Raw genomic sequence first — 69,844 nt, 5'->3', positions numbered from 1 at the left:
TCGCAGAGAAGTCTCACTACTCAGCCTAGCCCTTCCATCATATGGATGACCATTTCATTAGTTTCTTATTTATTCTTTCTGTATTTCTCTTGCAGAAACAAACTTATAAATGCATGTTCTTGTTTCTCCTTCTTTTATATAAAAAGTAGCATTCTAATTACAATAATTTGTACTCTGCTTTTTTTTTTTTTTTTTTTTTGGCCACTTCTGGTGGCTCGTGGCATCTGTTTCCTGGTATCTTAGTTTCCTGACCAGGGTTAAACCCATGCCCCCTACAGCAGAAGCGCCAAGTCCTAACCCCTGGGATGCCAGAGAATTCCCTGCTTTTTCTACTTAACAGTATATACTGGAAATCATTCCATAGAAGTTCAGAGATACCATCTTCTTCTTTTTTACAGCTACATGTTACTCTATTGAATGATATACAATGTTTAGTCGAACAGTTGCTTCCAACATTTTGCTACTGTAAAATAGCATCATCCTGAAAACACATATTTGTTGTTTCTTATTTGCGGGTAAATAACTAGAGTAGGATTCTGGGGACAAAGGCAAAAAATACTTTTATTCTCCTCTCCCCTGCTTTATTTTTTTTCAACATGAAAGGTAGCATAAACTATTCTATGCATTGCATTTTTTCAACTGCTTGTAATTGTGGAGCTCTTTCCATATCAGTATTTTTAGAAGTAACTGTGCCTGCATGCTCAGTCACTCAGTCATGTCCACCTCTTTGCGACCCCATGGACTGCAGCATGCTAAGCTCTGCTGTCGATGGAATTTTCCTGGCAAGAATACTGGAATGGGCTTCCATTTCCTCCTCCATGGAGAAACAGCCAGTACCATTTATTTAACCAGTCTGCTGTTGATAGACATGTCAATTGTTTCCAGTCTTTTGGTATTACAGTGTTACAATTAATGCAGCTGTGTAAAAGAACCATTTCATGCTTGTCTTTGTCATGTCTATCTTTTCCATTTGTGGTAGATGTTGTTAGGTTTTTACATCTGTATTTGATTTCATATCACAGTTCAGTTCAGTTCAGTTCAGTTCAGTCGTGTCCGACTCTTTGCGACCCCATGAATCGCAGCACGCCAGGCCTCCCTGTCCATCACCAACTCTCGGAGTTCACTCAGACTCACGTCCGTTGAGTCAGTGATGCCATCCAGCCATCTCATCCTCTGTCGTCCCCTTCTCCTCCTGCCCCCAATCCCTCCCAGCATCAGAGTCTTTTCCAATGAGTCAACTCTTCGCATGAGGTGGCCAAAGTACTGGAGTTTCAGCTTTAGCATCAGTCCTTCCAAAGAAATCCCAGGGTTGATCTCCTTCAGAATGGACTGGTTGGATCTCCTTGCAGTCCAAGGGACTCTCAAGAGTCTTCTCCAACACCACAGTTCAAACACATCATTTCTTCGGTGCTCAGCTGTCTTCACAGTCCAACTCTCACGTCCATACATGACCACAGGAAAAACCATAGCCTTGACTAGATGGACCTTAGTCGGCAAAGTAATGTCTCTGCATATCACAAAGGGACCACAAAAGATTATGATGGCCTAAACTTCAATAGAGCCAGATTTTGTTTTTCTTTTAAAGCAAACTCTTAATTGAAGTATAACAGGTAGAAAAGTGCACAAATTGTAATCGTATGCTTGAGCAATTTTTACAAAATCAACACCTCTGTGTCAGCAACACCCAGGTCCAGGAACCGACCTTGACCAGCATTCCTGATGCTTTTGTGTTCCCTTCACTCTCCTGACTCCTAACACCATAGATTCGTTCTGCCTGATTTAAACGTTATAGAAATCTCTGCCCACTTTTTTTTCTTTTTACTATTTTTATTTATCTATTTATTTGGCTGCGCCGAGTCTTAGTTGCAGCAGGCAGGGTCTTCAGTCTTCCTTGCAGTCTGTGGCATCTTTTAGAGAGAACTCTTAGTTGCGGCATGTGAGATCTAGTTCCTTGACCGGGGATCGAACCCAGGTACCCTGCATTGGGAGTGCGGAGCCTTAGCCACTGGGACCACCAGGCAAGTCCCTCTGCCCAATTTTGATGCTGCATTGCCTTAGTGCTTGGCCATAGACCATTTCCTGCTTTTCAGTATATCTGTGTTTATCTATCAAAGTTACTGTTCTGGTAACATGCTCTCATTTGCTTCCTTCACCTTCACTCACCAACCATTACCTGATGTCTGTCTCAGCACAGGCCTCCTGCTAAGCTCATGACCCAGATATTCCCAAAACCTACAAGGCTTTGTCCTGTCTGGAGGTTCTCACAGCACCTCAGACTCTGTATGTTCACGATGAAGCTTCTCTTCTTCCCTGGAGTCCTGCGGCTCTTCTCATGACGGGGCTCTCAGTAAACAGCCCACTGTTTGCTCAGTGGTGTAAGCTGGCAGAGAGTCTTCATGAGGGCCTCCCTCCCCCCACACTCCAGAGCCATCTTGGAGCCCCTTCTAATTGGCCTCCTAAGTGCCTCAAGAATCCCACCCTGCCCACCTCCATTCCTGCTCTCTCTCCACGCACTCTCTGCCTTGGCCACAGTGGCCTTCTTTCCCTTATTCGGAAGCATGAAGCTCTTTCCACATCAGGATCTGTGCAAGAGGCTGCCCTGCCTCAGGCAACTCCTCTGTATTCCTCAGGTCTCCCCTTACGGCTTTCCTGACTCCCCAGACCAGATCACCTAATATATGCTCTGCATGGTTTCATAGCCATCCTTCTCTTTTATACTGTTCACGGCCGAGGTTATTGACTGTTTCATGCCAACGGCAGGGACCACTTTTTCATGCTGTCTCCCCAGTGCCTGGCAGATTATAAATGCTCAAGAAGTGAATGAATGAATGGAGACAAAGGCAGGGGGAGGGAAGCCCAGCCTGTGACTGAGGCCAGGCAGGGCTCTGCCGTGTTTAAGGTCAAGAATAGAATTTCCTCAAGCTTTCTCTGTCACTTGACTTGCACCTGCTTGAGGTGGCCTCCCAGGTTCCTTTCCCACCCTCTCCTGGGATTTTCTGAAAATAGATTTTACGCCTGGAGGTCAAGGGCAGGAGTCCTTGGAAGGGTAGAGCTGGTGGAATGGTGGTTCTGTGAGATGGGTCCTGCTCCAGGGAGTTTCCAGCCCAGCTGAGGCTGAAAGAAGTACTTGGCTGGGTTAGCCATGATGCTCACTCAACCTTCGCTGACTCTTCTTTCCTTTCAGTTCGAGACAAAGAAGCGTGGACAGGCCGCTGGGCCAGCGGGTGCCATTATGTCAGGTAAAGGAAGGGTGGACCCACTGGGTAGGACATGACAGTGACGTAGGGTGGGTGGCCCTTTTCCTGGTCCGTTTATACCCCTTAGTGTTTGAAGATCAGATTCTTTTGGTCCTCTTGCCCCTGGGTTTCCCCTGGTCCCCCACCGAGACTTGCTATCAAAGACCCTCACTGTCTAGCTGTCTGTCAGACCTCTGAACCTGGGGACCAGAGACAGCCCATCCTGACGCCCTGGCCCTCCTGTCCATCTGACCGATGAGTGACATGGGTAGCTCAGTCCCCATCCTTTCTGTCACCATCACTCTAATACTCTGAGACCTTTTCCTTCTGGTTTCTGGGTTGTCTGGTTTCCAAAGGCTCAGAACTGGAGAGACCTGTAGGGACCATCTAGTTTGATCCCCATCCCACTGGATAAACGGAGGTCTGGAGAGAACGGTGGTGACTGAATCTTGCAGTGGAGGCTGGAACCCACATCTCCAGACTCACCATCCTGCTGCTTCTGCCCAGAACTACCCTTGACCCAGTGTCCACGCCTGATGGATGGTGTTTACTGTTTTTATTCTTCTGACAGTGGCGCTGCCTCAGGGCCACTTTGGAGAGCTGAGGCATCAGGAGAGCTGCTGGGGATGGTGAAGTGGCCTGTGGCAGCAGGGGCTGAGAGGGCAGCCCAGGCCAGGGGGAGAGCGATCAAATCAGGTCACTGGGGAGGGGAGTATTCAGGGTGAAACTGTGTAATGCGCCTCACCCGCAGAGAAAGTGAACAACTTCCCACCACTGCCCAAATTCATCCCGCTAAAGCCATGTTTCTACCAAGACTTCGAGGCCGATATCCCTCCTCAGCATCTCAGCATGACCAAGCGCCTCTACTACCTCTGGATGCGTGAGTGCTGTGGGGTGGGGGTGTTCCAGAACGGGGGAGCGGGGAGGGGGGTGCTGGCGGGTGCTGGGCACTGGGATGGGGTGCCCCCAGGCCCGGGTCCTTCAGCCTCACCTGCAGCGTCTATCCCTGCCTGGCTCCTGCAGGCTCCTCTCCTGGGCCGACTCCCCAGCTAGGCCTCAGTTTCCATCACCTCCCATCTAGCCTTTCCTCATGCCCCCATCACAGAGCAGCTGGGTGCGTGTGAGGGGTCTCTGCCTGCATTGCAATTCCTCATTTATCTTCTCATGGGAGTGTTTTTCCAGGGAACCTCTGGTGATTACCTCAGGAGTCTGGATTTGGAGAGGAATCCTCCCCTCAAAGCCTCGTTTTTCTTGCTTTCCCTGGAAGATTGCTCCAAAAGAATGTTCAGTTGGGATATAGTGGCCAGGCTGGGCTGGTCACTCCACTTCCCAAGCTGCAGCTTCCTCATTTGTAGGAAAAAGGGTACTGGCTCAGTGATCGCTGCGCTTCCATGTGGATGTGCGTTAAGAGCTCAAGTTCTCAGGTTCTAAGATTTTGAGGTTGAGAGTTTTAAAGGCTCTGGTTTCTGATGGTCTGTGATGTTAGAATAATTATAACAAGGGTACTAGATCAAATGAGCTGGAGAGAGATGGGACTGTGAAGAGAGATGTAAACCGATAGAAAAACAGGGTTAAAAAAACCCTAAAACTGAAAACAAAACAAAATAAAAACAGGTTAATGAGTGTTCCATGTAAAGAGCAAATAAAATCAGTGAGAACACCATGAATCCAGGAAATCTGGTGGTAATAAATAGGGATGAGGGAAACACAGCTGAAACTCACAGAAAGAAATGCTTACCCTCATTGTGAGGGGCCCTGAGAGGGGTGTACCTCTCATGTGACAGCATTGTTAGGCCAGACTTGGGGAGCGGTGGCCCTGGGCTCTGGGAACTCTGCCCCTGAGAAGATCTCATCCAGGAGCTGGATTTAAGGGCTATAAATATCTTCCTAAGTCCTTACTAGGTGCTGGCCAGATGCTTTGTTCCCAAGGAAATGTATATAACTCTTGAGATGCTTAAAGAGTTCTATTCAGAAGCCAAGACCATAGACGCCTGGCTGTTTGAGGCCAAGATTAAGCCTTCTTTCCTTTGTTTATTCAGCAAGTCTTTTTTTTTTTAAATGTATTTTATTTTTGGCTGTGCTGGATCTTCGCTGTGGCATGAGGGGTCTGCGGCATGCGGGGCTTTTTTTCCCCCATTGGGGTATAAGGACTTCTCGTTGTGGAGCACGGGCTCAGTAGTTGCCCCGTGGCACGCTGGATCTTAGTTCCCTGGCCAGAAATTGAACCTCTGTCCCTTGTGTTAGAAGGTGGAGTCTTAACCACTGGACCACCAGGGGCGTCCTTGTTCAGCAAGTCTTAGTGGAAAGGGCCTTGGGCTGACAACATTGGAGGAAGGGAGCTGGGTGTGTGTTAGTGCAAGCATCAGATGGGGAGACTTGAGGTCTCTGCTGGCTGTAACTCAGGAATACGGTGATTCACAGGTTTAGTTATAGAGTATGTAGGCCTGGAAGAGAAGGAGCCTGGGTCTCACTCTTGGGGAACCTCTAGTTTGGTTGATGGGCTGGGATTCGTCCTTTGGGAAACATGAGAGCACCCAAGTTGTTAGGAGGTCAGAGGGATGGGAGATGAATAAGACTGCAGTAATGAAAGACTTCTTGGAGGAGGTGGCGTAATAGGATTAAAGAAAGGCTGAGATCCCAGCCACTGCTGCCTGTCCTATATAAGTGTGGGACAGATGGTATGACAATGTAAAGAGACGTTTCCTTTTCCTTTCCCCTTTTCATGCCCTACCTTGCAAGAGAGGATGGAAGATGGGTTTCCTGTGCCATGGGCTTGGTGATTGCTGTGGGTCTGGGAAGGCCAGGGACTGAGGCTATACTTATAAGCATTTCTCCCAGGTTGAGGCTTTGGGGCTCTTCAACAGGACTTGCTAGGCTGAGACTCTGAGTTCCTGATCGGGGGAGACTGTTCTCTGGAGTTCTCAGATCCCCAGGAATGGGTGTGTGTGTTGGGGGTTGGTCTGAGCTCCCAGTTATCTTTCTTACAGTCTATAACCCCTCTGTGTGTGTATGTTATATGTGTATCTTATGTATCTCTGTGTGTGTGTTGGCTGATGTGACTTGCGGGTACGCATCTCTATAAATGTGGTTTGCATGTGTGTTTGTGTATGTCTGTATCTTTCTGTGCTTGTGCTGTTTGCCTGTGTTTGATTGTGGGTCTGTGTTGAGTTATGGGGCTGTATGTCTGTGTATGGGTGCTTGTGTATTTCCGCATGGGCCTTGGTGTTTGTGTGCGTGTCTGCTGTCTGTCTGGTGTCTGTTTACGTGCTCCTGGGTCTGCAGTGAATAGCGTCACGCTGGCTGTGAACCTGGTGGGCTGTCTCGCGTGGCTGATCGGAGGCGGGGGAGCCACCAACTTTGGCCTCGCCTTTCTCTGGCTCATCCTCTTCACACCCTGCTCCTACGTCTGCTGGTTTCGGCCCATTTACAAGGCCTTCAAGTAAGTGATGGGTGCTGAACCCAGCTCCTAACCCTGTATCTTTGCCCATCTCCCCTGTCTCTTATCTACATATTTTTCTCACTATTTTTTTTTTTTTTTTTTTTGCTGTCCCCCAAGCTCACTTTCCCTTTATCCTCAGCTCAGACTGCCAGGTAGGATTTAGGCTTCCTGGGAACTCTCAGCCAGAATGAGAAGGCTGGGAGTCAGAGCCTCCCTCTTAGGTCCTTCCTTCTTCACTCTACCCTTGGGTGGGACAACATAGAGACCAGACTTGTTCTTGTTTTCCATTCCCCAGCTGAATGATAAATTTTGCCAGTGGGGCTACCTGTCACGGTTTAGCTGCCCATCCCAGTACCCATGGGGCTGGCTAACTTGGTGCCAACTAGACCATCTACCCACATGCCAATGGGACAAGCCATCCATGTGCCACTGACACTGTTTACGTGCTAACGAGGGCATCCGACTCTGTGCCAAAGGGACTACCCATCCATGTATCAGTAGGGCTAACTGTCTTAGTGCCACTGGGTGTCTGCCTTGGGTCAAGTGGGATTTTCAATCTTTGTGCCAATGGATTATCCCTCTCAGTGCCAATTGGGCCTCTAATATTAATGTTTGCCAATTGGATCCATCCGTTTATGTGCCAATTAGGTTATAATCTTGGTGCCAGTCATGTGTCCATTATTGTGCCAACAGCACTTTCTATCTTGTGGGGCCTCCACTCATGTACCACTGTAGCTTCATGTCTTGGTGCCAGTAGGGTTGTCCAACCCTTTGACATGGGTTGTTTATTCCTGCAACAACAGACCCATCTATTTCTGTGCCAGCCATCCATGTACCACTGAGTGGTCCATTCATGAGGAGATCTTTCCCTATGCAATGTGGTACACACAAGTCTAACACATGGAAACTTACAAAGATCCATGGGTAAATGCTCTCCCATTTTGACCCCTTAACTAAGATCCACTGTGTACTCACTCACACTTGGAAGGACTTGAAAGTCTTAAAGGCAGGGAAGCCATGTCCCTCTACCCAGGTGACGGGAGCCATCTCCTCTGTTGCAGGACTGACAGCTCCTTTAGCTTCATGGCATTCTTCTTCACCTTCATGGCCCAGCTGGTCATCAGCATCATCCAGGCTGTGGGCATCCCAGGCTGGGGTGTCTGGTAAGAGACCGGGGTGTCTGGGACTGACCCAGGGCTAGCCGGGCGGCAACTGGGGTGTGTCCTTTGCTTAATTCTGTGGGCTAAGCTGCCTGGCCTGTGGGAACACCATGAGTTATTGCAAGTGTGAAGGGATTCAGGATAACTTAGTAGATACAGCATAGCATCAGAGGAGAATAAGACAGTGGTTTTTAGGGGTGATGAGGGATATCAAGCATCATGAAATAACCCAAGAGAAGGAAGCCTTATGTTCTGAGAAGCTTGTTTCCTGAGCCAAGGGTTCTTCCTAAACCACTGACACAGGCCCTGTCTATCCATTGATATGCTCTCTCTCTGTGACAATGAGAAGGTCCCTTACTCTAGTGGGGCGGCTCCTGGGTATCCGTCACTGTGCCAAGCAGCCCCACAGCTGGCCTGTCTCTGCAGCGGCTGGATCGCCACCATCTCCTTCTTCGGGACAAACGTTGGCTCAGCAGTGGTGATGCTCGTCCCCACCGTCCTGTTCACGGTCATGGCCGTCTTTTCCTTCATTGCCCTCAGCATGGTATGTGGCCACCTTGAGAGCTACAGAGTGGTGTTGGGAGGGACGGTGGTCTGTAACAGCCCTTCTCCCAAGTTACAGAAAGCCCCAGTGGTCTTCCCAGGGACTCACTCTGGGATGGCTCAATGGACTTTGCTCCCAGTGCACAGGGCACGGGTCGGAGGGGGGACTGGCTTCTACGGTGACTTACCTCTGGCTCCCACGTCTTTCCTGGACGGGCTGCCTCTTCTCCTTGATTAACCCTTCCTTGTGCTCCTCCTCCTACAGGTCCATAAATTCTACCGGGGCAGCGGGGGGAGTTTCAGCAAAGCTCAGGAGGAGTGGACCACGGGAGCGTGGAAGAACCCGCACGTGCAGCAGGCGGCCCAGAATGCAGCCATGGGGGCAGCGCAGGGTGCCGTGAATCAGCCGCAGACTCAGTATTCTGCCACCCCCAGCTACACGTACTCCAATGAGATGTGAACCAGCCAAGCTGACCGGGAGCTGGCTGGGGGCCGGTGGGATGGGGGCTCTAACCACGGGGTCTGTTGTGGTGACCAAGCAGGGTTCCCCTTCCCTTTTCCTCCTCCCGCACTTTGTACAAAGAATCAGAGTTATATATATATATGTATGTATGTGTATGTACCGCCCCTCCCCCGCACCCTTGACTCTGCTCTCAGCGCCCTGAGAGCTGTGCGCTGCACTCGGGGCTGCCCCGTGCGGTGGTAGTTGTGTCTGTGTCCCCTTGTGAATAGTGTGCAGTGGAGGTCTCTGTTGTGGTGCTAGATGTACGTTTAGAACTAAACCAGCCCTCCACCCTCCCATTGGGCTGCTCCGTCTGACCTTGGCCCTGGCACCCCTCATGGGGCAGGGGAGGCATAGCAGAGAGCCTGGCCCCCTCCCAAGGTTATAAGCTGAAACTGTTTCCAGTTTTGGTCTTCCTGGGAAGCAGCAGTATTTAGCACTCCTGGGGATGTTGGTGGGGAGGGTGGAGACCTGCAGGGAATCTTCCCTTGCTCCTTTGGATCTGGGTCTCTGCCCTCCCCTCCCACCTCCCACAACCTCCTCCTCCATTTCTCTCTTCCTGCTGTCTCTCTTCCTGCTTCCTGTGGTCTCTTCGCCTCTCCAGGGCTCCTCTCTTCCCCATGTGGCATTTCTTCATCTTCCTCCAGGCTGAGGGTCCCACTTGTATCTGCTCCTGAGACTGAAGCCCATTCTCAGATCCGGGAAGCAGACAGAGGACAGGGGAGCTGAGGCTGAGCCCTGATGTGGGAGGACACACAGCCAGAGACGTGGAGCCCTCCTGGGTACCTGACCCGAAGGGGATGGAAATGTAAGGCAGGGTCCTTTCTTCCCTGCCTTGCCTTCTCCTCCTTTACTTCCCAGAGCCCCCTCGAGCCCCTCTGCCTGTGTCCCTCCCCACATTCGCAGCTGCTGTGGCCTGATTCTCCTGCCCTACCCCTACTGTGTGCTAGGTGATGTCTGCCATCTACAGGGGCAGATTGCACTGCTTTCCCTGAAGAGCTGGGTGGTGTCTGGGCAGTTTTCAGGTGTAAAGGTGCAGCTGTATGCTTGCTAAGTCGCTTCAGTTGTGTCCGACTCTTTGCGACCTTCTGGACTGTAGCCCACCACGCTCCTCTGTCCATGGGATTCTCCAGGCAAGAATACTGGAGTGGGTAGCCATTTCCTACTCCAGGGGATCTTCCTGACTCAGGTCTCCTGCATTGGCAGGCGGGTTCTTTACCACTAGCGCCACCTGGGAAGTCCAAAGGTGCAGCTGGAACAAAGGATCTGTAAATAATTACTGGTCTCCGAGTGATGTCTGATTGACCCAAGCCCACTGGGCAGGTGCTGGGTGTCTCTGAATGACCACTGGATTCCTGGGAGCAATAGCTGTTCTGTTTGGGTCTGATAGAAGGGATAGGCTCAGAGGACTGGTCCTGGAGGCATGAGTCTTCTCAGAAGAGAAGGTAGGCAGGACCAACTGAGAGGGGATCATGCATCCCCCCTGCCCCGCCGCACCCGCCCCCCCCCCCCCTGCCCCCCGCAGCTTGCTCTTGGGCATAGGGCAGTTCTGGGCACTTGAGCCAAGGTCTAGGAATAAGCACGGGCCAAACCCTATGAGCAGGCACAATAGCTGGAATGTGGTTTCAGGTTAGAAGGTGGGAGGGGAGGTTCTCTGGCTCCTGGTTTTTGGTTTTTTTTTTTATCATATTGAGATTACTTGTTCCCCTCTGTCTACTGGGCTTGATTCTTGGCCCTTCCTCACCCCCATTAGAAGCCCCCCTTTCCTTTCCAGGACAGTGATAAAGGCCTGTGGGCCTGTTGTGTCCCAGGCATTGTGAGAATGTTGTTGGTAGAGGTCCTGGCTCTCTCGGAGGCCTGAAGAGGAGTGGGTTCTTACCCATGGAGCAGCTGCCCATTTCTCATTCATCGCCCCCACCTCCCACCTGGGCAATTTGGCTTGAAAAAACAAACTCCACCTGGCCACTCTGGGTGGCTCCAGCTTAGAACCCAGCACCTGGTTTCCCAAGTGCTATCTGAGCTTTGAGCTCCAGGTACTTCATTTTCCTATAAGGGGAACCAGGGCCTCTGAGAAGTTATCTTCCTAGTGGCCCCTTAGGCTTGGGCCAGAGCGTGATTGACTCTCTCCTCTACCACTTTCTCTTTGGAAAGCAGTTGTCACAGCCCCTAGTACCCGAAAAGAGACCCCAGGTCTAGGTTCTCCCCTCCCCTCTCTCCCTGCCCAGACCTCTGGCTCCCTCTCCCTCTCTCTCTTTGGTGGCTCCAGGAGGCCTGTGGCCTCGCTGCCAGCACAGCATCCTTGACCTGTTGGATGCTCCTTCCCGTCAGCTTCCTGTCCTGCCCGCCTTTGCTCTTTCCTGGCTCAGGCCTGTATGGCTACGCCCTGGCTCTGCCCTTTGGAAGACCTGCTATACCCGCGTGTGGCCCAGCTTGTCCAGGCCCTGGGATGCTGCGTCTCCAGGCATCTATGCACTTTCCTGGGGAGGGAACCGAACCAGAAGTGGGGGCTGGGCACAGGTTCATCTCTGCTGGATGGTCTGGCTTGAAGGTGGGGTGCAGGAAGGCTGAGGTCAGTTCTGGGAATCCTCAGGTCTTTGGCCAGTGACCTGCTTTTGCATTCTGCTGGTGCCCACTGCCCCTCCTTGTTTCTGGGAAACACAGACCATTCTCCAACTGGCAGCTGAGCTGCCTGAGCCAGTGTGTCTGTCTGTGGAAACTGAGTGAACCGTAATAAAGGGGAACATTTGGCCCTCTGTGTCCTGCTGTGTCGTGTGTCTTCATGAGGGCCTGTGTGGAGCCTCGCCATGGGCTGTGGGGCATGGAAGTAGGGTGGGTCCATGGGCCTGTCGCCTGTCATTCCCAGAGTTCAAAAGTCACACACTTCTGTGTAGTTCTTTCTCTGAGGCAGCGTTGAAATTGCTACAGAGTCCTTCTGCCTGTTAGGAGTTCTGAGTTTCCTGAGGAAGAGCTGAGTTCACATGCTGCAGCTAAAGATCCCCCATGCTGCAACTAAAAGATTCCGCATGCAGCATCTAAGGCCTGGCACAGCCAAAAAAAAATAAAACAACAAACATAGAAGATAGGCTCAGTAAAAGTATTAAGTACTGCAGTGATAAGCAGTGTGGGTGGGGCTGGGGGGATGAAGAGGTCAGACAACTGGCAGGCCCAGATGAACACAGGAAATACCAAGCACTTGGCAACCGGTGTTCTCGGTGGGATTCCCCGAGTGGACTACAGTTCCTGGAAGGCTGAGAAGTTGACTACAACTCCCAGAAGGCTACGCGGTCGCGGAGGCAGCCTCCGACAGCCGTAAAGTTGCGTGTCAGTCAGAATCAGCGGGAGGGGCGACCGGGATACCGCGATATTTGGGGCTGCTCCGAGACGCGCCTGGCGCGGGTGAGGAGGCTGAGGGAACCGAGGAGGCTGGTGTCCTGTGGTGGGGCAAGCAGGAGGCTGGGGAAGCTTCGTTGGCGACTTTGACCTCTTTGTGTGACCTCAGTTTCCGTGTATGTGGGTGCGTGTGTCCATGTGTGTCCTTTCTCTGCTATTGGTGCCCAAGAATCTTTGTTCGCCGCTGCGGGTGCGCAGCTGTGCGTGTGTATGCGTGTGTCCGCGTGTGTCCGCTGCCGATCTCCGGTTTTCTGTGTGTGTGTGTGTAGCAGTGTGTGTGTAGGGGCTGTGGAGTCTATGGGTCCGGAGCGCTATGGACCTGTTCCCAGCTCCATCCTGAAGTGGGGCATTTATTTTTTAAAATTAATTTATTTTTAATTGAAGGATAATTTCTTTACGATATTGTGTTGGTTTCTGCCAAACAGCAGCATGAATCAGCTATAGGTATACTATGAAGTGGTGCATTTCTGTATGTGCCCTCCCATCCCTGCGTTATGCTCTTCTGCAGTTGCCTAGGGCCCTTTAACCTAGTTTTATAAAAGGTAGCCCTATCGGTTACCCACGTTTACCTCTTGCCTTAAAGAAACAAACAAAAAAAACCCGTGCCTACTTTCAAAAAGGAAAGGGGATGGCCCAAGGTACAAACCATTTTACAAGTTGATACAACAGAAAAAGGAAAGCCCCGGGATATTGCAGTTATCCCCTGGCTCCACCTAAAAGTGCTGAATGACATTAAAAAGTGAGAGTGAGGCAAAATTTTGTCAGAGAAGAACTTCAGTGCTGCACTTTGAAGTATTGGAGGCCAGTGCCAGGTAATAGGCAGGAGAGATTCCCAACTTGAGGAAGTGATGGGTACTTTGGAGCAGAAGTTGTCCTCATCTCTCCTAGTGGCTGAGAGGTAGCAGTTCCTAGTCACTCCCTTGTTAGTAGCCTCCACGTGTGAATGTAATATTAATGTGTGAGTGCTAAGCCGCTTCAGTCCTGTTAGACTCTGTGCAACCCTATGGACCAGGCTTCTCTGTCCATGGGATTCTCCAGGCAAGAATACTGGAGTAGGTTGCCATGCCCTCCTCCAGGGAATCTGCCCCACCCAGGAATTGAACTTGCATGTCTCACGTCTCCTGCAAGGGCAGGTGGGTTCTTTACCACTAGTACCACCTGGGAAGCCTGAATGTAATGTGTCCCCAACTTGTGGCCTTGAGGAAGGATGCCTAACGGGATTCCAGGAGCTGCAGAGTCAAGCCTGGCTGCTTCTGGTTTGAGAGAAGAGTAGTCTTAGCAGAATGTCAAGACCTTGAGTTCTCCCTGAAGAGTTCCTTGCCTTTCCTTGAAGGAAGGGATTTAAAGTGCTCCTGCAGGTGTGCCACTGCTTTTAATGACTGGGTTTGGGGGAAGAGTGCCACTACCGGGAGCTGCAGGTGTTACTTGGGCAGAGTTGTATTGACTGGTGGGAGATAAGGGAAGAGCGTAATCTTGGGGCCAGGGGTGAGGAACTTTGACGTCAGGCCAGAGAGTCCTGGGTTCCCTGCCCGCTCACCCAAATTCAGTTCTTTTTTCTGGGCCCCAGCTCCTGTTTGTGGTTGTGCTGGCCTGAAACCGCAGTCTGGATTTTTTTTAAAGCCCTGGTTCTGCCCTGGCTCCACACTTGCCCGTATTGTGATTGGCAAGCATTCCGGAAACTTTTACTTAACTCTGCCCTAATTAAACTCTTTGAAAAGGAGACTTACACATCACAAGGCTGCCACAAGTTGAGGCTCTTTATCTGTCTGGCCTTGTCTTTCTCAGAGGACAGAGAAGCTTGTCATTTTTCTGGCTGTGGCTGCATGCATGTTGCTGCCTGCATGGCTGGCACCCCGGGAGCCTGAGGCTCAGTAATCACAGCTTTCAGCCCTTTGGCCTTTCTGCTTACCAGCTGTTTCTGCTGCTCAAGAGTTCCTGTGAGTCCAGCAGAGCTCAGGAAGATGAGGTGCTGTCTACAGCTACCTTTGAGAGTAAACATAGAGAACTCCTGCCAACTGTTGCCCTCAATGGGACTGGCAGTTTGAGCTGATTTGACCTTGCTTTCAGATGTTGGTTAAATCATCTACTCTCTAAAGTACATATCACCCCTCCCTCTTCTTTTCTAGAAAGATATTTAGGGTTTGGTCCTTAACAAAGATTGCTCAGCAGTCTAAGTATTAATAGGAAATCTTGGGCTGTACCACCTGCTGTGGGGAAGCAGTTGAAGTCACCAGCATGAATTCCTGCCCCAGATTTAACTGGTTGCTTTCAGTAACCTGTTTCTTAGGAATTATATCAGTTTGATGTGGTGGTGGTGGCGGTGGTGGTTTAGTTGCTAAGTCATGTCCGACTCTTGCAGTCCCATGGACTGTAGCCTGCCAAGCTCCTCTGTCCATGAGATTTTGTCCATTTTCCTTCTCCAGGTGGTCTTCCTGACCCAGGGATTGAACCTGCTTCCTGCATTGCAGGCAGTCTTCTGTATTGCAGGCAGATTCTTTACTGTTGAGCCACCAGGAGGAGATTTTAAATTCAGTTTCTGATTTTGCGGGAATCTCTCTTTTCCTAGCCCTAGTTGTATGCTAGGGTCAAGGGTCAAGGTTTGGGATTTGGCAGGTGGGTTTTTCTGGAGAGTTGAGAATGTGCCTCCTCCTGGATGCTGATCAGCACATAGATTAGTTCTGGGAAGAAGCTGGCTGATAGGCCCTCTAGCCTTGTCAGCTGCCAACAGGACTCTCCAGGCCTTAGAGTAGACTCAGTTCTGCTGTGGGCAAACATGGCCCTGGCTGAGGCTCTGATGTAGAGCAGAGATTGAGATTGCTGACAAATGGAACTTTGGGGGGATGTCTTGTTCTACGAAACTGGCCTGTGCTTAACCTCTGTTGAGAAGGGTCTGGGCCCCTGGGAGACCCTTCCAGATAAGAGTGGTATAATCGACCCAAACATGGTCCTCAGCTCATATGGGTATGTGTCTGAGTCTTAAAGGTAAAAAATGGGCAAGGGGGCCCTAAGGAGCCAAGGGACCTGCGGAGTAAAGAGGGAGCCCTTAAGGGTTGCAGTCAGATAAGTAGCCATTGAGTGACTCACTGGACTTCTTCCTCGGGGTCTGCCTTGATGTCCCTTCCCCTTGTTGATTCTACCGTTTTTGAGTACATGTCCCAGGATACAGAGAGCGTCACTTACCTCTTGTCTTTCGTGCATGGACTCAGAAGGTTGCTGACGGGAGGAGCTTCAGAGATCACCTGGTCCTGTCTTTGCGTTATTCGATGAAAAGACATGTGCAAGGAGGGAATGACCCTGAGCCAAGGTTACGCAGCGGGTCAAGAGCACATGGACAGGGCCCAGGGCTCCTTATTCACAGGCCAGGTGTCTGTTCTCTGCCCAGCTCTGCTTCAGAGGGTACAGGTGATTATCCATTCAGCAGATGTTCAGGACTTACCACAGGCCTGATAACCTGCCTAGTGGTTTGTGTTTAAACCAGGTCAGACATTCAGGGAGCTTGCTGGTGGTGGTGGTCGTGGGAAAGTGGTGACGGAAAGGCAAGGAAACTGATGTCCAAATGGAATCAGTGATCACTGAAAGGTCCATCCCACAGAAGGACCCATCTCAAATGATTTCAGGTGTGACTTCTGTCTTCTCAGTCCATGCACAGATTCCCTGAAGGCAGCAACTGTGTCTTCCAAAATTCTTTTGCCTGGTGTGATCACCCTTGGTGATTGTTGCTGATGGAATGAGTATGTTTTGCTAGTGCAGCCTGCCAGAGTGTAGGATTCGATGCATCCATCAGCCATATAATCATAAACAATCACTTCTAACAACATCTGGGGACTAGAGGGAGAAACCAAGCAGCTAATCTCATGCGGTGGCCTTTATCCTTTTTATGCTGTCTGTTCTTGGCCATGGAATTGTAGGGTGGTGCCTAATCCACAGGGAAAGGGACAGAGAGGCAAATCCCTCCCTGGAGCACCCAAACCCCTTTGTTGCCCAGGGGTCCACCCCATAGGCACCCCTGGAACCTGCCCTGCCAGTCTTTAGTCAGCCCAGCCCACGGCAGCGGCTCCTTCTTCGTCTGCCCCCTCTAGTCTCTTCACCACCAAGGTGCCCTCCAGACTTCTTACCAGCACTGGCACCGTCTTTCTAAAATGAAAACCCACCCTGGCCCTCACTGCCCTTGACACTTAGTCCTTGACCTGATTTTGTCAGGAGTCCCTGACCTCCTGCCCACCCCACTGCCCCCTTGTCACACTTTTACCTCACTGCTAAGCTACTCTTTGTTACCCAAACCTGCCACCCTCCTTCAGGCCTCTTCACTTTTGCAAGATTGCTGTTGCGAAGTTTTCTTCTCTGAGAAACTTCCTCATACTACAGGACTCAACCTGAATGTTACTTTTTTTTTTAGGTTTCTGACTACTTGGCACCGACCATATTACAGTGTGACAGACTGATGTGGGGTAGGGGTGTCTGGCCTCATCAAACTGCTCCCAGAAGCTGGGATTATTGACCCCTGGGGAGCGCCAGCATCTGGCCTGGCATCTAACACAGGGTGTTCAGTACATTTTAGTTGAATGTATGAATGAAGCAGGTGCCCTGTTCTGCTTTTAGATCCTAAATCCTGACAGAGCTTTATGGAGCCCAATCCTGGCAGGCTCCCAGGACTCGAAGCCACTGGACCCCACATGGAACCAAGGGCCACATGTTCAGCTGCTGCACCCTTGAGAAGACAGTTCCGTGTTCTCGTGGGAGTCACTGGGAGTGTTGCAGCCCTGAAGGTGCCTCTTCTGGTGTCAAAGCTTTTGGACATTCCTGATGTGAGTATCCTTACTAGACAGCCTCTGACATTAGAGAGCTGGTGCGCTGGGGCCAGCCCATTTTTGTGCAGTAGACAGGGTTTTCCTTTTCTTAATCATGGTGTTTGTGGAAGTCCTCTGTGTGCATTGATACGTGGGGGACGCAGCAGACGGAGATGAGTGGGACAGTATAACCAGGAACTAGATTAGATAGACACAGAGTGAATGGAGACTGGGAAAGGAACACGTGAATGGAGGATTCGGCTTCCCAAACACTGACCTTCAGTTCCCCGAGGTCCTGGTGTGGAAAAGGGCTGGCTGGAGAAGTGTGGCAAGTCCTCAGCGCCCCCTGGTGGCTGTGGGCTCCCCGCTTTCACTCCATCCTGGACATTTCTGCCCTGTCCTCCTTTCTTGTTGGACACCATGGCTGTCCTGTCAGTCCAAATGCACTGGAACCTTAGCGACTCCTTGTTGCCTGCAGCTCTGGTTTCAAACTCTGCTCCTTTAGGTGCCCAGAGATGCCCAGAGACGACCACGGCGTGCCAGAGGTAGTGGGCTTAGCCCCTTGCCTTTGGTCAGGTCACCTCATCGTTGATCAGTTTTATGTATGGGGTTCCTGGAGAAGGCAATGGCACCCCACTCCAGTATTCTTGCCTGGAAAATCCCATGGATGGAGGAGCCTGGTGGGCTGCAGTCCATGGGGTCGCTAAGAGTTGGACACGACTGAGCGACTTCACTTTCACTTTTCACTTTCATGCATTGGAGAGGGAAATGGCAACCCACTCCAGTGTTCTTGCCTGGAGAATCCCAGGGACGGGGGAGCCTGGTGGGCTGCCGTCTATAGAGTCGCACAGAGTCGGACATGACAGAAGCGACTTAGCAGCAGCATTGGGTTCCAGGGCAGATTCTTTTGTGGGAAAAGTTGAAGGCTTTAAAAAATGTGAAAGCCAACAAGTGATAACCCTACTTCTTCATATATCCTAGGCCCTTTGTTGGTCTGTTCCTTCTAGCAGCCCCTGATGGCCTTTCCTTTGGGCCAGCCCCTTCCAGGCTGTGCCACCCTCCCTACTCTTCCTTGCCCTTTCAGTTTCTTCACAAACACTTCACATAAAAGCCTTCCTAGACTGCCTCAGCCCATGTGGTTTTGTTCACTTGATGTATTCAAGAAAGACCAGAAGTGGGATTTTATTCAGGAAAACTATTGTGATAAGGGAAATTAGACCTCAGTATAGAATTGGGTTTAATTATGAATACAGCAAGGAAAAGTGAAGCTTTGTAGCCAAGGAGTGGTGTGTATGTGTGTGTATGTATGTATGTAAAATTAAGAAGAAACATCAGGCTAAGGGAGATTTTAGCATACTGTCCTGGCTGATTCTCTCTGAAGGCAGCCCAGGTGATCAGACATCGTCTAGGGAGTGTTGGGGAATGAGGAGCCTGGTGAGATATCCAGACTGATCACATAGCGAGGGTGTGAGATTCTGCCTAGTAAACCAGTGTAGCAGCAGGAATCGTGCTCAGGAGGATGAAGCCTGGGGACAGGCCTAGTTGCAAAGTGGCTCAAAAGAGACTGACTAATGTTTGGTTAAGAAGAGAATCTTGACCAAGCTGGGGAACCACAAATGACCTTTGACACAATTTGTGATGCTAGTTTTGTGGGGTGTTGAACAAAGCTAGTGGAGGTGATGGAATTCCAGTTGAGCTGTTTCAAACCCTGAAAGATGATGCTGTGGAAGTCCTGCACTCAATATGCCAGCAAATTTGGAAAACTCAGCAGTGGCCACAGGACCGGAAAAGTTCAGTTTTCATTCCAATCCCAAAGAAAGGCAATGCCAAAGAATGCTCAAACTACCACACAGTTGTACTCATCTCACACACTAGTAAAGTGATGCTCAAAATTCTGCAAACTAGGCTTCAGCAGTACCTGAACTGTGAACTTCCAGATGTTCAAGCTGGTTCTAGAAAAGGCAGAGGAACCAGAGATCAAATTGCCAACATCCGCTGGATCATGGAAAAAGCAAGAGAGTTCCAGAAAAACATCTATTTCTGCTTTATTGACTATGCCAAAGCCTTTGACTGTGTGGATCACAAGAAACTGTGGAAAATTCTTCGAGAGATGGGAATACCAGAGCACCTGACCTGCCTCTTGAGAAACCTATGTGCAGGTCAGGAAGCAACAGTTAGAACTGGACATGGAACAACAGACTGGTTCCAAATAGGAAAAGGAGTACGTCGAGGCTGTATATTGTCACCCTGCTTATTTAACTTCTGTGCAGAGTACATCATGAGAAACGCTGGACTGGAAGAAGCACAAGCTGGAATCAAGATTGCTGGGAGAAATATCAATAACCTCAAATATGCAAATGACACCACCCTTACGGCAGAAAGTGAAGAGGAACTAAAAAACCTCTTGATGAAAGTGAAAGAGGAGAGTGAAAAAGTTGGCTTAAAGCTCAACATTCAGAAAACGAAGATCATGGCATCTGGTCCCATCACTTCATGGGAAATAGATGAGGAAACAGTGGAAACTATCAGACTTTATTTTGGGGGGGCTCCAAAATCACAGCAGATGGTGATTTCAGCCATGAAATTAAAAGATGCTTACTCCTTGGAAGGAAAGTTATGACCAACCTAGATAGCATATTCCAAAGCAGAGACATTACTTTGCCAACAAAGTTCCGTCTAGTCAAGGCTATGGTTTTTCCAGTGGTCATGTATGGATGTGAGCGTTGGACTGTGAAGAAGGCTGAGCGCCAAAGAATTGATACTTTTGAACTGTGGTGTTGGAGAAGACTCTTGAGAGTCCCTTGGACTGCAGGGAGATCCAACCAGTCCATTCTAAAGGAGATCAGCCCTGGGTGTTCTTTGGAAGGAATGATGCTAAAGCTGAAACTCCAGTCCTTTGGCCACCTCATGCGAAGAGTTGACTCACTGGAAAAGACTCTGATGCTGGGAGGGATTGGGGGCAGGAGAAAAAGGGGGCGACAGAGGGTGAGATGGCTGGATGGCATCACGGACTCGATGGATGTGTTTGAGTGAACTCTGGGAGTTGGTGATGGACAGGGAGGCCTGCCATGCTGTGATTCATGGGGTCGCAGAGAGTCGGACAGGACTGAGTGACTGAACTGAACTGAACTGAGCTGAAACTGCTAGGGCGCAGGGTGTGCTTTTTCCTTGCTTATGTCTGCTCAGCACTTAAGTCAGAGTGACACAGGTGGGTGTACCCGAAGCGTCCAGCAGGGGGCAGTGCTCACTTGCAGATGACCACGTCGTGACTCACAGGCAGGGGCGGGAAACCTTTTTTTTTTTTTTTTAAACTTTCCACAAACTTATACCCAGAAAGTCACCCCCTTACCTCACCTTCCAGGCAGCCAGGGATGCCAGTCAGGCCAGAAGAGGGGAGGGTGTTGTGGCTGCTCTGAGGCTGGGCAGTGGTGCTGGTTGGGCAGGAACCACTTTGGCCTGCCCCCTCCTCGTGTGCCCAGAACCCTCAGTAGGAGCTGGCCAGTGAGAACCTTGAGGGCGGGAGGCAGCCTCTGCCGCTGCCCTCTGGGGAGGGAGGGAGCCATGCAGTTCCCTTTTCCCATAGCCCCAGAGCAAGTGAATTTCCGGCCTGGGGCCGGATGGGGGCAGGGAGTCCTATCCCAGGAAACAGATGGGCAGCCTCAGAGCAGAGGGAAATGGCAGCTCTACCGCTTCCTGCCATCCCACTGGGCCAGCATTTAGCCGGGTGTGAGGAGAGGGTTGCCTGGAGCAGGGAGGCTCTCCAGCCGGCCCCCGGCCTTTTAGTCTAGCCTCTGTTGCCGACAGGCCACATCTGGAACGGGACTTGGCGCCCCCCTCTCCCGCTGGAGTTGAAGCTGAACAACTCCAGAAGGGCAGTGATCTAGCAGGGAGGACTCCCGGAGTTAGCCTCTGGGGGCCTGCCTTTGTCATTTTAAAATAAAGATGAGGACTGTCACCCATCCCCTCAGGCTGCCGTCAAGGCTCGGGGAGGGGGGCAGAGCTGAAACAACTTGTCGTCTTGCGCCAACGCTTAGACACAGCTCCTGGCACACGGAAGCACTTAACGGTGTGTGTTTCCTGCCCTTCACCCTCTCCTCTTCCCTCGTCGTCGTGTCCTTTAGGGCAGCCACTTGTGTGGGGTGCTGGGGTTGCTGAGGCAGCCCACGTGAGAGGAGCCGGGGAGCCATGTCTATCTGCTGATGTGGGGGGGCCCGCGGCCCTCCCTTCCTGTGGGTAGACATCTCCTAGAGTGGCCCAGTGGGTAACCCTCGGGGGATCCCTGCTTGCCTTGTATTGGTCCCAGGGTGGTGGCCTTCCCTCTCTCGCCCCCACCCTGCCCCCTACTCCCTGATAGAACTGATCTCCCCAGTGCCCTCCTTCTGAGTCACCCCCCAGGAGTAGTCTTTGTGCCTTGGAGCAGTCCTCCTCAACTCTTTGCCTAAGTCATGTGTTCACATGCTTTCCTGAGCTCCCTGGGGATCCCTAGATTTTGACCAGCAAACAGCTAGCAAAAGCAGCTGGGCTGTGGGCGGCAAGGAACTGGGTGTTTCTACAGACCTGGCTCACAACTGCTGATTCATCAGTGTGTTCAGACTTCCCAGGAGGACCACTGACCTGGAGCCAGACCAGGGAGACTGAGGGAGTGAGGGGTAGGAAGGAATTTGGATTGCTGCCTCACACACCAGCCATCATCCAGAGTGGCCACCTGCAGAGAAGCCTTGGAGCCTGTATGAGAGGTGGGAGGAGTTGGATGTGGTGGGGCTGGCCAGCCCTCCCTCGAGAGAGGCTGCTGCGCAGAGAGGATTTCTCACGCTGGGACTCTGGGCAGGTCAGATCTTTTTTATGGCCTCAGTTTTCTTATCCCTGCAGTAAAGTGGGGGCTGGATAATCAACTGATTGATTTCTAAGGCCTCTCCTGGCGTCAGGGCTAAGAGATTCTAGATGTGAGGGCAGAAAGGCCTAGGACCCAAAGACAGCCTGAGAGAAGGTCCTGGGATGTAGGGGCTGTGGCTGTTTTGCATTCTGTAATTGAGCAGTCAGCTCAGTCAGTTTGTGCCCTTTGGTTGACACCCTCCTTACTGTGGAGAAGACAGACACTTCTGTCTGCTTTTGCTGGGCAGGTGTCAGCAGGGCTGAAAGCCAGAAGAGGATTTCTGAAAGTGGGGAAAATCTCCCACCCAGGAAGTTGGCAGACCTTTGGCTTAGAGAACGTTGAGTTTCCAGAATGCCTGTCAGGACGTTCAGGACTGTTAAGAAGTGAGGGAGGAGGGCCTGCATATGTGCAGAATGAAATCTTTTCTGGTTTTCTGGAGGACTGTTGGGCAATATCTGGAGAAACCAAAAATGGTCACAGGCCTTGATTCACCCATAGGATTAAACCCTGTAGGGGTACGGAAGCTCACTAAATGCACAAGCATGTTCATTTTAGCACCGTTTATAATTTTAAAATGGAAACAAACCAAATATCCAGCAGTAGAACTGTGGGCCAGTTATGGTTCAACCTCTTGATGGAATCCAAGGCAGCCATTTAGGAGCCTGGGTGGATCTCATGTGCTGCTGTGGGGCAGTCCTCAGGATACAGGTGAAATGAACAAGGTGCTGAGGTTAGCAAAGTGTGGCCCGTTGGCCACAGTCTTGTGGTCTGTTTTTGTATGGCCTGTAAACCATACAAATATAAACTATTTACCTTTTAGGTTGAAAAAAATCAAAAGAAAAATATTTTGTGACACATAAAATTATATAAAATTTTATTTCAGTGTCCGTAACATTTTACTGGGACACATCCATACCCATTCATTTAAGTATTGCCTATGACCATCACTTCATGGCAAATAGAAGGGGAAAAATGGAAGCAGTGACAGATTTTATTTTCTTGGGCTCCAGTATCACTGCAGATGTTGACTGCAGCCATGAAATTAAGACGCTTGTTCACTCTGACAAACCTAGACAGCATATTAAAAAGCAGAGACATCATTTTGCCAACAAACGTCCATATAGTCAGAGCTATGGTTTTTCCAGTAGTCATGTATGGATTTGAGAGTTGGACCATGAAAGCTTGATGCTTTCAAATTGTGATGCTGGAGGAGACTCTTGAGAGTCCCTTGGATTGCAAGGAGATCAAACCAGTCAATCCTAAAGGAAATCAGTGCTGAATATTCATTAGGAGGACTGATGCTGAAGCCGAAGCTTTGATACTTTGGCCACCTGATGTGAAGAGTCTACTCATTTGCAAAAGACCCTGATGCTGGGAAAGATTGAAGGCCAAAGGAGAAGGGGGCAGCAGAGGATGAGATGGTTAGATAGCATCACCGATTCAGTGAACATGAATTTGAGCAAACCCTGGGAGATAGTGGAGTACAGAGGAGCCTGGTGGGCTACAGTCTGTGGGGTCACAGAGTCAGACACAACTTTGACCAACAGCAACAACTAAATGCTACAGGCTTGCTACTACAGAGTAGAGTAGTTGTAACAAAGCCTAAAATAGTATCTGGCCCTTTATAGAAAAATTTTGCCCACTGCTGGCATATAGTATTCCTTTTGTGTGTTGACATGTCTAGGTTAACTGGTTGCGATTTTCCCTCTGGAGGTGGTTACCCTTGTGGCTAGATGGGGGCAGGACGAGAGACTTGGATTTTACATCTTTCTGTTCTATTTTGATTTTCTAACCTCTGTGTGTACTTACTTTAGTTTTTAAAGTCAGTGGAGATTTTGCTGGGGATATCATGGAGTGTTTTTTTGTGATTTTATGCTTTTTTTTTTTTAATACTTCTCATTGAGGAAAGGAGAGCAGAAGAAACATGGCCTGGTTTGAGGTTTTCCTTTCTTTCCAGGCAGGGAGCACCTGCCTGCTCTGTGGTCCTGCTGTGGAAACTGGTTCAGCTGTTGCACTCTGAGGCACTTATTTGGGCTTCCGCTGGCTTGGCTGGCCCCATCCTTCTCTGGCCTGCTCCCCCGGGGAGTGAGTTCTACAGGCCACAGAGGCAGCCAGCCCTGGGCTCCTGCACCAGGGTCCTTCTCTGATACTCCAGAACAGCGTCCCGAGGGAGAGCCTCTGCAGTTGGCTGCTCTAGCTTCATTCTTGAGAAATTTCTTTAGTCAGGGAAGTGCACAGAGGGATTGAGTGCTTTCCAGGTGGCACTAGTGGTAACCTGCCTGCCAGTGCAGGAAACCTAAGAGACACAGGTTCGATCCCTGGGTCAGGAAGATCCCCTGGAGGAAGGCACGGTGACCCACTCCGGTATTCTTGCCTGGAGAATCCCATGGACAGGAACCTGGCGGGCTGCAGTCCACAGCGTTGCAAAGAGTCCGACATGAGTGAAGTGACTTAGCACGCATGCACAGAGAGACTGGCAGCCTGGTGCTACTTGAATGGCAGGAAGGGCCGTGTGCCGAGAATCGCATCTCCCCCAGAGGCCAGTTTGGAGGCAGAAGAGAGAATGGCAGAGCCTAGTGGGAAGGGGTAAGGGTCACAAGAAGGTTAGGATGGTATAGTGAGCTGGAGGGGCTCTTGGAGGCCCTATGGTCCAGATGGCTCCTGGCTCAGGAGGGAAACCAGGCCAGAGAGAAAGCATTCGCCCGAGATCCCCCAGCCAGTGGGCTGGCAGAACTGGGCTCAAGACCAGGTTTCTTGACAACCATCAGCAAGCGGACTCGAGAGCTCAGATTACGGGCATTCTCTACTCCACCTAACCACAGCCGTGAGGATGAGAATCCCCAGGCAGGTGTGAACTCCTGCCTGGTCCATCTTGCTCTGTAGTCAGGGGTCATGTATCACCTACCCACTTGATAGACAGACACATAAGCCCCTACCAGCTCTGGCTGCCGTGTGTGTAGTGGGCTCAGTAAATGTCTGTCAAGTGGAGAGATATCATTGTGAGCCGCTGGGACACCCACTCAGCCAACCGGAACTCCCTCAGGGATTTGTTAATGAGGCTTCCTCCTCCATAGCTTCCCCCCAACCCCGTGTGCTGACTGCACCCAGAGCCCTTTTGTCTACAGCATACCTGCCACCCCCACGCTCAGGGTCATGCCAGCTGCTTGGCTGGCCCCTAGGCCCCAGGCACTGCCAGTGTCAATACTGGGAGGCCCAGTGTCATGGTCTTCTGCTGCGAGACAGCCAGAGGACTAAGCCACCAGAGCTCTGGACTCCTCGCCTTGTGCCAGGTCAGGTCATGGCTGGTGCTTCCTCGGAGAGTCCTTGTCAGTCTCCTGTGGAGCCATAGTCACATGCCCTGTAGGAACCCCTGCTCTTTTCTAACCACTCAGCTAGGGGTTCCAGCTGGGGCTCTTCTCTACTTGTATATTCCAGAGCTGTGGTATATAATACAGTAGCCACTAGCTGCATTCAGATTTAAATTATTGAAATAAAACCAGAAGTTCGGTTCTCATTGTCACACCAACCACACCTCACGTGTTCAGTAGCCATGTGTGGCTGGAGGCCGCCATACTGGACAGCACAGATGTGACGTGTTTTCTTCGCTGCAGAGAATTGTGTTAGCTGTTCTATAGAGTGGTGGTTCTCCATCGGGGCAGTTTTGCCTCCCAGGGAACCCTGGACAATGTCATTTTTGATTGTTACACTTGAGGAAGGGTGCATCTAGCTCATGGTTGTAATGAGTAGAGGCCAGAGATGAGAGCGGAGGTGGACATTCAAGCCATGGGATTAATCTCATCTGTGACTGTGAAAATGCTTTTCCACAGGTCCCTTTGATACCTGCTCCAGAAGGAGCCTGGGCCAGGCCAGGGACCTAACCGTAGAAATAGAGGAATTGCCCCCAATTCTGTTTTCCAGTTCCCCTGCCTGACTCCCCAGGACCCCCAGATGGGATTGCTGATGTGTTTTCAACAGAGAAAGAACGCCAGACTTTCCAACTAGTTTCAGGAAGGAATCTCCATAAATGCTAAGCAAAATGTAGGCAGCTTATACTATAGGGCCTGGCCATGCCTTGGTCACATCACAGAGGCTCAGGTTAAAAATATTAAGACAGAAACTGTTGGCAGGGCTGTCACCAGGGGGCCAAGCACAGAGCTGCCTTTCAGGAACTCTGAAGTGTGTGAGAAACTGTTTTAATGTCCAGCCTTGCTTCTCTTTGGACCCAGAAGGGTGTAAGAGGAAGCCAAGGAGGGTTCCTGTCCTCAGGAGTTTTCTGCTCTGCCAAGGCTCCTTAGCATTTGCTGAGGGAAAGGTCAGGGTGAATGAATAGTCCAAGTTATTTAGTATCTCAGAGGGTAACATGACATGCCTTTTTTGTGAAGGAAAAAAAAAAAAGTGTATGGAAACCCAGGGCCTAGCTCTTGGCTCCCAGAACCTTTTTACAGAGTGAATGAAAAGGAAAGAACAAAGCCCATGGGACTGAAGAATCATATCAAGTGACATCCCTCTAAAACCAGAAAAACTAGCCTGGGCCTGCCAGACAACACTGGGGTCAGGGTCACTGCCAAGGAGACGTGGCTGCTTTATAGGGGTCAAGGGAGGGCCATTGGGAATGATGGCTCATCACATACTCTTCACATAACTCTGTATAAAGACATTGACCTCAAGAAGCTCCCTAACAATGACTGTGTAACCTGGGAGGGTAGCCAGAGAGACTAGAGAGGAGCGTAAGGGAAAGATCTCGAGTAGCAGCAGTGGACCAGGGTGGGAGGCCTACCTGGACCCCTGGTTGGAACTCCCCCAGGAGCTGGGGGAGACGGTGAAGGGCATGTAGAGGGAAGGGAAGGGTAGAGCTGACAGGGAGGAGGGAGCCCCTAACAGGACCATCACCAAACTGGGGATGTTTCTGAAGGCTGTCCATAGTCACAGTCCTCACTTTGAGAACTGGCAGACGGGAGAGCAGGGCAGAGTTAGGAGAGAGGGGAGAGCAGGGCAACTAGCTCTTCAGGAAGCAGCTTTTCAAATTTCAGAATAGGGAGAATGAATTGGGGTGATCTTAAGGGGCAGACTGTCCAGGATAGTCAGGAAGTTCTTAGAAATAAAAGAAAGTAATCCCTTAAGGAAAAGAAGGCAGTGACCAGAAGCTGATATAGCTACCAGGGAAGCTCTCTGTTGAAGGAAATGGGAAAGCAGTTAAATGGGAAGGAGGACATAATAACCAAAGATGAAGCAAGAATATGGTCCAGAAGTCACCAGAGTGACCTGAAGCTTGCAGTGAAAACTCAGAATGACGGAAATGACTGATGCACATATTTGGAAAAAACAATGAAACAACGCCCGGTCCCAGAGGCCAGTGGTATAACCTGGGGTAGGGTGGGGGATTCTTGAGTCCTAACTTTGTTTCCAGTTTTTTCTTTTGAACTTGAAAAAGAATAAATGGTAGTAGAAGAGACTTGACCCAGTTTTGGTGATTCATTTCCTGAATTGGGCAAGTTTTGTCCTGGTGTGCTGAGGTTGTGGTTGGTGACCTACAGGTCCTACTTGGAAAAGTTCGTTCTCTTTTTTTTAAAATTTAATTTATTTTATTATTATTTTTGGCTGGTCTGGGTCTTGGTTGCTGCGTGTGAATTTTTCTCCAGTTAAGGTAAGCAGGGGCCACTTTCTCATGCAGGGTGCAGTTCTCATTGCCTTGGCCTTTCTCTCTTTTTTATTTATTTTTTGCCGTGTCTTCTCTGTGGAGCACAGGCTTTAGGCGCACTGGCTTGAGTAGTGGCAGCATGTGAGCTCAGTAGTTGTGGTGCAGGGGCTTCGTTGCTCCAACGTATGCGGAATCTTCCTGGAGCGGGGAGCAAACCCGTGTCCCCTGCATTGGCAGGCAGATTCTTGTCCACTGCACCTCCAGGGAAGCCCAGGGTTCATTCTTAATTCTTTCCCACGCCAAGCTCCATATGGACCTTGGGGAAGGCCTCTGCTCTTGACCTCATTCTTTTCGTGATTTGGATTTGTGTCTTGGGACTGTTGACGGTGGTACTGGCAGAGAACAGGCCAGGGGGAACAGGTTTGAGATTTTCGCTCTGCACTGACTGAGCAGAAACAGTGGGCCAGCTCTGGAAAGGTGGAATCCACCAGGGAAGTGTGAGGGACTTCTTTTGGGAAAGTAACAGTGCAGGTAGAGTTTGGGGCTTGTGGTTTAGCAGCAACATGGGGGAGAAGAACTCCTGAGGTTTTGCTGATTGCAAACCCTGTGTACGTCAGTTCAGGAGGATGTGGCTTCCAGAGCTGGTGTGGGCTCAGGCTCCTCTGACCAACCCTCGGTGGGGGCCGGGAAGTGAGACTCCAGGTTCCTTGAGCCTAACCGCGTGCCACCTTCTCAGAGCCCCGTGGGCAGAACAGATGGTTCCAGCCTGAGAGTTCTTCAGTTTGGGGAAATCTAATTTTATTTCTTTTGTAATTTTCACCCCTCTTATTTTACTGATCTCCCCTTCAGTAACTCATTATTAGTCAGATTTTGGACCTCTAAAGTTGGTCTTCTGATTTTCTCTCTTTTTTTTAAATACTATTATCCATCTCTTTATGTTCTACTTTTTGAAAAATTTCTTCTAAACTTACGTTGAATTTTTTCTTTGACTATTTGTACTTTTAATTTCCAAGAGTTCTTTTTTGTTCACTGAATGTTCATTAAAAAAAAAAAAGAGCATCTGGTCCTGTCTGATCTGATCTGTTAATGCCTCTTTCCATTTCCATATATTATGTGTTAACGTATCTTAACTGCTGGGTTTTTCTTTTTGTCCTCTTCTCTTTGTTCTGGGTGTTCATACCTTTAAAAAAAATCCCTTTGCTTTTATTTCAGTGGGCTTTTTGACAGGAAACAGTTTAATCCACTTTATCTAATTGCATGTTTATTCTTTTAAGCTTTATATATGTTTTTAAGTGTGTCTTTTAAGACATTTTGATGTGATTGATGGATTTGAAAACATCCAATATATGAGTCTGAATCTTGATCAGGGAGTTTAGCCAATTATATAATTACTGTAATTGCTATTCTATTAGGACTTACTTCTTCCATCTTATTTAGTGCTTTCTGCTTATCATGTATTCTCACTGCTTTTTTATTTCTTTTCCTTTCCCGTTCCTTTATTGTGTAGACTGAGTTTTCTTCTGCTGGTTTGAAAGTTGTATATTCTTCTTGTGGTTCCTTCTCACTTATTTGGCCCCATACCTTACCTCATCACTGTCTTGGGTCTTAAGAGTCTCAGCACCATCCTGCCTTTTTCCGTTCTCTTCACCTGTGCTGGTCCTGTGACATATTCAGGGCTGGATTCTGTGGGCGACAGCAGCCCTTTTCCTTTGCCACCTTGCTCGGAACTGGACCAGGCTCCTTCAGGACTCTCCTGGAAGGGACCCCACTGCTCAGCAGGAGCAGGAGGTTCTATGCACGTTTGGGGGCTGGTAGGTTCCCAGGAGGGAGCAGGAGGATGGACGAGTCTGTGATCTCTGCTGGACGGCTGGGAGGCCCAGACCTGAAGCTCTTCCACAGCCTGCCTCTGAGACTTCTGCTCCCTGCTTCCAGCTTCACTCTCAGATGCTGTGCAGAGCGGTGTCCCACAACCCACAGAAGGTGGGAAACAAATGAGGAGAGGGAGCCTTGGCAAGAGGATAGGAAGTGGCAGGGACCAGGTGGAGAAGGCACGGGCATAGCCCATCCAAGAAAGCAGCCGTTGCTCAGCACCACCAACTCAATTCAAGCAACAGCGTGGCCCCCGCAGTGCCAGAGCTTTTGAGAGAAACCAGAACGTTGGATTTTCTATGTGAAACCTCCCATAACATCTTACAGAAGAACTCAAACGAACTTTTGGGCAAACCTAATATTTTTTGGCTTAAAAATGTTTATAACCCCCGTGTAGGCCACACGGAGAAGACTCTTGAGAATCCCTTTGATTGCAGGGGGATCAAATCAGTCAATCCTAAAGGAAATCAACCCTGAATATTCACTGGAAGGACTGATGCTAAAGCTCCAATACTTTGGGCACCTGATGTGAACAGCTGGCTCATTGGAAAAACCTGATGCTGGGAGAGATGGCGGGCAGGAGGAGAAGGGGCAGCGGAGGGTGAGATGGTTGGGCCACAGCACTGACTCAGTAGACATGAACTCGAGCAAACTCCGGGAGACAGTGGAGGACAGGGAAGCCTGGAGTGCTGCATTTCATGACTTAGCGACTGAATAGCAACATCAAGGCAGTATAGCACCTCTGGCCCAGACACTGTCCCCAGTGATCCCCCTGGTTAGTTCTGTCCTTGTTAGGCTTGACTTTTTCCTCTCCTGGATAAATGTCCCCCAAAGATGTAATTTCCTACCCCCCTCCCCTCTTAGCCACCTCTTCTGGGCCGCTTTCCTCTGTCTGCTTGTTAGTCTGGCATCTCAGTTTACCAGTCATGGAAATGGGTCTGGTGTCGTTCACACTGTCATGTGCTATTTCTGTTCTGTTAGCCATCCCCCTTGTTTGCGTTATTAACTTATCTACTAAATGAATAACTCGAGGGTAACCATCACTCTTGCCCTGTGAGTATCGGGCACTAGGGTTTGGTTTTCCTGGAGCCTGTCTGCAGCAAGAGCCCATGAAGCCTGTTCCTAGAAGTCCTGGGAGGGACTCTGCTTGCCTGCTCGCTGGGCTGTGGCTGCAGACACCACGTGCAGGGCCCGGCTCCCTAGTGCCTTGGCCTGCAGAGGGCAGACCTGTGGTGTAGCCCAGAGCTCAGGACCCGGGAGCCTTCTGGGGGGGCCCCCTCCTGCCTGCCCTGGTCTGTCCCTGCCCAAGTGGCTGGAGCCTGCAGCTTTATATATGCTGGGCAGTTGTGTGACTCATTCCTCGGCAGCCCCTCTGATGGGGAAGTGAAACAGCTGCACCTGGAGAGGCTTGACCTTTGGGTGACAGCGGAAGTAACTGTGCAAACGCAGGGCTCACTGCCTCCGAGGGAGAAGCCCTCTCCGCAGCCAGGCTGTGAAGAAAGTTCTCACCTGGCCTGGCCTGGCCCCATGTGGCCTCCAGGCTGGGGGCTCTGGTAACAGTTTCTCTTTCCTTCTCCCCCCCAACCCCGCCCCAACACTTCTCTTGGTGACAGCTGGAAGTAGCCGTGGTCACAACTGAGAGAGCCAAACATTTTTACAGCCCCCGGGATGTTCCTGTCACCCTCTACAGCGACGCTGATGAATGGGAGGTCAGTGCTGGGCCTCTGGGCTGGGTTCCCTCATGTCTGTATCAACGGGACAAGACAGTCCTCCCTGCAGCCTATGGTCCTGGCGGCCAGAGCAGACAGGCTAGGCTCAAGTCCGCGGTCAGGGCCTCTGGGCAGAGGCGATGAGGAAAACATCTGTCTAGCTTCTGGCCTGCAGGAGGCCCACAGTCTCCTCCCACCCCAGGCAGAGCTCAGCATTGGCCCCGTGCCTGGGGTTGAGTGTCCTTGTACTTATCTGGGCTGATGAAACCACAGAGGAGCCCTGTTCCCACCACCCTCATCCACGTGGCTCCCAGCGTCAGGGCCGCCGGGAACGCCTCACTTCCCACGGCTGCCGGGCTGCCCTGCTGCTCTCCCGCGCCGGGGCAGGCTCTGGTCGATTCACCAGACGTCAAGTGTGGGCCCCACAGGGGTGCCCTGCCAGGCATTTTTAAACATTCTCAGCCTAGAACATTTCTGGCTGGCCCGTCTCCCCCACCCCGCCCCCTCCATTGCTCACCGCCCAGAGCCTTTCCACTGGCTTGGACAACCCAAGCATCCGCCTCAAGCAGACAGGCCAGGACTTCCCTGCCAGATGTCAGTCCTCTTGAAAACCAAACCTTAAAGGGAATAGCTCAGAGAGACAAGGGGCGTTTGTTTCCTCAGGCCTGGTTTCTCTCAGGCCGTTGGTGTCGCAGCCAGGGTTCTCCAGCTGCCAAAGGGGTGGCAGTGAGCTGGGGTGGGGGGCGTTCGGGTGGTCTCCCCTGGGTTCCTGACTCACTGCCCCAGGTCTGTGTTGGCCCTCAAACCGCTCCGGCCCCTCCTCCCTCCACTCTGAGAGTGGCCGGCCCAGTGACCCCACTTCCTTCGCCCTGCCAGATGTGGAAGTGCCGATCCGACCCAGTTCTCCACATTGACCTGAGGAGGTGGGCGGATCTCATGCTGGTGGCGCCCCTCGATGCCAACACTTTGGGGAAGGTGGCCAGTGGCATCTGTGACAACTTGCTTGTGAGTGACTCGCCGGGCCTGCCTCCCTACTGGGCCATGCTCACCATGGGCTGCTGCTGCTACTGCTACTACTAAGTCGCTTCAGTCGTGTCCGACTCTGTGCGACCCCAGAGACGGCAGCCCACTAGGCTCCCCCGTCCCTGGGATTCTCCAGGCAAGAACACTGGAGTGGGTAGCTGCAGGCTTCTTCTGGACAGTCTTCTCACCTGGGAATCCCTGTACGGTGGGCTGGTTTGCTCAGAACACAGTCCCCTGGACCGCCCTCCACTTGGCCTACTTGTGCTCTGGCAGGTGGCCAGATGGCCTGGGTCCTGATGGGCGGACTTGACTTGCGAGTGCCCTCTGAGGTGTCCACCCCTCAGGCCCCTGGGTGCTCATGCCCATGGGCTGCCCTCCACATGCTTTCCCGCTGGCCTCCCTGCCCAGCTCTGTTGCCGGTCCCCCTTAGCTCTGCCTTCCCACTAGGACCTGCCTGTCATGGGGGCAAACAGATAAGAGTGTTTACCTCCTCATGCATCTCCCAGGCACACTTATCTGTCCTGTACTTTTAACCACAAAGCTGAGAGGTAGTTTCCCTGAAATTGTGGAAATTAAAGGGGAAGAAAGGAGACAGGGCAAGAGGCTCGAGCTGGAGGAGAGGAAGAGAAGTCCAGTTGTAGAGTGGGGATCATCTTCGGCCTGAAGGACCTCCAGGGAGCTGCTGTCCTTAAGGAGCCTTTGTTTACATGAACATCCTGGGAAGACTGGGTGTGTTCCCTATCCTTCCCACCTCTTTCGTATCACCCCCCTTCCCTCATTCTTCCAGCTTTTTTACCTGCCAGGGACCAGGCCCTATGTGGACAGACACACAGGACACAGGGAGCTGACAGTCTGGAAGGAGAGGGTTTTTGGCCTATGCTCTGGTATGTGGTGTGTCAGTCCTTTGACAATGGAATCACCATGTTGCACAGTATCGGGCATACAGTAGGCATTCAGTAAACACTTATTACATGTATGAGGTAATCAGTAATTTTACTTCCGCTAACAGCAGAAGGTTTTCAGAGTTTAATATGCTGAAATGACTAACTAAGCTGAGTTGAGGTTTTGGGGGCTTAGATAGGGGGTTAGTCTCTTTGCTTGTTGATGGGTGCTTAATGTGCTTCTCAAAGAAGCTGCTAGTGATTTAAGCATCATTTGAATTAGAGCACAGGTGGTCAGAAGAAGAGCAAGACAGATCGTGTGGCAGGAACAGGGGTGGGGGAGTGCAGAGGAGGGCGGGCTTGGGCCGTGTTGTCAAGAATGCCTCCAGGTGGGGCTGGTACCTGGTTGACAGGATATCAGAACGGGTCAGGCTCCTGGTCACTTTCATCTAAGTGCCTCAGCACTGTGTGTAACCAGCACCATCTCACCAAATGTCCAGGCTTTCCTCAGCCAGCTGATGTGACAAGGCATGCTGACCTCTAGGAGCTAAGCCCCGCCCTGGGCCAACTCTGAGAACTCCTTGCTCACTCCCGAAAGCTCTGCTTTCCTCTTTTCTTCAGAGCTGCCAGCGCTCCCTGGAATCTTTGGCGTTCCCCTCTACTGAGTTGGCTGAGCAGTAGAATATGTTCCCAAGACCAGGCCTGAGGCCCTTTGCCTCAAAGGTTTCACTTGAAGGTGCAAGTATTTCAAAGAACCGCAAATCCTACAAAGTTTAAGCTGTTGTCATCATGGTCTGTGGCTCTGTTCTCTCTCGAAAGATGTTTTTTCCTTATATTCTCCCAAAGGAGCTTGCCCTGCTTCCTCTCTCCTCCAAACCTTCTCCCTGAAATTGGGGTGCACACTGTCTAGATCTTGGGGTGCACTGGAGCCATGTGCTAAGTATGAACCTATGTTCCCAGTCTCTGGGCCCTGGGCCTGGGTGATGTGAATCTGTCTATCCTCTGGCCCACTCAGGCTCTGGCCCTTCTTTGTGCTAAATAACCAAGCAGATCCAGAAAGAGGAGATAACTTCCCTGGGTCACCTGTCTAGCTGGCAGCTGGTCTCCTATCCCAGATCCAGGCCTTCTCTTAGCCCAAGCGGATTCCCAGGGGCAGAGCCTGAGGTGCTACATAGAGCATTGGCCAGACAGAAATGACCGTGGGAACTGATGCCTCCTTTCAGTCTTCCTGCTGCCAGAAGGTTCCTGCTGGAGCTGTGGTTTGTCCAGGAAGCGCTGAGCTTCTTGATGAGATGGGAAAAGCTGGAGACGTATGGGGCAGAGAGGGGTTGAGTTTCTGCTCTGGTGGGCGTACTTTGCTTTGAGGGCATTTAGAAACTCCAGCCCTGCCACCACCCACCTCACACGGAGTCAGGGGACTCTTCTAGGTATGCTCATGGCTTCTGCAGAAGCAGCAGGTGGCACGGGGCCAAGAGGAAGTGTGAACTGAAACTGTCCACTCACAGCCGGGTTGCCCCACCGCAAGGACTTGGTGGGGAGACAAGCGCTGTGTCTGAGATGACGCGAGCAGCCAGGGCCTGAAGCTGTGTGCTGACCTGCTTCCTTCCTGTCGCAGGAGAGGCCAGGGGCCCTGAGGAGGGCAGGCATTTTCCCTGGCCCATCCGTGGCATTGTTCTCTAGACTCCCCCTCTTTTCCCAGACAGGCTCCCCTTCAGGGAAGGAGTGTGCCCACCACTGGCTCCCTGAGGGGCCCACAGCCCAGGCAGAGGTGCCTGGAGCTGTCAGAGCCCAGGGGAGTGCACTGCTGTGGGCCCCTGAGCTTATTTCCCTCCAAGGCAGCCCCTGGCCCAGGGAGCCTGTCTGTAATAATAACAGGACCTACTATTTCTGGAGCCTGTATCTGTGCCAGGCCTGTGCAAAGAGCTTTATAAGCATTCTCACCCTCCATCTGCACGACCACCCAGGGAGAGGGCTTTTGCAGAGAGGAACCTCAGACTTCTGTCATGAAAGGACTTGTTCAAGTTCTCATGGCTAGTCACAGCAGAGAGCACAGCAAGATCTGAACCCAAGTCCGTGTGATTGCAAAGCTCACGGCGCTGAAGACTCCGTCCGTGAGCTGGTCTGTCCTTTTCATAGCTGCTCAGGTAGTGACTTGGAGGGGCCTGGCAGCGGGAGGTAGTGAAACCGCACGAGGCAGTGGAGGACTTGGGCGCTGTGCAGAGCTTCCCCCACATCACTGTCTGGGTGTCACCCTGGGTAGCAGCTCACCTCCTGGAAGTGCAGCTTCCCCTTGGTGATGTGGGACAGCAGCTTCTTTACAGGGTCACAGGGCGGGCTCATGAGATAGCACGTGGGAGAGGGTCTGGTCCTGTGGAACCTGTTCTCATGGCCACGCTTTAGTTGGCCTCAAGAAGAGCTAGTGTGGGGTAGACGGGCCCACCTGCCTGGCAGCCTGGTCCTCAGCTTTGCAAGAGCCACTGCGAGGTATGGCTGGCTGTAGGGAAGACAGATGCTTGGGCACCAGGAGCCCTTTCTACACAGAAGTGGAGGTATGCTTGGAGGTGGCTGGGCCATGGCCAGCGTTAGTGGAGCAGCTCCTGTATGTTGGGCCCTATGTCAGAGCCTAGGGGGAGGTGGGAGGGACCCAGAGACACATCCTCAGAGTAACGAGACAGCAGACAGTGGCCCCCAGTCACTCCAGGCCCACAGCTGGCTGTAGCCTGGAAGCAGTGGGTAACAGTTGGGAAGTCTGGGGAGGGGTGGCAGGCAGAGCAGCAGGCACGCCCGTCCTTCTTCACAGACCTGTGTCATCCGGGCCTGGGACCGCAGCAAACCCCTGCTCTTCTGCCCGGCAATGAACACCGCCATGTGGGAGCACCCCATCACCGAACAGCAGGTGGGCCAGCTCAAGGCCTTTGGCTACATCGAGATCCCCTGTGTGGCCAAGAAGCTGGTCTGTGGAGACCAAGGTGGGTGTCCGGCCAGGCTCACAGCTCATTCCCACAGCCTCATATCCCAGCCCGTTGTGACCTCCAGCTCAGCTCTCTCACCTGGGAAATGGAAGTGGTAATTCCTCCCTCTTGGAGTTGTTCAGTAATGTGCCCAGTATCCTCCCTGACGTGTAGCCCGAACAGTTCAAGGTGGTTGCTGTAACCATTCCTGGGGCCTGTCCTGGGGGCGGGGTATCTCTGATGGGACTCAACGGATCTGGCTCAGGCCTGGTCCTGGCCTTCTCAGGCACTGGGCTCTGGGTGGCACACTCAGGGGGCGCTGGGCAGGGGTGAGTGGAGGATGGTCCCCTGCCCGTCTGCAGGGCCACAGAATAACTCTGCTCCCTAGGTCTGGGGGCCATGGCTGAGGTGGGCACCATTGTGGACAAAGTGAAAGAAGTCCTGTCCCAGCACGGCAGCTCCCAGCGGAGTTGAACCCAGGATTTCTGTCACCCGCGTCCCTCTGAACTCAGGAGGTGTTTTCAGGCCAAGTCAGTGAAGAAAGTGGACTTTGCCAAAATGTGGTGAGACTTCTGCTTCCGCCGAGTAGTGGTCTGGCCTGGGCCTGCTGTGGAGCCTCCCGAGGGCCATGACCTGCCCCAGGTCAAAGTAGGCCAAAGGCCCAGGTCCCAGCTTCTTCCAACCAGGAGACACCCGCTTTCCCGAGCTCCTCCCCGCCTTTTCCTAGGATGGGCGCAGCAAGCCAGAGGACAAGCTGCGGAAAGTGCCTGTGCCCTGGGAAGGGGACCCAGGAGTGACCGAGAAACCTTGATCCAGGGGACCTGCTTTTAGACGGAGCAACTTAACGACACCACAGTGTCAACTGGAGACCCCGGGCCTATGGAGCTTCAGCTCCTCAGTGGGCACAGGGAAGCCTGTGAGTTGGCCAGACCTTGAGATTTCCCGCAGACCATGCTGTGAGATTGGGGTGACAGAGAATAAAGAAAAGTGACCTTCTGAGAGACTGTCCTTCCTTTGTAGCCTGTCTGTGGTTTTAGAGGTCAGAGGCTAGGAAAGGGTCTAGGCTGGCAACTGACCAGCACTGCTTAGTCCTTGCATCATATGGTGGTTTGGGGCAAAGGACTCTGAAGCCAGAGAGCCTCTCGTTCCAATCCCAGCTCTGCTGCGTGCTAGCAGTGGGACCTTGGCTTGGGGCTCAACCTTTCTGACCCTCACTTTCCTCATCTGTATTATCCTAGCCTCATGGAATTGTTGAGAGGACTTAATAAGATATTGTGTATAAAATGCCCACCCTACTGTCTCTCCCCCTGGAGGAGGGCATGGCAACCCACTCTAGTATTCTTGCCTGGAGAGTCCTCTGGACAGAGGAGCCTAGCGGGCTATAGTCCATGGAGCTGCAAAGAGTTGGACCTGACTAAAGCGACTAATACTTTCACTGCCTCTCACATAGTAAATGTCAAATAAAATGGAAGTTAAAACTAGATATGTATTCATACCAGTGAGCTTTTTTAACGTTTACTGAAACAGACCGTGTCATTTTGGGAAAGACAAAATCGTGGACCGCAAGCATATGTGCACTTTATATAAGTGACAGGCACACAGCCAGCAGGGTTGGACCCTGCCCTGAAACCCAGGCCCCTTGCTTCCTGGTGTCGTCCTCATGAGCTTTGCTGTGCCTGAGATGGGGCCTCGGTGTCTGTGCCTGCCTCCGCAGCAGCATACTCCAGAGATAACGAGCTCTGCCCCAGGAGTCCTCTGCTACCCTGCCTTTGACCCACTGCTGTCGGGTGGCTGCGTGGGGAGGAGCTTGTTTGACTGGAGCTGAAGTTGGGGCTGGCTTCTGGCCCTCTTGCCTTCCAGGCTGGTGTGAGTGGCTACCCCCCCTGCATGCCCTCAGACCACTGAAGGGTAGAAATGCCTTGGAAGGGCCCCAAGTTGGACCATAAAGAAGGCTGAGCACCAAAAAATTGATGCTTTCAAAATGTGATATTGGAGAAGACTCTTGAGAGTCACTTGGACTGTGAGGAGATCAAACCAGTCAATCCTAAAGGAAATCAACCATGAATATTCATTGAAAGGACTGATATTGAAGCTGACGCTCCAATACTTTGACTGCCTGATTCGAAGAGCCAACTCATTGGAAAAGACCCTGATGGTGGGAAAGATTGCGGGCAGGAGGAGAAGGGGATGACAGAGGATGAAGTGGTTGAATGGCACCACTGACTCAATGGACATGAGTTTGAGCAAGCTCCGGGAGACTCTGGGAGATGGCAGACAGGGAAGCCTGGTGTGCTGCAGCCAATGGGGTCGCAAAGAGTCATACACAGTTGAGCGACTGAACAACAGGAGGCCTGCTGGTGGTAACCAAGGCTGCCTCCAGCAGCCTCCAAGAGCCTTTATCTCTGTAGCACTTGACCAAGTGATCCTTTGGGATAAAGTTGCCTTAGGGCACTAAAGAAAAGAACCAACTTCTTTTGCTGGGTTGGGGGTCAGGTATGGAGAGGCTCTGGATAACTGAAATCCAGAGGCAGTCCCAAAGCTCTGTTTAAGTGGATTCCAACTTCCTTCTATCCACATCACCCTTCCTTTTCCTCAGCAATCTCCTAATGAATGGCGAGACTTCCAGTTTTTAAAAAGATCTTTTTGTCCGCGCTGCATACAGCATGTGGAATCTTAGTTTGCCAACCAGGGATGGAACCCATGCCCCCTGCGTTGGAAGCTTGGAGTCTTAAGCACTGGACCACGAAGGACGTCCCCTGAGACTTCCAGTTTTAGCAGAAAGTGCTGCAGAATGCTTGCTGTGTGCAAGGCTCTGTGCTGAGCACTTTAGGGAGGACAGTTGCTCAGGAAACCTGCTACAAGATGCCTGTTTTAAAATGTCGCAGGAGTAGAGAAGTTCGTAGGCCTGTCTGACTGCTCAGAGCAGGACTGAGCCTTGTTGACTGGAAGGGAAGATGTCCCAGGGACGTGGACCAGCTGGGAGTCCACCACTCCATCGTGGCAGTCCTGCATTCTGAAGGAATGAGGATCTGGATGAATGGGCAGGGGCTGGAGAGCCCACCTGTTCCCTGAGCCACGCTGGAGCAGAGGAGGGGGCAGTTAGGGCCCTGGCTGCATTTATCCCATCTGCCAGCGGGGTGCTGAGGTGGGAGTGACAACCACCCCCTTCCCCAGGAAAAAGCTCTTGAAGTTGTCATCATCTTGGGTAGGCATGTTTCTCAGAGAAAGTGCTAGCTTCGCTGATGATTTTTATAGAATTCTGGAAGCTTGGCAGAATCGAACGTTTGGTCTGAAACTCTCGCTGTTGTTTGGAGTCTCTCTAGGCTGCCATGGCTGCTGCTGGGCAAGAGGCGGAAGCGTCTGAGGCCGTGCCTCCGCTCTGGACCGACTCCAGCTCATCCTCCACATGGCTGATGTGTCCCCCTGCCACCTCCCCCTGACCTCCAGGCAGTATCTTCTTGGCCTTCTGTGACCTGGCCCCTGTCTACTTCCTAGCTCTGCCCCTACCACACACCAGCCCTGCGGGGCTCCCTGTCTCCTTGCCAGACTGGACAACCTTGGCTGAGCCTGTTGCTTCTTGCCTTTGCGTATGCTTCTCCACTTTTACTGGAAGACCATTCTTCTCCTGGCTGCTTCCCACACACCTCCAGATTTACCTGGATGCCACTGCCTTTGGAAAGCCTTGCCTGGCCAACTCAGGCAGGATCAGGCGGTCCTAGCCCAGGTTCCCCTTGTGCCCCGTCTTATTTATTATACTATGGGATTGCAGTAGTCAGTCTGTGTCTCCTTGAAACTGGGATCTCCTGGAAGGCAGGAGTTGTCCTGTTCCTCACAAAACCTGGCAAGTCATTCCAAGCTTTTTGTGCAGGCAGAATTTTTAAAAGCTGTGTGTTGGGGGCTGGAGGGGGATGAAGGAGGGGCCGTCTTGCTCCTTTGGCACCCAACCTAGGAGCCATAAAAGCAAAAACTGATAAATTTGACTACAGAAAAACAGTTCGACCTAGCAGTAGCCCAAAGGCGAGGCTCCCAGGTGGCACAGTATAAGGAATTCGCCTGCCAATGCAGGAGACACAAGAGACTGGGTTCCATCCCTGGGTTGGGAAGATCTACAAGGAGGTTATATTAATTTACACTCCTACCAGCAAAGTATGAGCGTGCCATTTCCTCACCTTCACCAACCTCGTAAGTTGAAAACCCTCATTTCAGTTAGAAATCCCCTCCCTTTCCAGAAGCACGGGAAGCCAGCTCAGCCTGGCTTCCCTGACTTAGCCTCTGGCTTCCTCCCCGACTCCAGCTTCTCAAGTCTCCAGTCTGTCCTGCATGTTCCACGCAGCAGATCTTTACTACACTCCATGCCCACCACGAGGCTGCCCTGATATACAGCTCCTGACCCCGCAGCATGCAGAGTCCAGGACCCTACCCAAGTACCCACAGCAGCACGTGGCAGCGTGTCTCCACCCTCTGCGTCTGTTCTCACTACGCTGGCCCTCCAGGGAGCACCAGCCTGAGTGCCACTCCCTCCAAAAGGCATCGCCTGGCTGCTTCTCAGTTCTGAAAACTCCCATTTCAGTGTGACATTTTGTCTGAACAAGTCTATTATGGAAGCATTGCATATGGTAGTAAAGGACTGGAAACACTCTCGCTGTCTAACAACTAAAGTTTGGTTGATGTGGTCCAGTGGTTAAGAACCTGCCTTACAATGCAGGGGACATGGTTATCAATCCCTGGTCAGGGAACTGAGGTCCCACATGCCGTGGAGCAACTGAGGCCAGAGTGCTCCAGCTACTGAGCCCACGTGCCCCAAGAGAGTCCAGGTACTGCGAGATGCCCGCGTGAGGCAGCAAAGACCCTGCGTGCTGCAACTAAGACCTGACACTGCCAAACACAAACATTTTTTTAAAAGGTTGGTTGGTTAAATAAATCAGGGTCATCCTTGCACTGGAACGTGACACAGTCACAGTGAGGAAGCTCTCTAGGTTTGACCTGGGAAGATGTCTGAGATACATTATTAAACAAAATGCAAGATGGAGAACAATATATATTGCACGTTAGCTTGTGTATTAAAAAAGAAAATGAGGATCTATTTGCTAGAATACCTATTGAAAAACAAGAATTGAGTCCATTGTTTGCTTCTCGGCAGGGGAGCTGAGTGGTTGAGAAACAAAGGTAGGCAGCTGACTTAAGTTTTGAGCCAGATGAATATATTATCCACCACGAAAGCCATAAATACATATATTTTTTAAAGGGTTCCCTCTGCCCTTTATCCAGAAGTCCTTAAAAATGACTTGATAGGGAATTGATGCAAAAGACTGGCAGGGGTATCTGGAGATTTCCATCAAGGCCTTTGGAGTAGAAATGGTCTGTTTTTCTTGTCATGAGCTAATAATAAAGGAAGATGACTTCTGAGTATCCCTGGGTGCTCCTTATAAGTTTTTGAGGTCGCTGATCTCAAAGAGCTAACGGTCTTATGGGGAGAAGACTCAAGGCTTTAAAACAGTTAAAACAATCAAGTGATGGAGAAAATAAAAAGTGAAACTGTGTGACATAGACTCTAAGTGCCGTGATTCAAAACTGAGAAGCAGCCAGGCGATGCCGTTTGGAGGGAGTGGCACTCAGGCTGGTGCTCCCTGGAGGGCCAGCGTAGTGAGAACAGAGGCAGAGGGTGGAGACACACTGCCACGTGCTGATGCAGGTACCTGGGGCGGGTCCTGGACTCTGCGTGCTGGGGGTCAGGAGCTGTACAGCAGGGCAGCCTCATGGTGAGCATGGAGTATGATAAAGATCTGCTGCGTGGAACACGCAGGGCCGACTGGAGACTTGAGAAGCTGGAGTCGGGGAGGATGCCAGAGGCTAAGTCAGGGAAGCCAGGCTGAGCTGAAGGCCTCGGCCACACCCATGGTTCTGGAAAGGGGGCGGATGCAAAAGAGTTTTTTCCTTCATGATGTGAAGGAAAATCAGCAAGACTGAAGTGTTGGCTTCCCTTGTAGCTCAGTTGGTAAAGAATCTGCCTGCAATGCAGGAGACCTGGGTTCAATTTCTGGGTCGGGAAGATCCCCTGGAGAAGGAAATGGCGACCCACTCCAGTATTCTTGCCTGGAGAATCCCATGGACTGAGAAGCCTGGTAGGCTATAGGCCATGGTGTCGCAAGAGTCGGACACGACTGAGCAACTCCACCACCACCACAGAAAGTGTTAAAACCACAGTCCTTGTGGCAAGTAGGGGGAAGGAGAACTTAATGACACTTGTGCGCGTGGTGGTGCAGGACTTATTAACGGTTCCCAGTCCCACCCACTAAAAAGAATTTTGCTCTGGGACTTCCCTGGTGACCCAGTGGTTAAAGAGTCCTCCTTTCAACACAGGGGATGCTGGTTCGATCCTTGATGGAGGAACCAAGGTCTCACACGCTGCAGGGCAACTAAGCCTGCACACCTCAATGAGAGAACCTACACGCCGCAACCACTGAGCCCTGAGCCCGCACACTCTAGAGCCCCTGCTCTGCAACAGGAGAAGCCAGCACGTCACAGCTAGAGAAAGCCTGCTCGCCCCAATGAGGACCCAGCCCCAGACCAGCTTATCACAGTGTTTTCGCTCAGGATTGTTCAGCCTGCCCTCATGGTTCCTGAGCATTTTGTGGTGTAGAATTTGGGAAAAAACGGATTGAGATATAGAACTGAGGAGATGGGAGGAAAGAGGAAGGAATCTTACGTTTTGGGTTGGTCCCAGAGTCTCCTTTACTGTGACAAATTCTGGTAATGGGTAAAGGGAGAAAAAAGGAAAGCGTGGAGCAGAGACTTGGGGAACTTCATCCTGAAGAGGTGAGAGGTGCCGAGTGGAGGGAGAACCGCAGAGCCATGCAGGCTGGCCAGAAGTTGGGCTACAGTTTGGGAACTGACTTAATAGAGTTTCCGAACTGCTAAGAGGTGCAAGGAAGTGGGAGTGGGGAGTAAAAGGATTTTTGAGGAAGGTTGCTGAGGATTGTGAGTTTGACAGACTTTAATGTTCTTGAAGAAACTCAAGTAAAGATTGGGTTTATTTATATTGAAGTATAGTTGATTTACAATATTGGTTTCAGGGATACAACACAGTATTTTTATAGATTATATGCCATTTAAAGTTATTATGTAAAATGACTATTCTCTGTGCTGTACAATATATCCTTGTGGCTTATTTATTTTATACATTGTGGTTCCCTGATAGCTCAGTTGATAAAGAATCCACCTGCAGTGCAGGAGACCCCAGTTTGATTCCTGGGTCGGGAAGATCTGCTGGAGACGGGATAGGCTACCCACTTCAGTATTCTTGGGCTTCCCTTGTGACTCAGCTAGTAAAGAATCTGCCTCCAATGAGGGAGGCCTGAGTTTGATCCCTGGGTTGGGAAGATCCCCTGGAGAAGGGAAAGGCTACCCACTCCTGTATTCTGGCCTGGAGAATTCCATGGACTGTATAGTTCATGTGGTCTCAAAGAGTTGGACACGACTTAGCGACTTTCACTATAGTTTTGAAACAGGAGGGAAGGGGGCACAACTTTTAAAAGGATAACATAGCTCAAGGATACGACATAAACTGATTAAAACCAAATAGGTCCAAGGTGCTGGAAGGTCAACTTCCACTAGACCTTGAGCCTCAGTATAAGCTCATTGTAACACATCAGCATGCTACATGACACAGCTACAGGGGCCATGACAGTTGTAAGGCCAACCGCAAAGGTCAAAAGTAGGCAGTGGCCCAACTCCTGGAAGCTCCTACCCCTTCCCCAAAATAGCGCAAATATTCCTCCCACTCATTAGCCTATAAAATTACCCACCCCTGTAAAAACTGACAACCCTATATCCTGGCGCTGCTCTCACCTGAGATGGCCCACACTCTGTAGAGTGTGTTTCTCTCTAAATACTTTTTACCTATCACTTTGTCTCTCACTGAATCCTTTCTGTGATGAGACATCATGAACTTCATTAAGTCCTGAGACCAGGAGCAATCTCAGTTAAAAGACCATGAAGCCAAGTCCCAATCTGAGTTACAGTTTCAGTTTGCACCTCCTCTTCCCCTATCCCTATCTTTTCCCTCTCCACTTTCCTCTCCCCACTGGAAATCACTAGAATACTAGGTCTTTTAAATTTCTTTGCCAGTGTGTGTGTGCTTCTCTGGTGTGTTGGCATTGCAGGACTGAGCCATATCAAGCCATGGATTATATCTGGGTTATGTGTATGCGTTTTGTGGTCCTTATACTGCTGAGAGTTTCACTGAACTCTAAACACAAAGCCTCATAATAGCATCAACTAGTGTATTTAATTCCATTTTATAGATGGGAAAGTGAAGGTCACCCAGCCAGTTTCTTTCTGCCCTGAAGCCACTGGCAAATAGACTGCTGCTGCTGCAGAACAAAACTTCCATCCTTGTTAGCATTACCTCCCTGGGACCTGTGGAAACACCTCCTCCGCCACACACCACCACCACCACCAGATACCTTTTTTCAGTCCCAATTTAGCAGCTGCTTCTTCACATTTCCCATCCTGCAGCTTCCCTCTTGCATACACTGTGGTTTCTTGGGCAGCACGAAAATCCAAAATGTCACGCAACTGCCACTGAACAAAGAGCCCTAGAGTCAGCTCCCAGTGACTGACAGCTTGTTTACACCAAGAGCTTCCTGGTAGAACCAAATATTCCATAATATTCGAGGCAGGCTTGGTGCTGCCTGGGGCAAGGCAAGGGGAAGGAGCAGGCCAGGAGAGCTGCTAGCTGTCTAATAGCAAAAGAATGCCAGCAGTATCACAGTAGGCGGCTGTGAGGGCAAGGCCCAGATGGGAGATGAGAACTTCCAGCCTTTGGAGGACAGCTGCTAATCCAGGTGTGATCTAGGAGCATGTCAGTTACTTGCTGTAACAGGCTGGCCTCATGGCAGCTTTATCTGCTACAATGACATGGTTACTGTTTGCCTGCTGGCCCAGATAGCAGGTCACTGGGACTGGAGGCCCCGCAGACTCCTTTTGGAGCCTCTGGATTCCTGGAAAAGGGTGGGGGAGAGTTCAAAGGTGCTTTCTGTTTGTGTGGGCAAGGTAGATGAGGGCTGAAGGGTTTCCGGCTATAGCGATTGGCTTGGAAGCCGCCCACAGAAACACATGGATGCACGCAGGAAGGAGAGGCTAGAATGCTCCTTAGGGCCTGCAGGGAGCTTGGGGTTGGAGGTGAAGATCATTTCTTATTTTGGGGAGAGATCAGGGCTTGGGGGCTCATATGTCCCTAGGAGCTTCTGAAATCCACTCTCTTTGGTAGTGGAGAAGTTGAGCTCTGGAGCCCCGCAGTTGGGGGAGGAGAGGAAGCTGGCATGAGGGGAACCAGGGAGGGAAGGCCATGGAAAGGTGCTCCTATTTATCTAGCACCTGACCTGTGCCAGATACATGCTTTGCTTCAGTTCAGTTCAGTTCAGTCACTCAGTCGTGTCCGACTCTTTGCGACCCCATGAATTGTAGCATGCCAGGCCTCCCTGTCCATCACCAACTCCCGGAGTTCCCTCAGACTCATGTCCATCGAGTCCGTGATGCCATCCAGCCATCTCATCCTCGGTCGTCCCCTTTTCCTTCTGCCCCCAATCCCTCCCAGCATCAGAGTCTTTTCCAATGAGTCAACTCTTCCTATGAGGTGGCCAAAATACTGGAGTTTCAGCTTTAGCATCATTCCTTCCAAAGAACACCCAGGGCTGATCTCCTTTAGAATAGACTGGTTGGATCTCCTTACTTACAGTCCAAGGGACTCTCAAGAGTCTTCTCCAACACCACAGTTCAAAAGCATCAATTCTTTGGCGTTCAGCTTTCTTCACAGTCCAACTCTCATGCCCATACATGACCACTGGAAAAACCATAGCCTTGACTAGACGGACCTTTGTTGGCAAAGTAATGTCTCTGCTTTCTAATATGCTATCTAGGTTGATCATAACTTTCCTTCCAAGGAGTAAGTGTCTTTTAATTTCATGGCTGAAATCACCATCTGCAGTGATTTGGGAGCCCAAAAAAATAAAGTCTGACACTGTTTCCACTGTTTCCCCATCTATTTGCCATGAAGTGATGGGACCAGATGCCATGATCTTTGTTTTCTGAATGTTGAGCTTTAAACCAACTTTTTCACTCTCCTCTTTCACTCTCATCGAGAGACTTTTTAGCTTCTCTTCACTTTCTGCCATAAGGGTGGTGTCATCTGCATATCTGAGGTTATTGATATTTCTCCCAGCAATCTTGATTCCAGCTTGTGCTTCTTCCAGCCCAGCATTTCTCATGATGTACTCTGCATAGAAGTGAAATAAGCAGGGTGACAATATACAGCATTGACGTACTCCTTTTCCTATTTGGAACCAGTCTGTTGTTCCATGTCCAGTTCTAACTGTTGCTTCTTGACCTGCATACAGGTCAAGTTCAGGTTTCTCAAGAGGCAGGTCAGGTGCTCTGGTATTCCCATCTCTTTCAGAATTTTCCACAGTTTCTTGTGATCCACACAGTCAAAGGCTTTGGCATAGTCAATAAAGCAGAAATAGATGTTTTTCTGGAACTCTTTTGCTTTTTCGATGATCCAGCGGATGCTGGCAATTTGATCTCTGGTTCCTCTGCCTTTTCTAAAACCAGCTTGAACATCTGGAAGTTCACGGTTCATGTATTGCTGAAGCCTGGCTTGGAGAATTTTGAGCATCACTTTACTAGCGTGTGAGATGAGTGCAATTGTGCGGTAGTTTTAGCTCTCTTTGCTTACCACATCTCATTTCATCCTCTAAGCAGCCTTCAAGATAGGCATTGCTATCCCCATTAAAAGTAATAATAACCTGAAGCTCAGAAAGAAGGAAATAAAAATCCTCCCAACTGCATACCAAGCCATGGCCTCTTAGAAGGGAAAGGAGAAAGTGTTATGAAGCTGCTCAGATAGCCTGGACCTGAGCTGGGAATGGAGAGAGGCGCAAGTAGGCTGACCATGAATCTTGTTGTTGAAGGCGGGCTCTTCTGACAGTGAAAAGGGGCAGTAAATATGCCAGGACAATAGGCATCAAGCGGGACTGTCCTGGGAAAACCAGGATGCGTGGCCTCCCTACCGCAGAGCACCTGAGAGAAGCACTGTTCAGAAGCCATGCCCTGTGAAATCACAGCTACCTTTTAGGATGTAATCCTCATAGCAATCCCTAAGGGACAGTGTATTATCCCATTTGACAGATGAACAGACTGAGGCTCAAAAGCATCACTTCACTTTCTCAAGGTCCCACAGCTTTTAAGTGGGGAAGATCTGGCTGGCTACAAGTCCTGGTTCTTGCTGTGAGTCATGCTGCCTCCCAGGCTCAGGGCTTTGGAGGAAGACCAGAGAAAGAGACCAACTGGAGAAGCAGAGGGAAAGGGCTTGAGTCTCAGAGTGTGACAGACCACGTGACAGCCTCTGTGTGGCCTCTTCCAGGACGTCACGTGCGCAGTGGCTGAGGACGATGGGGTGCTGGGGCAGGGTGGAGGCCCCAGAGGCTTCTGCAGCCTGCCCTGATCTTCCTGCACCTCCAGGGGGCAGTGGCCAAAGCTGGAATTCCTAGGAAAAAAAAATCATTGTGTTGCCACATGTTTATGACTGGTGAACAGGAACATTGAGAAATTGAATGGTAGGTATCCTGGAGTCAGGACTGTCCCCTCTGGTCTATCGACCCCTTTTCCTTCCAGCTCAGTCCCTCTGGGGCTCCTGGAGAGACTGTGGGGGTTTGGGATGCAGGAATACTCTAGGTCAGGGGCAGAAAGCCTGCAAGGTCACGTACATGTGGAGGGTTTGTGAGCCTTGGGGTTAGTTCCTGCTCCGTTTCCCAGTCAGCCTGACGTTGCAGGAACAGATCAGCAGCCATAACACAGACAACGGAGGGCCCGGTCCAAACTTCAGATGACTTTGCAGGCTCCTTAACTCATTGCATTGCAGGTGGATGGGCAGGGAATTGGACATGCCAGTCAGAACACACCACCCATGTGCTCTCAGACCTGGGCTGGCAGGGCTGATAAGGAAAGAGAAGTCCCTGCCCTACGGGATGACGAGTCAGCCTGGGGTACTTCCCTCAAGTACAGTAGCCTGTGGCCTCTGCAAGTTAATGTTGCATAATCAAGGGCTGATCATGTTTCTTCATTCATAAATCTCTTTAAAAAATTAATAGACTTCATTTTTTAGAGCGGTTTTAAGTTTACAGGGAAAGTGAGTGGAAAGTGCAGAGAGTTTCGATACACCTTCCTCTCCTACATGCACAACCTCCCCATATTCATTCATTTCTCAAATTCTGTGTTCCACATACTGTCCTAGACCAAGGCCCAGCCCTATCATCAGGAACAGGGAGGGAGGAAGGGATGGAGGGAAGTAGGCCTAGGGTGCCCAGGGAGCCCAGCAGAACAGTCCACCCAGCAGGGGTGGTCTGAGGAGTGAGGAAGGACCTCAGAGGAAGTTCCCAAAGTGTTAGCCTCTCAGTTGTGTCTGACTCTGCAACACCATGGACTGTGTAGCCTACCAGGGTTCTCTGTCCATGGGATTGTCCAGGCAAGAATGCTGGAGCGGGTTGCCATGCCCTCCTCCAGGGGATCTTCTCAAACCCAGGAATTGAACCTGCATTGCAGGCAGATTCTTTACCATCTGAACCACCTGGGAAACCCAGAGGAGATTCCACCTGGGCTGAATTCTAAGGGTGTGGGCATTAGCAAAGAGTAGGGATGGCAGGATTGGGGTGGAGTGTGTACAGAGTCCTGGGGCCAGAAGGCGCACTTGACCCAGATTCGGTAAAGCCCAAAGCTAACCGGTTTAGTCTGAGGAGGAGGGGTCCAAGTAGGCCAGAGTCGGTGGGAGGGGCTTACCAGTGTGGGTGGGACCAGCACTGGCCTTGAAATAGAAATTTCAGGTACTGGATTATGCAATTTGTGGCTTTAAATGTGTCCTGAAGATGCTTCAGGGGCTTTCACTGTTGCCTCAAGTACCAGCCCCTTGAGAACAGGATGGGTTTTTCTGGTGGCCCGCGGCTAACCCCTGCTTTGCTTCTGCCCAGATACAGCCTTGACCAATAGTCTCACATCTCGCAAGGAAGCAGAGAAAGCCCACCTGGCAAAAGTCAGGGGCCCGGAGGGACTTCTCGGATCATGTCAGGCTTTCTCCATTTATTCACCCCTGGTGGTAGTTCCAAGGGAAGAGGGGTACGAGGGAAAGGAAGCCTTTCCTAACAGAGCAGGCTGCCAAGGCGCAGGGAGAGCAAGGACCTGGACCCCTGTGTGCAGCATTTAAGAGGCGGCGCCTGAGCCCCCTGGGAGCGGCAGCCACCAGGACCGGATCAGGGGAGGAGGCCCCGTGCAGCCGAGCCTCTGAGCCTTGCTCACTTGGTTAGAAAGCGCAGACAGTAAAGTATGCCCTTTCCCTGTGACTCTGAAAGAGGAGTGAGGATGAAGGGGCTCTGAGGTCATCAGGGAGCAAAGATAGTCCTAGACTAGACCAGACCGGAGAATTCCCAAGGGAATCCTGCAGTAAGAGCCAAACCTCTTCCCCGCCGCCACGGCTCTGCCTGCAGCCAAGGAGCCCCCTCGTGAGGAGAACCTGCCTGTTAGCTGTCTTGGGCCGTGAACACACCCCTCTCGCCAGCTTCCAGGTGAGGAGACTCACCTGTGCTGAGCCCTCTGTGCCGGGCCCTTTGCACATGTGACTTGCACTTCATCCGTCATCCTGTGAGGTGCGCACTGCTACCATCCCCGGCTTAGTGGTGAGTAAACTGAAGCTGGGGGAGGTGAACACTGGTGGTAGTGGGTAGAAGGGAATAAGGTGAGCAGAGGCCCAATGGGACAGGGCCTGGGGCCAACAGCAGTTGGCTGTGGGAAACCAAGGAACATGCCTGTGAAATGAGAACTTTCTCCCTTATGAGCTGAAGTGAACATACAACAAGACACTTGGCTTCCCCCAAAGTTTGGGCTGAATTAATAGTGGCATGGCATGCAGGTCAAAGGAGGAGATTGTTCCTCCTTCTTGGTGAGACTGTACCCGAAGGGCTAGGATCCTTTCAGGGCCCCCCCTGCCTAACAGCCATAGACGAGCCCGCGTACTGTACCAGACTGGATGGACAGGGAGGAGCAGCCGGGGGAGACCCGAATATCCTAGGCCTCTGAGGAATCTCCCGGAGGCAGAGTTCAACCCCATAGAGGGAAAAACATCCTGGAACTGAGGAATTGTAAAAATGGAGTGAAAAATGTGAGGTAGTGAGCCCCTTATGCTGGGAGCAGATGCTGGAGGACCAGAAATGCGGAGAGGGCTCCTGCCTAGCCTGACGGGTGGCCTAGATTCAGCCCTCACATTGACGGAGCACTTCGTGTCCACCTTTCCACCACGCAAGTCCCGCAGACGCAGGGTTGTAGGCCACACAGATGATGAGGCTGCCCCTGCCTAGCCTGGGCTGGGCTCTAGGTTTCTTCTGCGGTCCTGCTTAGACTGCTTCGGGGAAACCAGGCATTGGAAATAGTGGAGGTCTCGGACCTGTGAACTGGCCGCTGCTAGACTATCTGAGGTCACCTTTTTCAGAAAGCTGAATATTTTCTAGTGCCCTGGACCTCTCAGCTTCCCATCATGGAGTCTTCACCCAGTCAGCACCTAGGAGAAGCCAGCAAACAGCTGCCCTCCATCGCCATCACCTGTGTGGACACCAGGGCTTCCCGGAGTACCCTGATCTCCCTAGAGCGAGGGCTTCCCTGGCTGTCACACCTACAACGCTCACTCTTGACCCCCTCTGTCTCTGACATTCTGTAGTCCCCAGACTTTGCCCTTCTTCTTGACCAGGGCTCCAGCCCACGTCCGCTGCAGCTTCCCACTGCCATCCACCTGCCTCCAGACCTGGCCCTGTTAATGGTTCTCTCACCTGTCTTCTACTCTGCACTTGGCTTGTCTAGTCTCTGCTGAGTTTGAGGGGCTAGGGCCAGTCACGATTTTTTTAATTGAATTAGAACATATAATATGCGACCCAGGTCAAGCTGGAGAACACTGTCAGGTCCATCCGTTTAAAATGGCTTGATCCCCTAGACTCCCACAGCTTTATTATTGGACACTTGGCAGCTGTTGCCTTTTATTCCAGCTAGCTGCAGGAAGGGGAAGCATTCTGGGAGCTGTTTGTTTTTCTCCCTGCCTGACCTAGCACAGTGTGAGGCCCAATGGAGGTGCCCTTTGAGGCCCATTAGATGGAGGGGTGTCGAGTTTCCCAGGTGTGTCTTAGAGTATGCGCTCAGTTGCCCCCTCAGAAATGCGGGAGAGGTGACAGGTGAACAATGGGGTCACGGGAGTGCAAGGAAAGCCCTGAGCACCGAAGGTGCTGGTTCTGCTCAGGTGACCGGCCGCCCCGGTGTGCTGTGTGTAGGCCTGGAGGCACACATTCCCAGCAGAAGGTTCAGGTGTGGAGAACTCCCTGTATGGAATGCCCTTTCTAAGGGTCACTGGCTACAGCATGGGGCTGGCCAAGCTCTCATCCTGGGCCCTGGGACTTCAGGCTTGAGCACCCACCATGGCAGGATCAGATAGCTGAAGGAAGAGGGCCAGACCCAGCCCCGGGGAGCCTTTGAAGTCAGACGCCTGGTGCAGAATGTTCTGCGGGAGGCGAGAACACACAGATTCTCGGGTGGAGGCCAAGACCCCCGCTGCTGGCCTAAGGGAGCCGATCCCTGTCTCCTCCTGCTTCAAGGCCTTGGGAGACGGTGCCCTCCAGGAAACAGAGCCATGGCCTGGGCTTGAGCAGCAAAATGGGCGCAGCAGGAAGGAGTTGGAGGGAAGTGGGAGGCACGATAATGTGGGGACGGGGTGTGGTACATGAAGTTCAACAGCTGTCCTGAAAAAGCGTGTCTCCAGTCTATTGGAAGACTTGAAGACTCACTCCCTCTTTGCTCTCGGCAGAGAGGAATCTCTTCTCTGAGGTCTTCTTCTCTGAGGTCCAGATGCCGGTTGTCACTGAGGGCCTTCCTCTTGGGTGGGTTCTGAGTCCCTTAAATCATCCTGTTCCTGTCTTCTCTATCTTTTTGACTGTAGTAAATATTTAGGGGTCTCACCCAAGGCTTGGGGACACTGGGTGATCTGATTTTACATCATATCCATTAACTCAAGGCTCAGAATCTGATTTTACATCATATCTGTTAACTCCCAGGTCCATCTGTCACCAAAATTTGCTTTAAGGCAGCATGGTGGCAATGTCTTATTATGAGGATGGGCTGTCCTCCATGGTCAGCAGAGGCATGATCACAAGCATATGCTGTTAATAGGGAAGGAGAGAGAAGGAAGAGAAGTACATACCAATGGTCAGTGTAGATGATAAGGACTGAGGTGTCTTAGATCAGCCTCTGGATGGGGGAGGCTGGGATGTGAACATTTCCTGAGGACCTCTGGTGTGCCAAGCACTTGTGTATGATCAGCAGGTATATTATTATTTTTATTTTACTAAAAAGGAAGATGATGCATGGAGGATTTACCCAATCGGAGTAAAAAATGTGGAGATGGGTTTTGAGCCAGGTGTGGCCACCTCCATGGTTGGCCCTCTTTCTTCTCCGTGGAAAGTGATCTCCAGTTGCTATGAGTATGCATTCAGGATTGGGATGTCAGCCGCCAAATAGAGAGCTAGTTTTCAGACATTTGAGGGAAGTCTTTAACATGTAAGAGAGGCCAAAGCAACAGAAAAGGGGAATGTCTTAGATTTGATTTGATGGCACCAATGTACTGAGAGGCTGAGGTTTTGCTAACAGTAAGAAGAGTTAGAGCCCTGCTTTCTCTCTCCCCTCCCAGGTCACTGGGAAAGAAGCTCCACTCTAGGCAGCTGCAGTCAAGAAAACAGGGCTCTCTCTATCCCCAGTGCCCAGCTGAGAGGTACAGGATCTCCCTGGGAGTGGCAGGCCACCAGCATGTCACAGCTCCCTCACCTCTGTGTTGAGGTGTATTCCAGGTAAGAGTAGCTGAGAAGCCTGGGGCCTTTTTCCTCAACCCATTTCCAACTCACGGTGGAATGTCTACCCTAGTCGTGGGAGCCAGAGGATACTGAGGCCTTCACTCTCTCACTTATAGGGTGGAGGTTGCATTCTAGGAGAGGCTAGTTTAAAAGACCAAAGGCTACTGCCCCAACCCAGCATCCTTATAAAGCAGGGATATCACTCCAAGACAGCAGTTTCAGAGCAGTGGTACAGATGTTTCATACAAACAGAGGAAGTCCATAAAAACTCTGATGCTCTCCTCAAGGGAACTGGCTTTATTTGCACAGAGTGGGGGGAAATTCAAGCATGTCGGTGCTCTCAAAACAATGGAGATATTGGTGATAAGCAATTAAGTCTGGTAGTGCTTTGAGAAAAGCTAGCTAAAAATTAGACCAACTAGAAGTTTGTAGAGAGAAGCAAAGAGCTAACTGAGAAAAACCCTCCTGAGATCAGAACAAACTTCAGAGACTAGCCTCAAATACTACTCCAGTCACCAAAAACTTGGCCTCTCTGTACACTGATGCCAAATCCAATCTGGGAGACAATTTTGAAGTAGAAAAGGATAACTTTATTACTTTACCAGGCAAAGGAGGACACACCAAGCTTCTGCCTTGAAAAACTGTGTCCCAACCTGTGAGGATTCGATGAAGGATTTTATAACAGTGATTCAAAAGTGGGATTTCTGGCAAGAGTAGGGTGAGTGTAGGGCCTGTACTCCTTTAATCCCATCTCAAGTGGTCAGGTCTAATCTTGAAGAGCCTCTAATCTGGCTTCAGGTGGTTTCTTGGCTTCTCCTCCCTTGATTAGCAACTGTACAAATTTGCCCTTTGGAACTCAGAGAAGGTCATGAAGGCTGGAGTCTTGCCTACAAGAAACGAGGGACGGAAATTCCTCCTTGCCTGGGAGCCCCACAGGGCCTTACTCTGTTTCACTCCTGCAAAGAGACTTCATTTCTTTGGATCAGACTGTAGAAGCTTCCAGAAAATGACACCAGATCTTATACAAAGGATCAGGAATCAGGTCGGCATCAGATCTCTTAATAGCAATATTTGAAGTCAGAAGTCTGCAAGGCAATGCCTTGAAGATGCTGAAGGAAAATTATTTTCAACTGAGAATTATATACCCATCTGAGGTATCAGTACAGTGTGAGAAGAGAAGGTAGATATTTTCAGATAGACAAGGTTTGAAAAACTTTATCTCACATGCAAACTTCCTCAGGAAGCTACTGGAGGATGTGCTCCAGCTCACAGAAGGGCATAAACCAAGAAAGAAGGAATAAGGAGCCACTACTAAGAATATGGAGGCAAGAAGAATGGAAATTTCTCCGAGTGGGAAAGTGTCCCAAGCAATCCAGAGAGGATGTCTGTGTGGGTTTCCCTCCCTACCTCGTCCAACTCCCACACTGGCCTTTGTAAATAAATGGTGTGGTTTTTGTTGTGAAGAAAAAGAAGATGGAATAGAATGCAGGAAAAACAGAGATCATTAAGGGAAGAAGCACAGGAAGACCGCTGTGGGGCTGATCTAGAGCTATTAGTTCAGATGGAGGCAGGAGAACCAGGGGCTCCAGGAGGGGTGTCTCAGAGTTAAAAAAAATAAGGAATGATAGTGAAAATGTGTATCGAGAATCATTTTACAGGACTTTTGCAGGGTGTGGGATGTGTCAAAAAAAAAAAAAAAAGCAAATGAAAAAATGAGTCAACAATTCTGAAGAAGGAAAGTTTACAAAGCAAGGAAGGGTGTTTATGAAGAAAGGAAAAGAAAGGTATGGAGAAAGGAAAGGACAGCATATTACTTGGCTTAGCAGCGAGCACTATTTACTGACTGTAAATGTAACCAAGAAATGTAATGTTATGATATCAAAAGGAGAGGAAAGAGCGTAAGTGAATCTCATCTGTCAGGAGAGGAATGCCGAGAGGCGGTATGTAAACTGGACTTCTCTGAGATAGAAATAATAGCAATAAGTGCTTTATTTTGTTGTTGTTTTCAGTTGCTCAGTAATGTCTGACTCTCTGCGACCGCATGGACTGTGGAACGCCAGGTTTCCCTGTCCTTCACCACCTCCCGGAGCTTGCTCAAACTCGTGTCCGTTGAGTCAGTGATGCCATCCAACCATCTCGTCCTCTGTCATCTCCTTCTCCTCCTGCCTTCAGTCTTTCCCAGCATCAGGGTTCTTTCCAATGAGTCAGTTCTTTGCATCAGGCAGCCAAAGTATTGGAGCTTCAGCCTCAGCATCTGTCCCTCCAATGGATATTCAGGATTGATTTCCTTTAGGATTGACCAGTTTCATCTCCTTGCAGAGATTTTTGTCTTCTGATTTTTGTCTCCTAAATGACTGAATGAATTGAAGTGGTCACTTCGAAAGAGCAGGATGGAGTGACATAGGAGAGTGCTGTCTTTGTTCTAACACTTTAGCACAGTTTGACTCTGCAAACATTTTTTGCACGTAAGTTTGGGAAGATAAAAATTAACTGAAAGACATATGAAAAGAAACCATGATAACAGTAAGGGCCTTCCCTTTTGAGATGCTCCCATCCTCTGAATTCTTTTAAAACAGCAATCAGGGAACTTCCCTGGTGGTCCAGTGGTTAAGAATCTGCCTTCCAATGCAGGGAACTTGGTTCAATCCCCAGTCGGGGAAGTAAGCTGACACATCACAACTACTGAGCCCTCATGCTGGAGAGCCTGCATGCTGCAAGGAAAGATCCCACATGCCACAGCTGCAACTAGGACCCGATACAGCCAAATTAAAAAAAAAAAAAAAAGATTCCTAATCTATGCAAAGAAAAAAACTGAGCAAACAACCCCACCCATCTTTTCAGCCATCTCATAAAGTGCATTCTCACCCTGCAAGGCAGATATTGATAAGGGTTCTTGTGAGGGTCCAAAGGGATAGTGTTTTGTAAAGCATGAAGTTGGCATATGGTTTAGATCGTGGTTATCAGGCAGGACAGAAATAAATATCCCCATGTGGTACACAGGAAAGCAGAGACCCTCCCTTCCACCCCAGACTTCCCACAACTTACCTGGCTCTGAGCCCTACCTGGAGGGAGATTAATGTGAGGGCCCTTGATGTCATCAAGGCTCAGTTCTCATCCTGGCGGTGCTCTGAGCACTGACCCTGGTCATAGACTGATCCCTGGTGCTGGTTGCAGGCTGAGCCCCCACCACTTGCCACTAACTCCCTTAGTAATGCTCACAACCAGACCTAAGCTTGCCTTGGCTGAGAAGAATGGATGGCTGGGCTCCATTCCTCTCCAGTGCTGTCTCAGGGGCAGGGTTGGTGCAGCTGCGGCCTGGCTAAACTCTCTGGCATGGTTTCCCTTCATCCTGGACTAGATTCAAAGCCACTGCCTGTGCCCAGTCCATTTCTGTCCCCTCCCACTGGTCCTCATTGTGGGGGATGGTGGGGCCCATGGTACACTCTGAGCAGAGATTTTCTGTGATGAGTCATCCTTGTTCATAACAAAGGAGTCTGGCATGAACAGCACTTTTTCTGCCTTCTCTGCTGCAACGGAATAACGTCCCAAATCCACGTGTTCAAGTACAGCCTTGAACTGGCTGTTTCCCACCCTGGACTCTTCAATCCAATCCATTACCAGGGAAGCATTTCTCCAACATGATTTCCAGGAGTTCCCGGAACATTGGCTTGTTGTAGCTATTTCTCTGCATGTAGTGACTGGCACCTCCTCTGAGTATCCTCTACAGTCAGATGGGAAGCAAGGCTGACTTCAAACCCTCTCATCTCTTATCAGTCCCAGGAGAGGTGAAAGGTCAGGAAAGGGGCAGTGGCAGATGCTGGGCCTGGGAAAATTGGAGGGTTGGTAGGGAGACAAAGGGGATGGGTGGAGGGCAGGCACAGGATCATGGTTTTGATAAACTTGATTTACTACTGGGTCACAAATGTCAGGGCAGTCAGGAAGCTGAAAGACTTCCTCTCCTGCCCCTGTGTCAGACAGATGGAAAAATGAGGTCCCTGAAAAAGAAATGTTCCCAAGATCCCACAATGACTTGGGATCAGAATGGTGGATTATTTATGCTGAGGATCAGCCTCGGGCAGAATGGCACAGATTCCACAGCCCCTAAAGCCAGAATAGGACTCTTGAGGAAGGCCCTAGGGGAGATGGAGGAAAGGCTCCAGGGAAGAAAGACCTTCCTGATTATCTGAATTATCAGCTCTGGGACCTCTGGTTGGAGGGGACATAGGGTCACAGTTTCTCATCACCAGATGCGTGTCAAGATGCAGGCTGGACTGTACGGTGGGAACGTGCCCACAGCGAGAGGAGCTTGCTTGCTCTCTTGGCCATGTTTCTCGTTGTGGGACTGGAACCAAGTTGTGTTCCTCGCAACCCTAGGGTTCCTTTGCTTGACCTAAGGGTCTGCTCTCTTTCTGAGCCCTCAAGATCCAGAACAGCTCCGGTGAGCAGCCCCAGAGCTCTGCAGCTGCCTCTGGATGGCCACAAGACGCTGGAGACAGAAGAGGCACCTGGACCCACAGTTAGAGTATGTATTTGAGGAAGAAAGTTGGGAGAGGGCCACCTTGGGGGGTCTTTCTTACAGGAACAGATTGGGTCAGAGAAAATCATGGTAGGTAGGTGTCCCTCCTCCAAACTGTTAGGTAGGTAGAATAGGGAAAAGGAGTCCAAAATGGCGGTGGCTAAAAAACAAGGAAGGTCAAAGGAAGGTCCGAGGACCAGAGTGAAGACTTCAGGGAGAACAAACAGCACTCCTGGCTAAGCCCAATTTGCACAGGGCAGGCCAGGTAGAGGCAAAAACTTATAAAAGGAGGAGCCAAAGCGCTCGCTCTCTCTCTCTCCTGCTTGCCTGTGCTCTTTCTCTCTCTGTCCCCCTCTCTCCCCCTCCCCAATGCATTCTCTCCCTCTCTCTCTCCCTCTCTCCCTCCCCCATGCACTCCTCCACTCTCTTCTCTTCAAGTCTTTGGGTTGGCATACCCTCACACTTCGAGGATGGATTCTCCTGCTATCTTCTAAATAAAATAGAGCTGTAACACTGATTTGCCTAAGAGCTATAACACGGTGTGTCCGAGACCCGAGAGCTGTGACGCGCCGAGGGCTCTAATGTCCGTTGCTCCAAATCTTTGTTGTGACGAGGCAAAGAACCGAGCAACATACACTCGCCTGACAAAACCAAGGGTCTGCGCTGCAGCTTTCAGGTGGTGAGAGGCACTTCGGCTCTTGCCTCAGTGCTGTTAGCCAGGGCCTCCCAGATCCTCTCTGCCTGTGCCCCGAAGCCTGTTTCGGGGCCTCTGCTGGCTGCGTCCCCCTGGGGCCGTCCTTCCTGCACTTTGGTTGCTTACTTGTCTCTGCCACTGGGCTGGCAGCTCTTTGAAAGTCAAGTATTGCAGGGTGGGTTCTCCAGGAAGCAGACTGTGGCTCAAAGTGTAGCATGCTGGATGTTCTTCAGGGAGAGCTCTGGAGACTGATGAGTGTAGAAGGGAGGGGGAAGAGGCAGCACTGGGCAGAGGGAGAAGCTGAGCTGTACTGCAGGCCCCACCCAGCCTGGGCTCCTCACTGGGAGCTTGGCATGGAACGGCCCCTCACAGTCCCATACTGAGCTGAAATAGCTGGGCCTCTGCACCCCAGCTAGATTAGTCTTTGGAAACAGATCGCTCAGAGAAGGGCATGGCCCAGGGTAAAGCAAGTATCTGCAGCTGAAGCGATCCCTGGATGGGCTGACAGCTACAGTCCTCCTGCCCTGGCCCCCAGACACCAAGTCCTTCCTTGAAGGGAAATGTGGGCATCACACCTCAGCGTCTACTCTCCTGTGTCCTTGTGGACTTTTGAGGAATGCTAGCTGAAGGAATGAATAAATTAATTTGAAAGAAGACCCTAAAATATATTGGCCTTATTCTCCCCATCTATAAAATGGGTATATCTTTGACACTCGTGCTATAAAAGGCAAAGCTCTTCATAAACTCCACATCTCATGGGAGTCTTCAGCCTCCCTTCTGTTTTCTTTCCTTTGACACCCCAAGGTTGGGTCTAGGGCCCTGAGGGGTGGAGTGGGTAGTGGAGGGTAGGTGGGGTGGGCTTGGCAGTTTGTGGTTGCTGTTTTAGGAGAAACCACAGCTGCCTCTGGTTCAGGGCAGTCAGTGAGGCCCAAGGAAGGGGAGGTTCATATGCAGGGCAGGCCTTGGGCACTGAGTCACCACCCAGAGGAAAACCACAGCTTCAAGAGCCCCAAGGCCCAAGGAAGGGTAGCAGATGAGCTGGGCGAGTGCCAGGTCTCAGGAGTGGGGCTTTGGACAGCCTCCTTACTCCTAGGGCCGGCCCTGTTCCAGCTTGCAGGGCAGCACCTACTGTATGCCATGATAAAGGCAGGCTGAGTCACACATTTCTGTGAAACAGGACAGACCAAGAAGAGAGTGACCCCGAAAAAGAACCATTCCTCTCCGGTCTCCAGCTCCCCACTCTCTGCAGAAGTGGGGGCGATTCTTGAATTCGAGAAAATTCTTCTAAGATATCTGATGATTCATAGACTTCAACTTTGCTTATATACAAATTTACCATCATCTTTAGACTTCCCAAGTGGCTCAGTGGTTAAGAATCTGCCTGTCAATTCAGGAGCTGCAGGAGACTTGAGTTCAATCCCTGGGTTGGGAAGATCTGGAAAAGGAAATGGCAACCTACTCCAATGCTCTTGCCTGGAAAATCCTATGGACAGAGGAGCCTGGCGGGCTACAGTCTATGGAGTTGCAAAGAGTCGGACACGACTGAGCAACTGGGCACGCATGCACCATCATCACTGTAGTCTAGAGAGGCTGCTTCACATTCCATTCATCTACAGATAGCTCAGAAACTGTGAAATGGCTGGTTTTTTCTCTTTCTTCTTTGTAGGAAAATTAAATATTCTGAACTCTCATCTTGTGTGATGAAAGCTAAAGCAAACAAATGAACAAAGATAATGTTTCCAGACCGACTTGTTTATACCTTCTTGAAAGATATCCAATGCTTCGGACAGAGCAATAAGAAAACTCAAAGATGGTAGAATAGCAATGATTCATATCACCATTGAATTGCCCAGGCAATTCCATCGTTCTCTTGTTTTCTTATTACTTTAGTCTCTGTTTTTAAAAAGCATGATTGAGAATAATTAATGAGTGATGGTGGAAAGTAGTTCCTAAGAGGATGAAATAGCAAATGTTTTAAGATCTAGGATATATTTTGAATTTACAAAGGATCTAATGGATCAATACAGTAATTGATATATTTTGGGCTTATAAAGAATGCAGTGGATCGTTTTGGTAAAGGTCTGTCTAGTCAAGGCTGTGGTTTTCCCAGTGGTCATGTATGGATGTGAGAGTTGGACTATAAAGAAAGCTGAGCACCGAAGAATTGATGCTTTTGAACTGTGGTGTTGGAGAAGACTCTTGAGAGTCCCTTGGACTGCAAGGAGATCCAACCAGTCCATTCTGAAGGAGATCAACCCTGGGATTTCTTTGGAAGGAATGATGCTGAAGCTGAAACTCCAGTACTTTGGCCACCTCATGGGAAGAGTTGACTCATTGGAAAAGACTCTGATGCTGGGAGGGATTGGGGACAGGAGGAGAAGGGGACGACCGAGGATGAGATGGCTGGATGGCATCATTGACTCAATGGACGTGAGTTTGAGTGAACTCCGGGAGATGGTGATGGACAGGGAGGCCTGGTGTGCTGTGATTCCTGGGGTCACAAAGAGTCAGACACAACTGAGTGACTGAACTGAACTGAACTGAACTGAAGAGAGAACAAGCTTTATTCTATTAAAAAATAATTTAAATCTCTCTTTGGTTTTTGGAAGACCCCTGTAGTCATTAAATAATCAATCCTTATTAATAGTTAATGCTGCTCAAAAAGGGAGCTTAAAAATTAAAATTCAGTCTAAATGACCTTGGTAGTATACTAAGAGTTAAAATAAAATTCCCCAAGGAGAATTGAGCTGAAGGTCCACTTTTCCCTATACCCAAATAGGGAGGAATAAGCAGAGACTATGAATTCGACATAAAATGAGACCCTATGCAAATGACAAATGACATGCAAAAAGATGCAAATAAATGAAGACAGTAGGGAGGGCCCTAGTGCCCTGGATAGACATGGAATACTGGCTTCCTCTGGTTGGATGGTAGTTCTAAGAAAGCTGCCCTATCCTCCTCCTAGGTTCTCCCACATGGCCCCTCTGGCTGAGAAACTTAGGCCCAAAGACTATTCTTGCTGCCCTGTTCCCTCTTCCAGTCATTTGCAGAGACCCCTGTGGTCCATTGGAGCCACTTTCTTGCCACTCTACTCTCCCTGCTATGTGGGCCCTGGGGCTGGAGTCTGGCACTGGGTTCAGGGCACTATGGAGTTAGGACAACAGAGCATGGTGGATAATTCTATGGCACCTCCTGATCCTTCAAGTTCTGTCCACTTCTCTTACACAGCCCCTATCCTCACCCCCATGCCATATGTTCAACTTTTCTCTTCATCACAGCAGTATAAACAACAATAGTTTGCAGGGACTGGACATCAGGCAAAACAGGGCTATGATCTTCGACAGATGGAGGACACACAAAGCGAACCCCATGTTTAACCAACTTTCTTCCTGAGGCCATTTTCCAAACTGAGATGCAGCGAACTAGACCAAATAGGAGGTGACATCTCAAACAAAGGTTTTAAAATAAGTAAGGATAATATGTTAAAGAGAATAGAGCAAAAGATGGACCAAATGGGTGAAAAGCTTGAGTATTTAGAGAGAAAACTTGAATCTATAAGAATGAAAAATATTGGTGTTTTAGACTGCAAAATATCTGAAATTAAGAACTCACTGAATGGGTTTAACAGGACACTGTATACCAAGAAGACAAGATTAGTGACCAATCAATAGATATTATCTGGATTGAAGCACAGAGTGAAAAGGAATTGAGGAATAAACAGAGCTGAGCATAAGAGATAGTAGGACATGCTCAAATATTAGATAATGACTGAGAATTTTCTAAATATGATGAAAGGCACCAAGCCACAGATTCATGAATATCAGTGAGGATTGAGACACTGCCATTTTTGTTGCTCAGAAGTGGAGTGAGAGGCTGAGAGTGGGAGACACTATCTGCTTCCATCCTTCACAATCTGGTGTATCAGGCGAAGCAGGCCGAGCAGGCTGAGCAATGCGATGGAATGGTGAAATCAATGAAGAAAGTAGCAGGGATGGATGCGGAGTTGACAGTTGAAGGAAGAAACCTCCTATCTGTGCATATAAAAACTGTGATTAGAAGTAGAAGAGCTTCCTGGAGAATAACCAGCAACAAAGAAGGAAACAAGGGAGGAGAAGACAAACTAAAAATGATTTGGGAATATCGGCAAATGGTTGAGACCGAGCTACAGTTAATCCGTTGTGACATTCTGGGTGTACTGGATGAACACCTCACTCCAGCCCCTAACACTGGCTGAGCCCAAGCTTTTCTATGATAAAATGAAAAGGGATTAGCGCAGGTATCTGGCTGAATTTGCCATAAGAAATGACAGGAAGGAGGCTGTGGAGAACAGCTTGATGGCTTATAAAGCTGCTGGTGCTGTTGCCATGACAGAACTTCCATCGACACGTCCCATTCACTTAGCCTTGCTCTCAATTTTTCCATATTCTACTATGAAATTCCTAATTCCCCTGAGCATACCTGCAGGTTGACAAAAGCAGCTTTTAATGAGGCAGTTGCAGAACTGAGCACACTGAGTGAGGCAAGCTGTAAGGACTCTCCACCTATCACACAGTTGTTAGTGATGATCTGACACTATGGACTTCAGACATGCAGGGTGATGGTGAAGAGCGGAATAAAGAAGCACTGCAGGATGTGGAAGATGATAATCAGTGACACAGAAAAGCCAACATGAGAAACCATCTCTGACTACCCCAGACATTCCCATCCCACCCATCTTGGAAATTCCCCCATTGTTACTGAGAACCACCAAACCTGACTTTTATGTATGGCCTCAGACTTGAGTTCCTGCCCTGTTGGTCTTTTTGTTGTTGTTGTTAACGGCTTTCTAAAGCTCTTAAAGGCAAGAGTGAGTTTCTGTGGATTTTACTGGTCCCAGCTTTTAGGATCTTTAAGAGCACTAACAGGAGTGCAGAGAGGCTTTTTCAGCATTACTGCATTGTCTCTCGCAGACGCCGCAAGATCTCCATTAGCAATGGAAATTACATTCAAAAGCTGTTAGAATTTTGTGTGATGCAAGCATCTAAGAGAAAGGTTAATCACACTACTGAGGTGTATGTGGTATCATTTTCCCTTTTTCTAATTCTTTGAATTTTAAACCAATGTTTAAAATCAATTGGATCTTAGCTAGAGGTGGTTAAAGGTTGTCTGGGGAGTTTTTTGCAATGGTTTTGCTATTTAAAAGTGTTTCAGACTCTGTTGAAATGTTAAAAAGTACGATGCTGATAACAGTTTAACAATTGTGGCTGCTCATTCTTGCCTCCTTTTACTCTTCCTCTGAAGCAGGTTAGCATTGAAGGTGTTATGGAAAAGCCAGCATGCATGTTCAATTCTTTGTTTCTTCTCCCATTGGGCCCCAGCCCTTCCCTCCTTTGCTCCCTCAGCCTGTTTATTCAGTATGTCTAACTTGAAACTAATTTATACTACGCCTATATGACTTGAGCCATAGATACAGAATCTATATTCTTACTGAAACACAGCATGGATTAACATTAAACTGAAATAAAAGAAACCTAAATAAAACAAACCTAAATTTGAATAAAACAAAGCTAAACTTGAATAAAACAAACTCCAAATATTATAAGTATAAAGAAAACTATACCTAGGCCCATCAAAAATCTTAAAAGCAACCATATTTTTAAAAATTAATTTGTTTTTGGCTCCACTGGGTCCTCACTGAGGCGCATTAGCTCTTTGTTAAAGTGATCATATTTTTAAAGAGACAGAGTTAGTAACCAGTTAACAGTACAGTTGATGGCTAACTATGGAAGCCAGAAGACAATGCAATGATATCTTTAAGTGCTAAAGAAGAAACCCTACCAATCTAGAATTCTATGCCCAGAAAAAATATCCTTCAGAAATGAAGGGAAAATAAATGTGTTCAAAATTTTGTCAAGTGGATAAAAATTCAAAGAAATTGGTTTGTCACTAGTACACATTGGCCATACAGGAAATTTTTATGGGAATTCTTCAGCATGAAGGAAAATGACCCCTGAGTGAACTGCAGGAAGGAATAAAGGTGTAGCAAAAGATTAAAATGTACATAATTATAAATGAATATTTACTAAAATAACAATAGGGAATTCCCTGGCAGTCCCATAGTTAGGACTCCATATTCTTACTTGCCAAGGGCCAAGATTCAATCCCTGGTCAGAGAACTAAGATTCCACAGTCACATGGTCAATAAATTAACCAATTAATTAAAAAAAACAAACCTAACAATATTATAAATTTTTTTTAATTTTAAGTTTTTATTGGAGCTGATTTACTTTGTCGTGCAGCAGAAATGAACACAACATTGTGAAGCAGTTAATCTCTACCCCCTGTTCTACTGCTCTAGTCATCACGGAGCACCAAGCCAAGCTCCCTGTGCTGTACGGCAGCTTCCCACTAGCTACCTATTTTACATACGGCAGTGCATGTGTCTCATAAGGTGTTTAACATAAAAGTAAATCCACGTCAGTATATAAAAATACAAATATATATTTAAATATAGAAATAAAATTATACACACACATACACACACGGGCTTCCCTGGTGGTTCAGATGGAAAAGAATCTGCCTGCAATGCAGGAGACCTGGGTTCAATCCCTGGGTTGAGACGATCCCCTGGAGAAGGGAATGGTTCCCTACTCCAGTATTCTGGCCTGGAGAATTCCATGGACAGAGGAGCCTGGCAGGCTAGAGATCCATGGGATCTCAAAGAGTTAGACATGACTGAGCGACTTTTACAACACACCCTAAACTTAGAGGCTTCCCTTGTGTCTGAAATGGTAAAGTCTAATGTTCTCTGTCAGATTTTATTAGTGGTGGCAGGTGAGTGGCACATGACGATGTGATAAATGATATTAATTAGTTTTAACTTCATTCAAGGTGCTATGGGCTTGAAGAGTATGGGCTCTGCAGACAGGTCTGGGCTTGAATTTCATCTCTGTGATTCTGACTTCTTTGGAGCCTGAGCGTCCTCATCCATAAAATGGATTGTGTAGAATAAGTAAAACGATATATGTGATGTGCTCAGCACAATGCCTGGCCCATGTGTGCGTGCATGCTAAGTTGCTTCAGTCATGTCTGACTCTTTATGACCCCATGGACTATAGCCTGCCAGCCTCCTCTGTCCGTGGAGATTCTTCAGACAAGAATGCTGGAGTGGGTTGTCATGCCCTCCTCCAGGGGATCTTCCCAACCCAGGGGTCTAACCTGAGTTTCTCACATCTCCTGTATTAGCAGGCAGGTTTTTTTACCGCTAGCGCCACCTGGGAAGCCCTGCCTGGCACACGTGAAAGTGAAGTTGCTCAGTTGTGTCCGACTCTTTGCAACCCATGGACTGTAGCCTACCAGGCTCCTCCCTCCATGGGATTCTCCAGGCAAGAGTACTGGAGTGGGTTGCCACTTCCTTCTCCAGGGGATCTTCCTGACCCAGGGATCGAACCCGGGTCTCCCGCATTCCAGGCAGACGCTTTACCCTCTGAGCCACCAGAGAAGTACCACAGATGGTAGATGGTTATTTCTGAGCACCTCAGCTATGTTATAAATATTCTAAGTAGAGAGACCATATTTCTATTTTGTTGTGGTTAGGTTTTTCTTTTTTTTTAATTCTTTGAATTCTGGAATATTTTAATTGAAGGATAATTGCTTTACAGAATTTTGTTCTTCTGTAACATAATCAGCCATATGGCTGATTCATGTTGAGGTTTGACAAAAAACAACAAAATTCTGTAAAGCAATCATCCATCAATTAAAACATAAATTTTAAAAAGAAAAAAAGGCTATACCATAGATAACATATTTACAGTTTAAATAATAATAATATAATTAATACCAAGATACTTATTTCACAACTAGAAAATAAAACACATCCAATTCCTTGGAGCCTTTTGTGTCTTTTCCCAAATCATATCTCCTCTCACCACTTCAGAGGTTGCCACTACCCTGAATAGTATAGTGTAAGTAGAGGTCTTATGGGGGGCAGCACATCCACTCCTCCCAGCCGGGGAGGTCTAGTGGAAGCCAGAAACTCTCATGCCCTCCCAGCAATAACAGATAATACCCCCGACTCCAGAGTCAGTGGAGGCTGTTATGAACTGAATTGTGCCACCCCCATTCATAAGCTGAAGCTGTAACCCTTGATAAGACAATATTTGGAGATAGGGCTGTTAGGGGGGTAATGAAGGTTAAACAAGGTCATAAAGGTGATGTCCTAGTCCAAGAGGACTAGGAGGAAGAGGAAGAGACACCTGGGATGTAAACGCACAGAGAAAAGGCCATGGGAGGACAGAGTGAGTAGGTGGCCAGCTGCAAGCCAAGGAGAGAGTTCTCACCAGAAATCAAACTCCAACACCTTGATCTTGGACTTTCCAATCTCCAGAATGTGAGACAATAAATTTCTGTTGTTTAAGACACCCAGTCTGTGGTGTTTTGCCATGGGAGCCTGAGCTGACTACTATGGAGGCAGAGTGGGGAACCTGGATGTCTAACCCTGCCTTGCCTTAATGAGGTAGCACCTCCCCTCCTCTGCTGGACCAGTGTTAGAGGAAACCAGCTAAAACCAAAAGTTTAAATAAGATCCAGAGTCTCACAATATAATAGCCAAAGCACCCAGGTTTTAGTAGAAAATTACTTGTGACACCAATAGCCAAGAAGATCTCACACTGAAGGAAAAAAAATAATTAATAGATACCACACTCAAGATTCCAGTGATGTTACCTGATTAAGATTTAAAAGCAGGCATCATACAATGCTTTAGTAAGTGACTGTGAGCACATCTGAAACAAGCAGAAAAAGAGAAAATCTCAGCAAAGAAATATACAAAGAAGAACCAAATGGATATTTTAGAACTGAAAAATTCAATAACCAAAATAAAAAACTTGGTAGATGTGTTCAGTAGCAAAATGGAAGGGGATAGAAGAAAGAATCCACGAATGCCCAATCTGGACAACAGAGAGAAAATAAACTGGAAAAAAAAAAAAAAGAGTGAAAAGAACCCCAGAGACCCAGGGGACTATATAAAAAGAGCTAATATTCATGCCATTGGCATCTAAGAAGGAAAGAACATGTAGGACAGGATATATTGTGACAGTCATCCTTAGAAAATACAATCCGTGTTGCACAGAGCTGTAGTCGCTGTAGTCTTTGTTTCATTTTAATATTCTATTGTGTGACTGAACCATAAGCTTTTATTCATTCTACTGTAAAGGACATTTGGGTTGTTGCCATTTTTATTGCTATTTTAAACAGTGCTTCTGGGAATATTCTGTTCATGTCTCCAGGAGTGGAATTGCTGGGTCAAAGGGTATGTGAATGTTCACCTTCACAAATAATGTAAAATTCTTCTTCAAAGTGAGTGTACTAATATCTAGTCCCACAGCGGTGTACTAGTTCCATTTTGCCAACATTTTGTCAGTCTTTAAAAATGTTTCCAAACCAGTGGGCATGAAATGGTAATTTGTGGTTTTATTTGCATTTCCTTTTCTACTAACAAGGCCAAGTGTATTTTCATAAATTTAACAGGCCATTTGTGTTTTCTGTGAAATGCTTGTTTGTGTTTTTGAAACTTTTTCTATTGAATCGTTTGTCTTTCTAATTGATTTATAGGATCTGGCTACTAATCTTTTTTGGCTTTATGTAAAAATATTCCATTAGGACTTGATTGGAAAAGTAATAAAGCTGTACATCAATTTGTACAATACTGTACAACTTTACAGTATTGAAACTTTCTATCCGTGAACATGGTGTTACTCCGTTTGGTTTTCTTATTGCCTTTCAAAAAGGTCCTTTAGTTTTCTTCATAAATATTTTGAACATCTTTTGTTAGATTTATTTTCAATGACCTTATATTTTTCATTGCTACTGTAAATCTTTAATTGTATTTTCTGACATTATTGCTGATGTTTATAAATTCATTAGACATATTTATTGCAAAGTGAATTGATATGTTTTCCCAGGCTGTCAATTGACTTTTCATTTTGTAAATAGTGCATTTTGAAGATCACTGATTTTAAGCAATTATTGATGTACCTCAGTGTGGTTTCCTTCATATTTCTTCTATTTGGAGTTCATTGAGTGTTTTTGTAGCTATTAGTAATTTTCATCAAATTTGAGTTCTTCAAATGTTTGTCTCTCTCTCTCAAAGCTATGGTTTTTCCCATAGTCATATACAAATGTGAGTTGGGAGTTGGACTGTAAAGAAGGCTGAGCACCAAAGAATTGATGCTCTCAAATTGTGGTGCAGGAGATGACTCTTGAGAGTCCATTGGTCTGCAAGGAGATCAGGGAGTCAATCCTAAAGGAAATCAGTCCTGAATATTTACTGGAAGGACTGATGCTGAAGCTGAAGCGCCAATACTTTGGCCACCTGATGGGAAGAGCCAACTCATTGGAAAAGACCCGGATGCTGGTAAAGATTGTAGACAGGAGGATAAGGGGGCAAAGAGGATGAGATGGTTGGATGGCATCATTGACTCAATGAACATGAGTTTGAACTGTTGTTCAGTCACTCAGTCATGTCTGATTCTCTGCAACCCTATGGACTACAGCATGCCAGAATTCCCTGTCCTTCACTATCTCCCAGAGTTTGCTCAAATTCATGTTCATTGAGTCGGTGATGCTATCTAACCATCTCTTCCTCTGTCACCCCTTTCTCCTCTTGTCTTCAGTCTTTCCCAGTATCAGGGTCTTTCCCAATGAGTCAGTTCTTCGCATCAGGTGGCCAAAGGACTGAAACTTCAGCTTCAGCATCAGTCGTTCCAATGGATATTCAGGGTTGATTTCCTTTAGGATTGGTTGGTTTGATCTCCTTGCTGTCCGAGGGACTTTCAAGAGTCTTCTCCAACACCACAGTTCAAAAGCATCAATTCTCCAGCAATCAAGCCTTATTTATGGTCCAACTCTCACATCTATACATGACTACTGGAAAAACCATAGCTTTGGCTATACAGACCTTTGTCAGCAAGTACTGTCTCTGCTTTTTAGTATGCTGTCTAGGCTTTCACAGCTTTTCTTCCAAGGAGCAAGCATCTTTTGATTTCATGGCTGCAGTCACCATTTGCAGTGATTTTGGAGCCCAAGAAAATAAAGTCTCTCACTGTTTCCATTGCTTCTGCATCTATTTGCCACAAATTCATGGGACTGGATGCCATGATCTTCGTTTTTTGAATGTTGAGTTTCAAGCTGGCATTGTTACTCTCCTCTTTCATTTTCATCAAGAGACTCTAGTTCCTTTTTGCTTTCTGCCATAAGGGTGATATCATCTGCATATCTGAGGTTATTGATATTTCTCCCAGCAATCTTGATTCCAGCTTGTGCTTTATCCAGCCCACCATCTCATATGATATACTCTGCATATCAGTTAAATAAGTAGGGTGACAATATACAGCCTTGATGTACTCCTTTCCCAATTTGGAGCCAGTCTGTTGTTCCATATACGGTTCTAACTGTTACTTCTTGACCTGCATACAGGTTTTTCAGGAGGCAGGTAAGATGGTCTGGTATTCCCATCTCTTGAAGAATTTTCCAGAGTTTGTTGTGATCCACACAGTAAAAGGCTTTAGCATAGTCAATGAAGCAGAAGTAGATGTTTTTCTGGAATTCTCTTGCTTTTTGTATGGTCCATTGGATGTTGGCTATTTGATCTCTGGTTCCTCTGCCTTTTCTAAATCCAGCTTGAACATCTGGAAGTTCTTGGTTCACTTACAGTTGAAGCTTAACTT

At 49.3% G+C, this 69,844-nt stretch overlaps 2 protein-coding genes and 1 pseudogene across 5 annotated transcripts; all 3 read left to right on the top strand.

Annotated features, from left to right (window-relative positions):
* Positions 1 to 3,211: 3,211 nt before the first annotated feature.
* Positions 3,212 to 8,838, top strand: SCAMP5 (secretory carrier membrane protein 5). Its single transcript, XM_052659927.1, has 6 exons — positions 3,212 to 3,239; positions 3,988 to 4,116; positions 6,519 to 6,675; positions 7,737 to 7,838; positions 8,238 to 8,379; positions 8,644 to 8,838. The coding sequence occupies exons 1-6, from the start codon at positions 3,233 to 3,235 to the stop codon at positions 8,836 to 8,838; spliced, it is 732 nt and encodes a 243-aa protein (XP_052515887.1). The 5' UTR covers positions 3,212 to 3,232.
* A 3,417-nt stretch (positions 8,839 to 12,255) lies between these two features.
* On the top strand, positions 12,256 to 37,448 carry PPCDC (phosphopantothenoylcysteine decarboxylase). Of its 4 annotated transcripts, XM_052659790.1 has the most exons (7): positions 12,303 to 12,386; positions 13,309 to 13,403; positions 16,870 to 17,075; positions 31,051 to 31,146; positions 32,023 to 32,151; positions 35,851 to 36,019; positions 36,390 to 37,448. In XM_052659790.1, exons 3-7 carry the CDS (start codon positions 16,893 to 16,895, stop codon positions 36,473 to 36,475), a joined length of 663 nt encoding a protein of 220 aa, XP_052515750.1. In that variant the 5' UTR covers positions 12,303 to 12,386; positions 13,309 to 13,403; positions 16,870 to 16,892; the 3' UTR covers positions 36,476 to 37,448. The 4 variants fall into 4 exon arrangements, with proteins under 4 accessions (XP_052515751.1, XP_052515749.1, XP_052515748.1 ...); XM_052659791.1 differs by lacking the exons at positions 12,303 to 12,386; positions 13,309 to 13,403 and adding an exon at positions 12,256 to 12,276; XM_052659789.1 differs by lacking the exon at positions 13,309 to 13,403 and having other exon boundaries at positions 12,276 to 12,394.
* Positions 37,449 to 50,579: 13,131 nt separating this feature from the next.
* Positions 50,580 to 62,792, top strand: LOC128066469 (14-3-3 protein epsilon-like; annotated as a pseudogene).
* Positions 62,793 to 69,844: the final 7,052 nt, after the last annotated feature.

Source organism: Budorcas taxicolor, chromosome 21, assembly GCF_023091745.1.
Source record: "Budorcas taxicolor isolate Tak-1 chromosome 21, Takin1.1, whole genome shotgun sequence".
NCBI lineage: Eukaryota > Metazoa > Chordata > Mammalia > Artiodactyla > Bovidae > Budorcas > Budorcas taxicolor.
Note: the sequence above shows the minus strand (reverse complement) of the source record. Positions and strands in the feature narration are given on the sequence as shown.

Bases quoted from the DNA above. Each gene is read 5' to 3' on its own strand.
- SCAMP5 (XM_052659927.1), top strand. The intron at 6,676-7,736 runs GTAAGTGATGGG...CCTCTGTTGCAG, and splicing joins CCCATTTACAAGGCCTTCAA to GACTGACAGCTCCTTTAGCT. The intron at 8,380-8,643 runs GTATGTGGCCAC...CTCCTCCTACAG, and splicing joins CCTTCATTGCCCTCAGCATG to GTCCATAAATTCTACCGGGG.
- PPCDC (XM_052659791.1), top strand. From the start codon at position 16,893: ATGGAGCCCAATCCTGGCAGGCTCCCAGGACTCGAAGCCACTGGACCC. The intron at 17,076-31,050 runs GTGAGTATCCTT...TCTTGGTGACAG, and splicing joins AGCTTTTGGACATTCCTGAT to CTGGAAGTAGCCGTGGTCAC. The intron at 31,147-32,022 runs GTCAGTGCTGGG...TCGCCCTGCCAG, and splicing joins GCGACGCTGATGAATGGGAG to ATGTGGAAGTGCCGATCCGA.